The 60,948-nt window shown below is 44.2% G+C and overlaps 1 protein-coding gene across 2 annotated transcripts; it reads left to right on the forward strand.

The window, feature by feature from the left end:
- The first annotated feature begins 18,493 nt into the window (after positions 1-18,493).
- Positions 18,494-56,765, forward strand: Rnaseh2b (ribonuclease H2 subunit B). Of its 2 annotated transcripts, XM_075949369.1 has the most exons (11): positions 18,494-18,572; positions 34,110-34,181; positions 37,097-37,204; positions 38,395-38,471; positions 41,413-41,527; positions 43,839-43,903; positions 44,680-44,785; positions 45,480-45,561; positions 47,216-47,258; positions 54,211-54,291; positions 56,148-56,765. In XM_075949369.1, the coding sequence occupies exons 1-11, from the start codon at positions 18,512-18,514 to the stop codon at positions 56,259-56,261; spliced, it is 924 nt and encodes a 307-aa protein (XP_075805484.1). In that variant the 5' UTR covers positions 18,494-18,511; the 3' UTR covers positions 56,262-56,765. The 2 variants fall into 2 exon arrangements, with proteins under 2 accessions (XP_075805484.1, XP_075805485.1); XM_075949370.1 differs by lacking the exon at positions 54,211-54,291.
- The last annotated feature ends 4,183 nt before the right edge of the window (positions 56,766-60,948 follow it).

Consider the following 60,948-nt stretch of genomic DNA (forward strand, 5'->3'; position numbering starts at 1 on the left):
AACACTGGATTTTGTTTCCTGGGCTGTTTGGTGGGCATAAAGCAAGCTGTGGCTTTACAGTGTTTGTGACCTGTTCTCATTGTTAGAGAATGACAACTGCTTGGCACTTTCTGCATCTTGTACAGAAGGGGAGTGTTGTCCCTTCTGGTTCTGTACACTGTCTTCAGACTTTATGTTATATACCTGTCCCCAAGTTGCCTTAAATATGTGTCCACAAACACACACCTTTTAAAAACAACTAATACCTTGAAGACCCCTTTAATATCCATGGTGTTTAAACTTCCTTCAACTTTCAGAATCCTGCCTGTGTGAGCCTCCCTATACATAAGGGCACTCATATAACAAACTTACTATCTTAGTCAGTGGTCTCTCCTGTGAAGAGACACCATAATCACAGCAACTCTTATAAACGAAAGCATTTAATTGGGGCTTGCTTACAGTCCCAGAGTTTTAGTCCATTATCACAGGGTAGGAAGCACGGTGGCAGGCATGGCAGCCTTAGCACAAGAGGAGTTGAGACTTCTTCATCCAGATGCACAGGAAGTGGGAAGAAAGAGATCTACAGGGTCTGACTTGGGCTTCAGAAACCCCAATCCCAGAAACACACTTTCTGCTCCAACAAGGCCACATCTCTTGATCCCCGTCAAGTAGCACCACTCATAGTGAGCAAGCACTCAAATACATGCTCCTATGGGGGTCATTCCTATTCAAACTGCCACACGTACCCAGCAAACATTCCAAGCCTGCTGCATTCTGGGGACTGTTTTGGGACCTGGAGATACAAGCCAAAGCCCGCACTCTAGCGGTCTTCTCAGAGCACTGAGTCGCAGGTCACACTCAGCTTCGTCACAGCCTCACATCAGAAACAACCATTTTAGAAGCCAAAGTATCTATTTATTCCAGATCTCCACTGAAGCACACAGCGCTTCTGGGTTCTGCACAGATTACACAGCCGACAGGGAACTGTCTCACTTCATCAGCTTCTAGACCTTGCTCAGCAAAACCAGAGATGTTCATGGAGAACCATGGATTGAGCTCCCCTGTGCAGGTGTGGACCCTGGAACCTCCTCTTGTAAGGGGATTGCATGCTTCTCTGCGTATAATTTTTCCATTGACCACAGATTTTACGTAGACATTAACTCCCACTTAATAAGCAGTCTAATAGAATTTAACAGAAATGAGTCTTCATCTTTAATTTTGAGGGAGTCATGCATACGACCTTGACAAACTGATCCAGTAGCTAAGTGGAAAGCCATGAGGACCAAACAATTATAGTTTTTACTTCTTTTATTTTACCAACTGAAGATATGCCAGGTGAAAAAATACATTTTGTGGTAAAAAAGAATTTGTTAAGAGTATCAATAGTTTAAACCAGAGGACTATGGTATTCATCTAACATAAGACATAAAGTCATTTTTACTGATACAATTTTGGCTTATCAACCTGAGCAGAAATTAGCAAACTTTCTCAGAGGGTTTAGATAGTGTAAGTTTTGCTCGCTACACAGTCTTCTGTGTGGTAATTACCTGACCCGCTATAGCAGAGTAAAAACAGTCAAAGAACTAGGGAAACAGACTGGCCAGCTGTGTTCCAAGAGATGTAGTTACAAAACAGGCAGCTGGCTACGTTTAACCTGAGGGGAGCTTGAAGATGTAATTGAAGCTCCAGAAGACGTTATAGGTGTAATGACTTGACCACAATGATTTGACCTTCAGCTGGCTGCAGGTGCAACTCTTTCTACCTACTTGTGATGTGCAAAATACAACCCTACATGCAAGCATTTCCAGACATGGATTGTGGAATTTATGAATGGGCGTCATATCGACTAATCAAAACCTTGTGCCTGGCTGTGGTTAGGGGGAAAATTCCCAATAAATTGCTCTAGTGGGTTGCTCTTCTCTGGGAGGAAGTATTAGACAGAGATAACTTTAAAAACATAAACGTCTTCAACAACATTCATTCAATCAGTATAGATGTGGGTCATGCCATGTTTGTAGGTATACACAGATGAAGATGAAGTGTGTCTATTCTCAAAGGGCGTACAGTTTAGTGACTGAAGAGATGGAAAACAAATAATTAGAGGAATTCATGGATTCTACAGTTTTGCCCTAAGCCAAGCACCTGTAATGGGGGAGGGGAGCTCCCAACTTTGAGGAAGTCATCAAGGAAGACTTGGTGAAGTTCTCATGGCCTTGATCTTTAAAGGCTGCTTGCTAAACCCCTTCTCCACCACTTGCACAAGGAAAAGGGAGTTGCCTCTGCCTCCCGAGTGCTGGGATTAAAGGCGTGCGCCACCACCGCCCGGCTTAAAAGGGCTTACTGGATCCTATCCTGTGGACTCAGCAGCATTATAAAATACCTGTATGTGAGAAAATCAGAGTAAGTGCGCATAGACTGAGTAGTAGATACAATTATAGAATTCATATTAATTGTGTTCAATGTGACAACAGGATTGTGGACTTGGGGGTGTTTTAAAAGCTGTATCTTGGGCTGGGAGATTGGGTCAGTGGGTAAAGCTATGGTTGTATGAGCCTGATACTTGGATTTGGACCGCTTCAATCCACACTGAAGCTGGATACAGTAGTGTACATCTGTAATCGCCAGACAGATGCGATGGAGAAACGACAGGAGGCCCTGACTCAAACAAGATGGAAGGAGAACCAAACCTCCAAAGCTTCCTCAACTGCCATATGCTAAGGTACACGCACTTGTACCCACACACGGGTACATACACACACACATACACACACACACATACACACACATACACACATACACATACACACACATACACACACACACAAAGTACGTATAAGAAAAGACAACTCTTGTAGAATAATCTTCATATACACTGTGAATATATGTCACTGTGATAATAAACAATAAAAAGCTAAACAGACAACCAATAGCTAAGCAGGATTTTGGGGACAAAGAGGCTGCTGGGAAGAAGGTAGAGACGCCAGGAGATGCAGAGCAAACAGGATGGGCAATCCAGATATAAGGTAATAAAAGCCACGAGGCAGAAAGTAAATGAATAAAAATGGGTTAGTTTAAGTTTAAGAGCTTGTTAGGAACACACCTAAGCTACCAGCCGAACTTTCATAATTAATAATTAAGTCTCCATGTGGTTATTTGTGGGCTCGCGGCCCATAGGAAAGTCCAACTGCAGACACCCAACGCATCTTTATCTTTCAGATTTCTGTATTGTTGAAGTGAGCGTGGCTGAGACCGCAGTGATGCACAGGAGACTAAAGAAGGCAGAGAAGCCCAGGTGAGGCTGGAGTGCTAGGTCCCAGTGCCCCACCGACTGCCTGAAAATCCCTCTGCAAGTGCACACGTGTTTATAACTAACGGTTTCTGCAGCAGGGTAGCTGACAGTCTACATTCCACCTAAATAAAACGTATTTGAGTCAGTTATGTGACATGTCTATTCAAATCCAGGATGTGGGTTGTGGTCTGGAACTGAAGTCAGTATTCCCAGGCACACTTTTGAAGGCTTAGTCCTGGTTCAAGCAGTGTTCTGAGGTGGTTTGTTCTGAGGTGGTTGTCTGTTTTGAGACAGGATCTCACTATGTAGCCCTGGCTAGCCTGGAACTTGTATGTAGACCAGAGTAGGTATGAACTCTCAATGATCTGGCCTTCCTCCTCCTCTGGGTGTTGGGCTTAAAGGTGTGCCCCCACCATGCCCAGCCTGAGTTGGTTCTTTGGGGAAGGGATTGAATCATGAATGCAAGCCCTGCAATTCATTGATGGATTCAAAATGCAAACAGGGCTATTTGGAGGCTGCATAGCTATGGTAAGCCACTCTGGCGAATTGAATCATTGGAGTGTTTCTTTGATGGGTGTTACTAGTCCAGGTCCCTGGGTCCCTGCCTGAGGTTGATAGCTTTCCTCTGGCACACTCATCCTCCCTGAGGGTCCTACTTTTGCCACAGGTGTAAAGGCAGTGACAGCTGTCAGTCAATGCCTGAAAACCTCAAACCAGGATGAAAATCACAATCCAGAAAGCCCTATTCCTGTCTCTTTCTCTAAACCGCACCACTTTATCTCCAGATAAAGGAAAAAGCGCCAGATCTGCATCCTTGGTTGAAAGACTTTGGGGCACCTCAGCATTACTGCATCCCCCCTTCCTGGGAACCAGGACCCTGGTAACCATCCACGCGTGCACTGGAGCTCTGAGTACTTCCCATCCCCTTTGTAGTCTTTCTTCAATAGCCCCAGACCCTGGAACTGGGGTGAGACAACCTGCAGATGACCTGCAAGTGTTCCTTCTTGTTCAACCAACCCAGCAACTGCCATAGCACTGAGTTAGCTGACCACTGAAGGAAGTAGTCAAAATAGTTGACAAATGATTTCTGGACTCTCCCTTTTGATTCTGTACTACCCCCCTTTATTCTGTGGTTTTCTCCTTTGTAATAGACAAAGCGGAGGTCCTTCTCCTCTCAAGGCTGAGGGGCCTCTGCCGTGGCAGCAAAATAAAAATTGCTCTTGCTATTGCATCAAACGCGGTGAGAGTGTTTGTTGAGGCAACCTCCTCCTTGGTGGGGCCTTAGGGCCCAACATGGTGACTATTGCAGCTTCCTCCCCTGAAGTTGCCAGCAGCCCAAGTCCCCACCTAAGTGCTCAGCTTTTGACCACACGTAGCCAGAAAACCAACTCATGGCAGACATGTCACCACCCTTCACCTGCCTCCTATAAGATCTCTCTAGTTTGGGGTGAGGGGTGCAATTTCTCAGGCCTCAATCTCTGGGATCAGAGAGCCCACCTCTGAGTTGCTTTGTTTAATATGCCTGTTATACTTTCTCAATTCGGCTTGATCTGGCTTACTGAATTGGCAGAGAAACATTATGGGGTGGGGTGGGGGCAGAAAACCTATTAATATCTTTGTGGACTACCAGGTTGGCGATTCTCAGTCATGTGGGTGTTGGCAGTGCTTTGGAATATTAGAACGTAGAGTTCCACATAAGATGTTGAGGGAACACTGCACCTGTGAACCATAATGTCAGCAGAACGGAATCACAAGAGCCAGAGAATCCACAGAAGGCCTTGTACTTGGCTTTCTCAGTACAGAATCACAAGACCACAGTTGCATTCAAGCAGTTAGACTCAAGTGTTGGCGACCCTTAGCCAGTAAATTTCCAGTGTGATCCTATAAGTATTCTGAGGAACCAGAGCCATTATGCTGTATTGTTAAGAGTAAGTATCTGTTTACTGTAAGAGTGGAGTTGCTGTTTTTAAATCCATTTCCTGAAATCTGACCTGCCCCAACCCATGACCTTAACTTGTTTTTGAGAATACCCTGACTATCCCTGTTCACCTGGCAACCACATGGTGGTTTTGTTTTTGTTTTTTGAGATTTTTCTATATTTCCTTATTGCTTCATTGTCTCTCTTCTGTAAACTGCTTTGCTAACTACTTGTGATTTCACTCCTTAAAAGGGACCTGAGAAATGGATTCAGGGCTGCTCTCTCTGGCCTGACTTAGGAGACAGTCTTTGCTCAGCTTTTGGGTGAACGCCAATAAGATTAAGCTTGCTTCAACTTTGGCTCAAAATTGTGTTAGTGGTCTTCTTCTTGCCCGGTAGGACTAACGGGTCCTTCCCCACTGCCTCTGGCTTCATACTATTTCCGTTTCAACAAGTCTTCTCACAGCATCATATTCAAAATAAGAGACAGAGTAACCCTTGTCCATTGATAAATAGGTACTGCCATCATGCTGTCAGCATTGACAGTCCACTGAGCGGGAGCTGGAGAGATGGCTTAGCCATTTAAAAGCACTGGCTGCAGTTCCAGAGAGGCTATGGTTTGAGTTCCAGCACCCACGTGTATAACATGAATTCTAATTATTCTTAAGAAAAACACAGAGTCAGATATAAGGGGATGAAAGCTGGGAGATCAGAGAAAGAGAGCAGCCAGCCACTAGAGAGACATTTTGCCTCTACCTATGCTCAGACCAAAGGTGAGATCTTGTCCTCAGACTGCGCTGAGCTTCTGTCTCCTCCCTGCTGGTAATCCTCTCTGCCCAGTGATATCACTCCTGTCTCCACCTCCCTAGTGCTGGGATTAAAGGCCTGGGACACCAAGTGCTAGGATTAAAGGTGTGAGCTACCCCCACCTGGCTCTGTTTCTCTTTGAGATTGGATTAATCTATTGTGTCCCAAGGTGGTCTTGAACTCACTGAGATCCATCTGCCTTGGCTGGGATTAAAGGTGTGTGCCACCACTGCCTGGTTTCTATAGCTATCTAGTGATTGAGCTCTGCACTCTGATCATCAGGTAAGCATTATTTGGTAGATTACAAAGAAAATATCATTACACTCATGGTGGTTTACGGCCATGTATAACTCCAGTTTAATGGGATCCAAAGTTGTCTTCTGGCCTCAGAGGGTGCCAGGCACACATGGGCTATACACAGACATAAATGCAGGCAAAACACACATTCACAAGAATAAAGATCAATTTGTGTATGTGTGTGTGTATATGTGTGTGTGTTATAAAGACATATATAGAGATATATATTTAAAAGTCTACTAAACTGCATATTTCCCTAATTGATTTTATCTCTTGAAATCTATATACCTGGACTTATTATTATTCCAGGTGTACTTAGAGACATAAAAAAATATGTGGTTGTATTATATTCTTATATAATTTTTAAATAAAAAGTAACAGTACAAATAATCTGCATGTTTTAAATTTTTAGTTTGGACACAGTAGTGCGGTATGCACCTTTAATCCCAGTACCGGGGGCGTGAAGCAGGCAGAGTTCTGTGGACATCCATTGTTCCAAGTGTCACTTGTTGAAGATGATTTCTTTTCTCAGCTTCTGCTTTTGGCATCTTTATCAAATATTAAATGACTGAAGTCACATACTCATGTTTGTGTCTTTGATTTTGTCCCAATGGTTTACGTGTCTCATTTTGTGCATGTGCCGTATTGTTTTAATTACTATGATTTTATAATGTATCTTTTTAAAAATTGCTTTTATTGAGCTATATATGTTTCTCTGCTCACCTCCCTTTCTCTCCCCTCCCCTTCTATCCTTTCCTATGATCACCCTGCTCCCAGTTTACTCAGGAGATCTTGTCTTTTTCTATTTCCTGTGTACATTAGATCCATGTATGTCTCTCTTAGGGTCCACATTGTTGTCTAGGTTCTCTGGGATTGTTATTTGTAGGCTTGTTTTTCTTTGTTTTATGTCTAAAAGCCACTTAAGGATGAGTACATACGATATTTGTCTTTCTGGGTCTGGGTTACCTCACTCAGTATGATGTTTTCACAAATTTCAAGATGTCATTATTTTTTCTGCTGTGTAGTACTCCATTGTGTAAATGTACCACATTTGCCTTATCCATTCTTTGGTCAAAGGGCATTTAGGTTGTTTCCAGTTCAGTGTGGTTGGTTCTATATTGAGGTCTTTGATCCATTTGGACTTGAGTTTTGTTCATGGTGATAGATATGGATCTGTTTCCATTCTTCTACATGTTGATATCCAGTTATGCCAGCACCATTTGTTAAATATGCTTTTTTTTTATTTTATATTTTTTGCTTCTTTGTCAAAAATCGGGTGTTTGTAGGTGTATGGATTGATACCTGGGTCTTCAATTCGGTTTCATTGGTTTTCCTTTCTATTTTCATGCCAATACCAGGCTGTTTTCAGTACTGTAGCTCTGTGGTAGAGTTTGAAGTCAGGGATTGTGATGCCTCCAGAAGTCCCTTTATTGTACAGGATTGTTTTGGATATCCTGGGTTTTTTGCTTTTCCATATGAAATTGAGTATTGTTCTTTGGAGGTCTGTGAAGAATTTTGCTGGGATTTTGATGGGCACTGCATTAAATCTGTAGGTTGCTTTTGGTAAGATTGACATTTTAACTATGTTAATTCAACCTACCCAAGAGCATGGGAGATCTTTCCATTTTCTGTTGTCATCTTTAATTTCTATCTTCAAAGATTTTAAGCTCTTGACATGCAGGTCTTCCACTAGTTTGGTTACAGTTACTCCAAGATATATTATGCTAGGTGTAACTATTGTGAAGGGTGATGTTTCTCTGATTTCTTTCTCAGGCCATTTATCATCTGTGTACAGGAGGGCTACTATTTTTTTTTACAGTTAATCTTGTATTCTGTTACATTACTGAAAGTGTTTATGAGTTGTAGAAGTTCCTTGGTAGAATTTTTGGGGTCACTTATGTAAACTATCATATTATCAGCAAATAGTGAGTTTGACTTTTTCTTTTCCAATTTGTATCCCCTTGATCTCCTTTTGTTGTGTTATTGTTCTAGCTAGAACCTCAAGTACTATATTGAATAGATATGGAGAGAGTGGACAACCTTGTCTTGTTCATGATTTCAGTGAGATCGCTTTGAGTTTCTCTCCATTTAGTTTGATGTTGGCTGTTAGCTTGCTGTATGTTGCTTTTATTATGTTTAGTTTTGTTCCTTGTATTCCTGCTCTCTCCTAGACCTTTATCATACAGGGATGTTGTATTTTGTTGAAGGCTTTTTCAGCATCTAATGAGATGATCATGTGGGTTTTTTTCCAGTTCGTTTATATGGTGGATTACATTGATAGATTTTCATATGTTGAACTATCCCTGCATCTCTAGTATGAAGCCAAATTGATTATGGTGGATGATTTTTCTGTTGTGTTCTTGGATTCAATTTGCCAGTATTTTATTGAGTATTTTTGCATCAATGTTCATGAGTAAGATTGGTCTGTAATTCTCTTTCTTAATAAAGTCTTTATGTAGTTTGGGTATCAGGGTAATTGTAGCCTCATAAAAAGAGTTTGGCAATGTTCCTCTGTTTCTACTGTGTGAAACAATTTGAGAAGTATTGGTATTCTTCTTTGATAATCTTGTAGAATTCTAAGCTGAAACCATCTGGTTCTGGCTTTTTTTTGGTTTGGAGACTTTTGATTACTGTTTCTATTTCTTTAGCAGTTATATGTCTATTTAATTTGTTTATCTGGTCTTGATTTAATTTTGGTAAGTGATAATTATCTAGAAAATTGTCCATTTCCTTTAAGTTCTCCAATTTTGTAGAGTAGAGGTTTTCAAAATATGACCTGACAATTCTCTGTATTTCCTCCATGTCTGTTGTATGTCCCTCTTTTCATTTCTGATTTTGTTAATTTGGATATTCTCCTTTGCCTTTTGGTTAGTTTGAATACAGGCTTGCCTATTTTGTTGATTTTCTCAAAGAACCAACTCTTTGTCTCATTGATTGGGGCTGTGTCTCTGGTGATATGTCTTCCAGATGTCAGTGGATCCAAGGCTCAGACGGTTGCTCCTTGTGGTGCAGTCAGGGCCATGGTTCCAGTCACCCTGGAGGTCACTTGGTGTCCCCAGAGGTCATTCAGCTTTTCCGGGGTTCACTGTGCAATACTGGAGGTTGTTTGGGCCTGCTCCCACGGAGGTCACTTGCTTGGGGCTGCTCACACTGAGGTCACTGTCTTGGGTCTATTCTGGTGGAAGTTGCTGGCTCAGGCCTGCTCCGGTGGAGGACACTATCTTGGGCCTACTCAAGCTCTCTCTGCATGGTGTATCTGTCTGTCTTTTACCCACTAGTGGACTTGTGTGGGTTACCCACGTCATGAATAATAACAATGTACACTGAGATTAGATCAAGGATGGGCATACAATCTGAAATGACATCGGTAGAACAAAAAGTAAGACTTGTATTCCATGCTTCTATTCCCACTAAGAGGCACACCATCCTCCTGCCATTGCAGCCACAGTGAGCATGAGGAGAACTCCTTTGGGATGGGACGAAGGCTGTTCCACCTCTGAATCCACTTGTGTGAGTCCGTGTCCTCAGGACTTACTTTGGAGTTGAAACTACTGAGTTAAGTGGTGGTCTATTGGGCAGTTTGTACTCCAGGGACTGAATTCTTCAAATCCACCAGTGCTCCATAGGCACTGGGCATAGCAAGACTAAGCACTACATGGGTTACTGTGTATACAGCCCCCCCTTCTCCAGAACTGGAACATATGATTGGTCCAAGTGAGCTCAACTTGTAATAGAATTGGTTTTGTCCCGAAGGACTTTGCTTCTTATTTTCAGGCAACTAAATTTTCCTGTTCAGCTGCCACAGGAGATCTAAATTACCCTTGAATGCCCGGCTAGCCTCTAGCTTTGTACAAATAAAGGACTTTTTATGTGAATGTGCTTTCCATTTATCCAGCTTCATCCCTCTTCTAAAGTGAAACCTAAGGACACAACGGTCTAGAGGCAGAGATAAGTCAGAGCTGAGTTCTGCTAGGCCTGCTGCCCAGGTGCATAAAGACAGCACCCTGTGCTCTACAAAATCCCTTCCCAATGGCTCACGAGCCAGTTAGAAGCACTATGCTGGGTGTGCGAACCAAAGCCGTGGACAGTTCCCCAGATAAGACGTCTGGGGTACTGGCATTTCTCCTTGCAACTGTTAGTCTTGTGGTGAAAACACCGAAGAGGATCAAAGCCTAGGATGAAGGTCGGCACGGCTGTCTGATGAGGGAGAGGCCATCCTGTTATATTATACCTGGCCATCTTTTCTTAAGTGTTCTCTAAAATACCCGAGTAGTGATTTAAGAACACAAGATTAACCTCACATTTTGATAAATAAAAGCTGGAAGAACAGGCTGATCTCTTATTATATACCAAATCCTTATACCTGAACTTCCTTATGGGAACTACTGCCAAATAAATCTATAAGAGGATTTTCAGTGTACCCCATCCTACCCCAAAGCACGCATGGTTCCTTTTCCCTTCATCCTCAAATCTAGACACCACTGGCTGAGTTTCAAAGAATTCTGAGACCACACACGACTATAGTTATTCCATTATCAACTCTTTGCTCGCTCACGCATCTGCACTGAAGTCAGTTTCACCATTTGACATGTTCTCCGTGTTCATAAACCTGCATCCATGGGGTTTCATATATACAGCCAACATCAGCAAGACCCTCTCAACCCTCCAGTACTGTTCAAATCCTCCACCCTATAGTCTCCTATAAACCCCCATCTTCTGAGACATGCCCAGCCACATTCCTTTACTTCCACAGCGGGTTCATGACTGTGTTCTGCTGTGCTTTTCTAATTCGAAATTTTATTTGTATAGATCTTCTCACATGGAAAAATAAACAATGATGTCTTTTTTATAGCCGCTCTGCAGAGCACCTTAGACACTATAGGTCTTGAAAGCTTACATGCAGATGCTTATCAATTGATGGAGAGAAGGTACCAGGCTTGCTTAGCCTTATTCCCCAGGGAAAGGTGAGTTCACCATCTGCCCCTTAAGCAGCCCCATGATGCAGGACAGTCAGATCAACAGCCCCACAACACAGGACAATCAGACACAATAGGGAGTCAAGTCAAAGCAGGAACTCAGTTTATTACCCTTCGCATCAGTTTATTTAGGTTAAGTGACATCATGTGATGTGGGGGGGTACCTCCAGCCAATGAGAGACAACCAAGCCCTCCCTCTGGCTGGAGGGGCATCTATCTAGATTTTGCTGTCTCATCCTCACTCAGTAGCTTTGGGACTATCCTTCAAACTCAAGCCAGGCTTTTCTCTGTCCTACAGGCCTCGGGGTACAGGCCCTGAGATAATTTTGGCCCAACAAGAAGGCACAGGAATGTAGATGATCCCTACATCCTGAGCCTTTCTGTTGGTCCTGCTAGGGTAGCAACTGCTCCTTACAGTCGGGCAGGCTCTTGGCAATAGAGCACTAGACTTCCTTGTTCTAGTCTACACTGTCTTCTCTGCTCTGCTGTGGGTTCTGAGGAGAACAGTCCTTCATAGCTAGAGAGTGCACAGAAAGAATCTCAGATATCAAAGGACATATGACAAGGACTATCCTTTCCACTCCCAAGATTGATAGGACCAAAGCTACTTCCATTCATTCTTGTTCTTAAAACCCCCACGCAGTCTGGTGTCTTGCAGATACACGAAGCCATTCCTGATTACTAGTTTAAATGTCCCTGACTGCAGCTCAAGTCTGTTTCCTCTATCTTGTTTCTCTATGAAAACCAGAACCAGGGCATTCTCTGCTGAAAGCTGTTTCCACATCATACAACTGTTGTTTATAATGTATTTACCAGCCTGTCATTTTTTACAAGTTAAGGATATGGCTTGCTGTATTTTAAAGTTAGCCTTGGTTTTAAAATGTGTGGTCATCTGTAATGCTGACTATAAGGAAGTCAGCATTCTAAATCTCCCAAAAGACAGAAACTATGAAGAAACACCATGCTGTTTGTTTTTATTTTTTAATTAGGATACTATAAATGTAGATGACATTGCCTTTGTAATATATCCTGTCCCACTCTTGAGGAATAATGACTATTATTTGGAAGCTAGGTCATGCTGGCAAGTTAGGAGAAAATATACATATATGTATATATGTTGCCAAATATATGTCCCATGTCTTAGTTTTCTTCCTACTGATGTGATAAAATGCTAACCAGAACCAGCTGAGGAAGGAAAGATTTATTTAGCTTACACCTCCAAGGTCACAGTCCACCACTGAGAGAAGTCAGGGCAGGAACTCAAGGCAGGAACCTGCAGGCAGAACTGAAGCTGCTGAGGTCATGGAGGAACACTGCTTACTGGCTTGCTCTTCGTGGCTTCCTCAGCCTGTTTTCTATAGAACCCAGTATTACCTGCCCAGGGATGGCACCACCCACAATGGGCTGGGCTCTCCCACATCAATCATTGATCAAGAAAATGACCCACAGACTTATCCACATGCAAATCTGATGGAGATGCTTTTTTCATTGGCTCCCTCTTCCTAGATAACTCCAGCTTGGGTCCAGTTGACTGGAAACTAACTAGCATGATTGTGTATTACAATATCCACCATCTCTGAGTGTTCATATTCTTTGCCTAAACATCAGGTTTAATGTGGACCTATGGGAGACCTCACCCTGTAGGACTGGCAAGGCTTGAAGTTTCTCATTCTCCCACAGGGTTGGGGTTATTGGCCTGTGCCACTAGGCCACTCTTGGCAGTTTAACATTATTTGTACATCAAAGATTGGATTTTAAAGGTTCAAGATAAGCTGACATACATACTTTATAATCAGTATTTTATTGAAAATGTTGAGCTTTTAAAGGGCGGTTTAATAGTCCGAAAGATCAGTGTTGAAATGAATATTCAGTCATGTCATGCAAATCATTTGTAAAATCTCTCAACACATTAGAAATCAAGTTCCAAAGTTTTACTTTTTTGAAACAAGTATACATAAAGATTGATATAAAGGTAATGAGGAAAAATCTATTAGCAAATTACCAATTAGGAACCTATGCAAAGTTCTCATCTGCTGCCGAGGTAGATGTAGCTTCCTAGTCCTAAAGTCTCTCAGGTGGGCGGGTACTCAGCAGCATACAGAGATGGGGCTTCCAGCTGTGGCCTGCAGGATGGAACCAACCGCCAGCATCCCGCACTAACTGAGCTGAGTGGTCACTGACATAGCAGACCCTGTATTTAGATATTTAAGCACCCACAATGGACAGCATAGGTAACTGGACTTTTCTTTGGGTCACCAACTCACAACAAACAACGCTGAGGCTTATTAATTATGAAAGCTCAGCCTTAGCTTAGTCTTGTTCCTAACTGGTTCTTAGAACTTAAATTAACCCACAGTTGTATTCTATGCTCTTTTATGTGGCTCAGTTACCTTTACTCTGGACTCCCCATCCTACTTCTTCTCCATCCGGCTGTCGACTCCCCCTTGCCTCTTCCCAGAACGCTCTGTCCAGAAATCTCTATCTCCTGCCTGGCTTTAGATTTTTATTAAGCCCATCACAAAGGCGCATCTTCACACTGTGGAAAGGAATATTCCGCAACAGCAGTCGATCCTGGAGGAATGTACTAACATTTGAAAATGAGCCACTGGTTACAATTTACAGATTTACTATAGTTATTCTAGGCGAAATCAGTATAATATTATCCAACATGGCCTAGGAAATGGTACAGAGGGTCTGAAGATCATCTCAGGCCTGCCTGGTTTACACATAAAACCAAGGGAGAAGAGTAAGGTCCATGTACTGATCCCTGATACTTCTTCCCTGAGGCCACTCAGTTTGGGGAATAAAGTTAACATTGGAGCTGTCTCTGCTCGGAGGCAGGGAGGGTATGTGCTTGGGGCAGTTCACTTATCTCCTGTGTGGAAATTTCAGACAAGGTTAGACCTTGTGTTGTCTGCCCTGCTTTGTGTCCTTCCTTCACCAGAGAGAGCAGGCTGGACAGCGCTACACAGGGCACACGAGAAGCCACGGCTGGTTTTGAACAAGGTTATTAGTAGAGAAACTATTTCTGGAGAAAATGGTAGAAATTGTATTCCTATTGTGTCTGGTTACTATTATGGGGTATCCACCAGAGATGACCACTCTGGCACTTAAACCAATCAAAAGTCTTTATTAGCCAACCAGTGTGCTGGGCGTTTGGGATTCATAGCACTGAGCCTTTCTCAGGGTGAGCTTTTTTTTTTTTAATTTTCAAGACAGGGTTTCTCTGTAGCTTTTTGGTTCCTGTCCTGGAACTAGCTCTTCTAGACCAGGCTGGCCTTGAACTCACAGAGATCCGCCTGCCTCTGCTTCCCGAGTGCTGGGATTAAAGGTGTGCGCCACCACCGCCCGGCTCAGGGTGAGCTTTTAAGAACAAAACCATAACCTGGCTTAAACCACCTCCTTAGTAAGAACAGTTAGTAAGAAGGAGAACTGCAAGAGTCAAAAAGCAAGGTTAGTACATTAGAGACCTTCCCCGAATTGTATGGACTTTGACAGACTGGGTCTTTGTTTTCATTTTGGCAGGTGCTGCTATCTATGGGCTGATTTTTACAGCCTGAATGATACTTCCATCTTGGAGGCAGTTGTGCTAAGGCCTCAGGGTCTACAAAGGTCTGGAGCCTATTATAATGATATACAAATGCCATCTGTATGTTGTATAGAACACACAACTGACGGCAAAAGTAGTTTCACCTAGAGTGACGTCATATAAACGACACACGAACAGAGCTTTCACAAGAATTCAGAGAGAATTAGACATCTACTCCCCCTTGTATCTTTGCTTTAGCCTGTGAATTATTTTACATACTGTTGGAATGATATGAAATCTAAGATTAATGTTTTTTTTCTTTTATTCCCAAGCTTATGCCTCTCTTCCTTTTTACAAGCCTATACTTAACAGGCTGAGCATTTTGAAATGTATTTAACAGTAAGGTTTAGCATACACTCAACTCTCAAGTTTGCTCATGCCTTCTGAACCCTCGGGACAGTTTAAAATAGAAACATGTACACAGAGTCCCTGCCCATAAGTTTAATATTTTTGGTGTGTGTGTGTGTGTGTGTGTGTGTGTGTGTGTGTGTGTGTGCGCGCGCGCACGCGTGTGGTAGATTAGCATGGGTGTATGTGCAAGGTTCATGTCCACATGTGGGGTCTACAGGTCAATGTTGGGGTCTTTCTCACTCCTTGTCTACCAGAGTTTTTAAGACAGTGTCTCTTAAGAACCTGGAGCTCACCAATTTGGCCAGATTATCTGGGAGCAAGTCGCAGAGATTGTCCTGTCTTGTCCACCCTCAGCATTGTGATTACAGGTGCCAAAACTGCAGTCTGTTTTTCCATTTGTGCTGAGGACTGAATCCCAACTCCCAAGCTTGCATGGCAAACACTTTACTATCTCATCCATCTCTTCAGCCCTCTCTAGTTGTATATTAGATAACTTGCTCAGTCACTACCAATGTTTAGTGACTACTATTGTGGTCATAAACACAGGGGCAATCTTTTCACAATTTGAGTATTGTATGCTTCAAAAATCTTCCCAACTCCAAAACAATGTCTCATTTGTAACAAATTATTCACCTCTGATCTGTTCGCTATAAGAAATAAGCAAGGCTTATTTGCTTTGGCTAGAAATTTGACAAGGACATTTTTAAAATCATGCTTCCTGTTTATATTTAAAGTAGAGAAATTACAAGTATTTAAAGAATAATCCTGGCCGGGCAGTGGTGTTGCACGCCTTTAATCCCAGCACTCGGAAGGCAGAGGCAGGCAGATCTCTGGGAGTTCGAGGCCAGCCTGGTCTACAAGAGCTAGTTCCAGGACAGGCTCCAAAGCTACAGAGAAACCCAGTCTCGAAAAAGCAAAAAAAAAAAAAAAAAAAAAGAATAATCCTATGGGGCTGGAGAGATGGCTCAGCAATTAAGAGCACTGGCTGCTCTTCTAGAGGTCCTGAGTTCAATTCCCAGCAACCACATGGTGGCTGGTAGCCATCTATTGTGGAATCTGATGCCCTTTTCTGTATAAAGGTGTACACATGGATAGAGCATTCATATACATAAAATAAATAAATAAAATAAATCTTTAAAGAAAGGAACAATCTTTATTCTGGGAGATGGCACATGCCTCTGAACATGCTCAAGGGAGTAGCATGGGATCACACCCATCATTAAGCCCTGATCTGCCATGAGGTTCTCTGTGCTCTCACCAGGAAAAGCCCAATTCTGCCAGGTGGACAAGAACAATACTGTTGTACTTAAATAATTCTGGCAGTATTTTTGCCGTGTAAATCTCCCATCTGCCCAAGTGGCCAGACTTGTAGTCTTCTATTTCTGTTTAAACTGGTCAGTGTAACTAACCTGGGGCAGGACCTGAAAGAGACTTGTGGACGACTGCCTATGAGAAATGCATAAGCCTAAGGTGTGTAGAAGCTCGCAACATCTTCCGTTAGATGCTGTTTCCTCTTTGAGCATTAGCCAGAGCCAGACATACAGCATGACTGAAGACCCTTTCCTTTATTAACCTCTCAGCTATGTCTGTGTGCAGTGATTTCTCCCCGGAAAGGCAAATTGATTCTTTTTTTTTTTTTACCTTTGCTTACTCAGCCATCTTGACGGTCCAATTATGTCAAAATTCTCTATTCTAAGCCAGCATGAAAAGCAAAGCAGGTCCCAGGGGGGACCCCCTTTCCCTCCAGTGTCCTGTCTTTGTATCCTGCCCCATTTCTGTGACTCTTACCCTCAGCTAGGAGAGACTGGCACAAGAGTAGAGCTGTACTGGATAATGCAGCAGTATTCCTGGGGCCAGCTGCTGGGGTTTTGGCATTGCACAAATGCACTGACTGCTTTTGTCTGACAAAACCATGAAGTGTTCCTGCTTAGTCTTATTTTTCTCTTGGAGTAATATGGGTAGAAGTAGGTATTTTTAAGTGATTCAGGTCTGATGGTGGGAGGGGGAGGGAGTTCCAACCCAGAGCCTTGACAGGCTCTCCTAGTAACCCTGGTAGAGACCAGAGCCATGACAGGTTTGTCATAGCTCCTGCCAGGGACAAGGCCTTAGTTTTTGGTTTACTGGAGATGGTTGGAGCTGGGCAAACAGTTGTTGGAGAAAACCACATACTCAGGGGCAACCAATCAAGCCCCTTGACCTTCTGCTGGCACAGCAGAAGACCACAGTCTCCTGATAACTAAAGGTAGCTTTCTCTACCCCGCTGCTGAAAGGTCCCTAACCTCTAGGACTTCCCACCAGATAGTCCCCAGACTAATCTTTCCTCCACAAATCAGCCGCAGAGTAATCCTTCCTCCCTGGAATTCCCCTAACTTTGCTTAAAAGGAGCTTGCGGCCTTCTTAGGAGGTTGCCATGTGCCACTCCAATGTTGAAATTAATAAAGTGTTCTTGTTATTGCATACATGGCTGCTGGTCTTTCCTTAGGGACTTCTCTAGGACCCTAACAACAGGAGAATCTCAGCGTTTGTCTTGAGATCCAGACCGACTTCTGGTGTCACTGGCTGCTCTATGTCCTTTCTCAAAAGCTTCAGTCATATTTATACTATCACTCAGAGCTCCACGGTTATGTTGCCTGTGTGTCACACTGCTCCCTACACACACACACACACACACACACACACACACACACACACACCCCGCTATTAGATTGGGTAAGAAAGAACATTAAGGGCATATTCTGCCCAGAAAGAACAGCTCAGGACAATCTACTGTCCCTGCTAGGTAGCTGGCCCTTTGAGAGATGAATCCCCCAAGACGACAGCCTATCAAAAAATAATAGCTAAGCTTTACCTAACCTTTAGTCAATTGGTATATAGGATAAGCAATTTTGTACTTTGAAACTGTCATCTTGTGACTGCTTTGTGGTTTTTGTCGTTATAAACCCTTTACAATGATAGACGTGGTCCTTTTACCTCCATCTGCTGAGTCAGACTACTAGGTAGGGGACCCGTGCTAGCCCCTATATAATAAATAAAACCTTCCTTTTGCATTCAGAAGTGTGACTCCGTGGTGATCTTCTCGGGGTCTTTCAGGACTTAGGCACGACAGAATGCATTAGAAACCTCAACGTGTGCAATAACACATAAAAGCTCCCTCTGGCTGGGGGTGTGAGAGCCGCGGAACTCCAAGGCTCCTGAGACACCCGCGCACAATTCAAAGAGGAAGCCCAGCGGGCGGGCCCGGAAACGCAGGCACGCTGGTGGCTCGGGCTGGCGGGCCCCTCCGAGTCACTTCCGGCGGTGCCAGACATGGCTGAAGGCCGAGACCGCGGGGACTTGGCTGCCCGGCAGCTTGTGTTCCTACTTCCAGGTAAACGCGGGCGGCGCGTGGGCCGGGAGCACTCAGGGTGGCGGCGGCGCGAGGCTTTTGCCCGGGTCAGCACAGGCCCGCGAAGTCCTGGCGAGCGCGGGCCGGCCTTCGGTGCCCCACAGTTTGCTGCACATCCTCGGTGCCCCACAGTTTGCTGCACATCCTGGTCACGTGTCACGTCAGGCGGGAGCTCCAAACGCGGAGCGTAGTGAGAGCGTGCGGGTTCACCGGTGTGTTGTTGCGGGTGTAGCCCACCAGGCCTGCGGAGGGCGGCGTTGTCCCAAGTGTGATGTTAAGTTGGGGAAGCTGTGTCGGTTAAGCTGAGCTTGGTTTAAAGCAGTTCCGGGACACAGTGGCAGTCGAACCCCCAGAACCAGGCCCTTCGTTATCCCATGAGGATCAGCCATCAGGATATGTGGGGGCCTGGGACAGTGGACAGTCGGTGCCACATAAGCAGGAACCTACTAAATGCCAAATGAAATAAATTTGGGCTAGGGACTGCAAGCTAGAAACAGCCCGCCATTTTATAGGCACTTTAATTTAATGTTACAGCGTGGGCGGAGAGGAAACTCCCTAGTCACTTTAGTTTTGAATTTTAGCCCAGCAAACGCAGAACATTTTTGCAGCAAATATACTTCACCAGGGTACGAATACCCAATGATGTAGGTTTTTACAGTCTTAGCATAACAACCAGACACGTACATCGTTTGTGTACATAGCTCCTCTTCTTTGTAAGGGGTTAAGCACAGTCAAATGTATGGATTTTGAGTATGCAACTCACCCAGCTGAACGTGGTCTGCTGCCGATCAGCTAGCAGCTCATACCGCTTGTAGAGAACCCCAGATGTTCTGTTATTGGATTAGTTGTGCCTGTTTGGATTCCTGTCTTCCTTCCCTCTGTATGACTTCTGCTAGATCCATCCTTGTTGTTTTTTCCTTGGGTTTTGTTGGTTGGTTTTTGTTTGTTTGCTTGTTTGTAATTGCTGCTTCTAGTTCCTTGTATGTGTATCAATACTACCCTCCTGAGGATGGATGACATTTGATGACATTCGGTGTTTCCGGTTTGCAACTCTTAGGAGTTACACTTTGGAGGCTGTCGATGGACACAGACATTCATGTCTTTAGAGTGTCTCTACCCTGGAGTGGTATCTCTTCTTCGGTGCTTGTGGGTTTAGCTTTAGTACTGCAAAACGGTTTTCTGAAGTGGTCGTTACTGATTCAGCCGCCCATGAAGAACTACAGTTAAGCCATACCTTACTGCAAGTGTTTGGATGGAAAAGCGGCTAGTGAGCATTCGTGGCTTTGGTGGTCCTTCAGAGGGCGAGCTGGATACCTTATTTTAATTGGGGGAAGGGGAGCCTCCTTTCACACTACGGTTACATCAATATAATTCGATTTTCAGGGTAGGGGCCTCATTCTTTTGTAATCAAGTATGTTGATACTATGTAGATGCACACAAGTAGCTGGTCATAATTTGAGGGTTTTTTTTTATTTTGTTGGCTGTTTTGTTGATGTTGACTTCATTCTTAAAGTGTGTCATAATCATATCAAACCCAGAAATGAAGAGAGTCAAGTATTGAATGCATCCCTCAACATGGAAGGTGTACTAAATCTATGGGGTGGTGGTGAGGAGCATTCCAGCCCAGTGTCTGTTAAAAGCTGAGATGCCCTCTCACCTTTTAGTCATTAGGCCGATAGTACTGTGGTCAGTGGCAGGGATTGGGGGTTTCGAAACTGTTCAAACTTGAACTTCCTGTCTTCCGTTCTTCCAGATGGCCTTTAATGACACCTGCAGGCTCTAAAGGTACACACGTTTGCTAGCTCTTCTGGTGACTGCCCTCAAATGTAAGGGCATTTGCCTCCTGGGAGTGAATGGGCTGAGACCCAAGAATATGCTCATTCACTAGATTCCCAAGCAGTAGTACTGCTGTGGCTGACCCGGGGACACCCCTGGAACTACCACAGTGAGGACCGGCCCCGGTAAACACTCCTGAGGTTTCACTCTGCAATGGACAGGATTTTCCACAGTCAAGAAGTGCATGGCAGGATCCAGGATGAGGACCACCTTCACACTTTGTTGTTCCTTGCAGCAGGTGAAGAGTCGTTCCAGGTAGCTGTGGAGTCAAGAGCAGGAGACTGTATTCCCTTAACTAAGTGCTACAATGAAGTTGGGCCCTTCATAAAGATTATAAATAGTATATGAATGTTGGCAAGGGTATTTGGCAGAAGTGGTCTGTACTGTTCCCAAAGTGAGCAGAGGGTTGTATAACTTCGGGGCACAGCTACCTAATCTTGTGATGATGCTCCCCCAGCATTTAATTTACAGTCAGGTTGCCTGGAATAGTTGGAAAGATTATATTTAAAAGTTGGTTGCAGGTTATTTTGTTTTGCTAAATTGAAAATCCGAGATAAAAGAAAGTTGGGCCATGGAGGGCTGGTTCATTTTTGCAGGCAGCTGGGGTGTTGCAGCAAGACCTCCTTGCATCTGGGATGAATGCAACGCTTCTCTCATGGAGCCTGGAGTACGACACAGATGGCTGTTCACTTACTCTAAGGCCATTCACATCTTTATTTTTGGACTAGGTTGTAAGTTTCCATCCCTCTTTGCTGCCCCCCCCCAAAGAAGGCAAATGGTGAGGCATATTTTTTAATACCTGTTTTGTAGTCAAACATTTGCACACTTGTTAGTTCTGCTGAGCTAGCTGGGTGAGGTGTGAGAGTCACTCAGGACCCGTCATGACTGTAGGTGGGCAGGAGACTGCCTGTGGCAATTAGGGAAGACCTCCCAGGAAGTGTGCGCACACTGGGAACCCTAGTGTTCTGTGACGATAAAAGGAGAGTGGAATAATGTAGGACACATATGTGGGTCCTCATGTAGTAAACATGTCCTTAATCAGCCCCCTAAGTGAGGAAGTCCCCGGATCAAACTGGGCTTCAGCACAAATCCTCAATTCTGGACATATTTGTCATCAGTGCTATGCCTTTGTATCTTACAAAAGTTCATATTAAGAGGTAAAGGAAACAACTTTGTACGTCACTTAGGCTGGTAGCATAGGTGGTGGCCTGTTCTTCTGGAGGCTAAAGAACAGGTAGATTTTAGGGAATCCCAGGCCTGCCATCCTGGTGTTCATATACAGTAGCTTTTTAGCTGGGATGTCATGATGACCACAAATGGTCTCTAAATACGAAACAAAACAAGAATTGAAACATTGTAAGAATCTACATTTTAGGATTATGTTCTCATTGAAAAAGATTTTTTAAAAATCAGATATAGAAGGGAGAGGTAATTTTCCTCTTTAATGATGGAAGGACTTTATATTAACACTATTTCTGATTAATAGCCTTGTAAAACCAAAGAAACACATCTTTTAAAAAAATATTTATTTGTTTATTATGTATACAATATTCTGTCTGTGTGTATGCCCATAGGTCGGAAGAGGGCACTAGACCTCATTACAGATGGTTGTGAACCACCATGTGGTTGCTGGGAATTGAACTCAGGACCTTTGGAAGAGCAGGCAATGCTCTTAATCTCTGAGCCATCTTTCCAGTCCCCAAGAAACACATAAGTTTGGGGGCAAGAAAGAAAGTGTGAAATACAAGGTAAAAGAAGGGCTGCTTTAGACTCTGTCAGTGGTCCTAGGAAACAGCTGACCTTTTCCTTTTACCTAAGGGTTAACCTCAGGAGAAAAGTGGAAGTGGGCTCTTCCCCCTTTGTGTGCGTGCAGGCTAGCGTTTAAAAACAAGCTGTGTGTGTTGAAAGCTGCCCTTCCCTTGGCAGGTGGTACAGAGCCCGGCCCATCCAACTGTAGCCTTGAGACAGCCTTGAATAATTCAGCAGGACTCGTTGGAGGAAGGCTCCCCATTCCCTGCAGGCAGTTTCTGGGTTGTCCAGCAAGGAGTACGGTTAATATTTTCCACACAAATCTGGCTTTGTCTTTATCCAGCGTTTATTGGTGGGGCCCTGCTGACCTTTCTCAGATGTCTGCTGGATTTGCTCCGGGCTGCTGAGCACGTTCTGAGGTGATGGATGGAATCGCTCAGTTGCCAGTTGGTAATCTGTTGCTGTAATCTTGTCCTCTTAGTGATCGTTCCAAAAGATGTGGAGCAAGTAACAACTATGGCTCCTATAGCTTTATCCCTCAGGCCAGAATAAAAAGTCATAGAAGAAAGTAAATTTTAAAGTTTGAATAGCATCCTGGGAACGGCAAAGGTTTGCCACACCATAGAGCATTACCTGGAACGTTAGGCAACTGCTCAGTCAGGGCTGAAGCCTGCCTGTAATGAAAGACACCTGGACCCTGCTTTATCACTTCTATGTCCTTGGCTACCGCCTGCAGAGTCTCTGTTTCTCATTTCTGCAGTGGGAGAGCAGAGCCTGTCTTGTGGGCTAGTGTTATGTCCACCCTCTGTCCCCTTTCAGCAGGGCCAGAGCCAGAGTGGGTTTTTATAATGACCCCCAAAATATCTCCTTTCATTTCTTCCTGCAGTGTTTTCCCTAACACCGTCTTTGCTCTTGTGCCAGTTTCTGCTCTGGCTTCAAGGCGCGACTGTAGTTCCCACAAAGCCAAGTTTCTCTTTCTTTGACTGTTGGTGGCGTTTTATGTACCTGCAATCCTATCTCCGCTTTCTCAGCTTGGAAAATTCCTGAAACCCAATGTCAAGACCCTTCTTACCGGGCCCTTCCTATGGGTGGGACCTCTTCTACCAGTGTTAAATTCCTACTCAAGTTAGGAGCTGAGGGGAATCCAGGTGTGTTCTTCCTCTGTAGCCATTAGCTTGTCAGCAGGGATGAAGGCTGCAGCTTCGGAGGGTATCTCTGAGTGTCTGAAGCATGTTACTTGAAGCTTCCTTTGTGAATCCTTCCTTGTGCTCCAGTCAAAAGCTGAAGGACCTGTGAAGAAGTCACAACTGTGTATTACCCCCCCCCCCCCAAGTTTTTGGGTGGTGCTTGAGGTCTCTCCTGCTTGAGCAGACGCTCATGAAGGCCTTGGTTTGCTAAGACTATAGGATCACCAACTTAATTGTTTTTATTTCATTTTTTGGTGGGGAAGTCATAGAGACAAAGTCATACATTGTAGCCAAGACACACTGCTGGTCACCTCCAAAGGGTCCCTGCAATCTAATCTCCCACACACATAGCAGCAGCTAGGAGGTGGCTCCCCTGTGATACACAGTGGGAGAGGTGGACTTAAGGGTGTGGGGGCTCTCCTAGAAGGGAGTGTGTTGTGCAGATAGCACGAGAAGCAGCCACCCCAACTGGACCTGACACTCCCAGGTCCAACTTTGGAGTGACCGTTAGGGGTGGTCTTCTTGGTCTGTGCAAGGGTATCACGGATTATTTGTATGGAGAATAGGATTGTGGCAGTAAGTTAGAGTTGTCCCCTAGGATGGATGGGAGACTGTTAGTTCCAGAAGCTCTGTAGATGCCAGACTCCAACAATACTCTGGTCCTTTATGTATCTGCATACATAATCCACCCATATACTTTAAATCGTCTGTTGATTATTTGTAGTACACAATGAAGTATTACAAAGGTATGTAAGTTCATTTTAGATTGTACTGTTTAGGGAACAGTGACAAGAAAACAAAAGCACACACTCAATACAACTGCTCTTTTTCCTACCTGAATCTTTCTTAATCTGTGAAGAATGTGTGAACCTGAAGAGCTAATTTTATTCACCTTTATCTTCTCAAGGATTACATCATTTTAGAAGACCTTTTGTCTTTGGATCTTCTAGCCCTTATACCTTACAGCACACCTTTGCATATGTCACTGTATTTGATCTTTTCATCACTACCTTACCTATCGGGAACCAAGACTCTGTCCAACAAATACGAGGGTTTTGGTGTCATAGACTGTCACCTCCCTTAAGCGCTTCTCCAGAACCTATGCTTGCCCCATGCTACATAGTGGCAATGCAGCATCACAAGAAAAGCCAGAGGACCAGCTGTGACTGTCTGCTCTGTTTGATGAGCCAGCCCCTCTTGGTCTCAGGTACCCCACGTCCCCCTCCAGAACTGTCCTGTTTCCTAGATAGTGCAAGCTGTCTTTATGGCTCTGTCAACTGTGAACCTTTAGTCGAAAACTTTTCTGTGTTCCGCCCAGCCCCACAGCCACTTAATAAAATAATCATTCAGGGGCTTAATATTAACTATAATTGTTTGGCTGATGGCTCAGGGCTTATTACTAACTAGCTCTTACATATAAATTAATCCCTTTCTATTAATCTGTATCGCTACGTGGCCCATGTCTTACTGGTAATGCTATGGCATCTTAACTCCTGATGGCTGCTGGTATCTCTCTTTCCATCCCACTGTCTTTCTCCCTATATTCATTTTGGCTTCCCAGCCTAGGTGTATTCTGCCCTGCCATGGGCCAAAGTGGCTTTATTCATCAACCAGTAAAAGCAACACAAATTCACAGCATACAGAAGGACATCCCACATAATATCATGGACCTGACTCTTTTTTTCCCCAACGTCTTCTCTCCTAACAGGCCATTCCTAGAAACATGGCTGTTGTAGAGATAATCCTGAAAAATCACAGCCTTTGTTTGCCTTGATCTTGGTGAGGATAGATTTAGTTTTGTCTCCAAAGCTTCACAGGAAAGTTATATTCGATAAACCCATCATGGGAAGCATTTTCCTGGTGTGTACCTTTTTCCCCTTTGATTAGCTTGTGAAGAGACAAGGGCTTCAAAGCCAGGAACGTGAACTAGTCTTGCTGATGGTAGTGCTTACATCTTGGGAAGGGAAGGCATGTAGTTATTTTTGAAGTTAGCGTCTTGAAAGCTGCAAGGAACTTGAACACCATGCTGGTTTGTCTTGCATGTCTTATATTCCGGAGTCTTGAGGTCTGCGCTGATACCTGCCAGGTGCCTGCGTCTCAGATAACTTGGAGTTTCTGTAGATGAGAATATAATTCCTAATAGATAAGTTTTTGTACCATCTATGAAATTTGATTTTATGTTTTTAGATGTTTCTTACATCACATAATAAACTTCTGTCATCTATCTAGTTTTATTTGATCTTGTATGTTTCCCTTTGGCTTTCCTGGATCCCCCTTCCTTCTCTGCAGCTCCCTGGTATTAGTCTACTGCCTGGCTTGGCAAGCTTATTAGCTGTCCCTTCTGCAAGCATGTGGGATGGCAAGACAAGAGGGACACAGACAACCTAGCACGTAAGAAGAAACAAGCTACAGTTTGTGGGGTTTTTATTTTTTGATTATGGCAATGACAAAGTCGCAGTTTCAAACTTTGCCTGGTGGCAGCACTTTTCCACATTTGATTAGCCCTGGGACTCTCATCCCACAAGCAGAACTGAGTAGAATACCTCTTTCACAGAAATGCCATCCGAATGACATTACATAACTTATCCAGAGGACCGCCTGGTGCCTGGTAGGACCATAAATGATCAACACATACTACCATTGTTGTTATTTTTAATTTTATATTCATGGGTACAGTTGTCTTCCTGTCAGTGGTCTGTGTTCTTTAATGTTCAAGTATCAGAGCCAAGTGCTGGGGATATAAGGAAGCAGAGTGGCCGACTGTGGCATCAAGAGCATCGCTGAGCTCTTCCTGCCTCTAAAATGGCCAGCAAAGCCAGCACTGCATCCGTTCTGCCTGACCCTGTTGGGAAATGTTTCTTATGAAGTATACTTCTGAAGTATCAAGACTTGCTTTGCCTTTTCTTAGTGAGCTTTTTCTAAAGCTGAAGGATGCACGTTGGATTTTCTGAGAATGTTTTGTGTGCAAGAAACTCTACCAAGTACTTTACACTGTCTCTGTTTACACAGATCACCAAGACAACAGTCTCTGACAGCCTTTTCTAGGAAGGCTGCTTGTAAGGCCTTTTAACGCCATGAAAGTTGTGACTCTTAATTCTATTTTGATTTTTATATTTCTTGTATATCCCTGACTTTATCAGGAATTTATGGAAGTAAACTAATTAGAAATTAAGTAATTATTTTGTGCTCTGGGCTCATCCACGTGCATGTCAGCCTGAAAGATGCCTCTAAATGAGTTCTCATGCCCATTTCATAGTTGAACAACAGAGGCAAGACAAGTTCACTTTCTTCCCTAAGGTCACACTACTTGGTAGTGGAAGTAAGATTGCCAATGGGTCTTGGTGAGTTCAGGTACCATGAACCTGTGCTGGAGAAATAGTTGGAACCTTCCAAAAGTTCCTTTTCTCATCATTTCCTGCTACACTAAAAACTGGGTCCTTTAGTATAAACATGTACTTTTATTCTTTCTTAATTAATTTATATGTTTTTCACCCCTTCTAGATACAAATAAAAAAGAAGTTTAAGGGGAAACAGGATCTTCCAAGTCTCATAGGCAAAGAACAGCCCACCAGATGATCCAGGGTTTTCTAGATTTCAGCAGAAACTCTTAGTCTGCAGGCAGGAGTTATTTTCTCTGTGGAATACTACATGAGAGTAAGGGACATAAAATCACAACAGCAGTACAATTCTTTCATGCCTGGTCTCCAGGTGCAGCGAGAGCCAGCCTCCTGGAAGCCATGAAGGCAGAAGCTGCTTCTGGCTCTTCCAGCTGAGTGTACCTGAAGGCTGGAGCTGTTCCCATCACCATTCCTGCCCCCGTCAGCAGCCTTGACAAAGGGACAGGCCAGACTTGATTTGAAGCCAAAAAAAAAAAAAAAAAGAAAAAGAAAAAAAACAATCCAACTCCGAGAGCATTGTCCCCAGTTGACCTGTCTTTGGCTTCCTGGAAAAGTCTCCCTTTCAGGGTGTTGTTACCTGACACGACTTGGTGCTCAGAGCTTGTTCTCTGGGACAAGTCCTGTTCCTTAGGGTATTTTTCTGTGAGGGCTGTACCAGTCTGGTAAACAGTAACCTGCCCAAACCTTAAAGGGAGCGTACAGAGAACTAGGTGTCCATGTGCTGCTCTGGGAACTCTGGTTTGTTCGTAGGGAACGCACACATTGAAGACCGTGCAGGGAAAAGCTGGGAGTTGTCTCTGACTGACTAATGGCCTGGGAAAGCCATAAATAAAAGCGAAGGCAGTAGTTTGAATGCCTGAGTGTTGAAGTTTGCTGCCACACGCAGAGCCCCTTAACAAAGACTTACCTGGACTGAGTGCCGATGACGATGACTTAAGGAGACTGAACAGAGGCATTGTAGCTGGGTCTAGAGAATACAGACTCACCGTTAGCCCAGGAAAGCCACTGGCCTGACTGAAAACCAGCAACAATTCCTAGGAGTTAGGGAAGGACAAGCAACTTACAGAATTGACACAAATACTGTATTTTATCTAACATGTAATGTTCAGTTATTTAAAAGTACAAGGTGTGAACTAACAGGAAAGTATGGCCGGAATGTGAGGAAGGTAGTTGGTGCGACTGCCCTAGAGGAGGCTGAGGTGTTGAGTTTATTCTGCAAAGGCTTTAGTCAGAGCTTAGGAATTTATTCTAAGAACTAAGACAGACTGTCTGCATAGTGACGGCATAACTGTGAAATCTCATCAGATAGAACAGAATTTTAAAGAACACACAGACATCACTATTATCAGGGATCAGACAGTCAAGAGGGTCTCCCAGCTTCCCCAAACAAGACCTAAGCAGCACTGTAAATCAATCTGACCTAACAGGTCATCAGCATTTAAAATGATCGGAAATGTACCAAATGCATTGTACAAAAACAGTGAAGTGAGTGTGGGAAACAGTTACAGAAGGGAATTTGAGTGATTCACAAATGCGTAGAAATTAAATAGCAGCCCTAGTAACCAATGAACCACAAAAGAAAAATGAGGGAAGCTTAAAAAAAAATACTTTTGAGAGGCAAAAAAATAAAGCACTGCTGCGACAGTGATGCGCATGGAGAGATCGATAAACCGGACCGGCCATGGGCCTGCAGCCTCACCTTCCACTATCACCTAGTGCACGCACCCCATCGCAGAGCAGAAAGTAAACACAGTCAGACCCGAGAAGGTCAGCGAAGCCAGACTGACCAAGGGGAGGCGTGAAAGAGGGAACGGTGCTGCCGACCTTATAGGTTTTATGGATGATGTGGGCACATTCCTAGATAGAAAAGTTACAAAGTCAGCTCAGAAAAGATCTAGCAGACACATTAAAGAGGTTAAATTCAGAGTCTTTTCCCAGGAAAAGCCCTGCTTCCAGTTGCTTAACTGGAGAGTTCTGTAAGACATTGAAAAATAAGATCGCTCCTGCAAAGACTTCAGAAAGTGGGGAAAGAAGGCATAATTCACAACTCAGTCTGGGGGTGAGTGTTGCCCTGAAGAGCGGTCAAAGGCTTTGCAGAAGTTAGCTTAAGTTTATGCACATAAATACAGAAATCTTAAACAAACAAACAAGAAAGGAGCAAGTGGGTTTTATTCTGAAACAAAGACTTAAGTCAGACAGTAAAATACACCATGCTGAGAGAATAAAAACCAAACACAGAATCAGCCACCAGGAAGAGAGGTTGAGAAACTCAGAACACCCTTTCATGGTCAATGTCCTTAGCAGTTTAAGAACAGAGAACTGTTTCCTTCTGATAAAAACCCCACAGACAACATTGTGGCAGCATATTTCATGTGAAATTTTTGTCTGTGTGTTGTGGAATGAAAGTATTTTGAATAAATTAGGGTAAATGTATATCATTACAATTTATTTTACCTATGCTTAAGGTGGCTTCTAGGAAAATTTAAATTGCATATGGGACTTGAATTTATGTAATATCTGTCATTTCCTTTGGATAATGCAGTTCTATACCAGGGCTGCCAGGTTGCAGCAGGTGAGGTCCTTCACCTTGTCCTGTGGGGACTAGAGGATAAAGAGGTGACAGACCAGAGGGATTGATGGACAGGGACAGGGAAACAGACAAGGGAATAAAGCTTCTGTGGGGGCGGGGGTTTTATTTGTATGATAGTCCCAGCCTGAGACAGCACATGAAGTAGTCCAGCTGATGGTGAAGCTGGCTCAGGACTGGGTGGCTGTTTTTACCCAGCTGTGCCTGCTTGGAATCTGCCTATGAAAAGGCAGTTAGGGAAGATCAACTTGGCGGTTGGTACTGTCCCATCAGGATATTTCAGGATGCTAAAGAGAGCCAAGGAGGCTGTATCCTGGTGGCGGTTGTCACTGTGAATTTGTTGTTGTTAGGGTTTTTGATAGGCAAAAATATGTTGCCTATTTTTTCATATTTAGAGGAAATATATTTATCTTGAAACCTCTGCAGTATACAAAACTGCTTCAGTTTATATCCACATCTGTCTAAGTTCTCCTAGCGAGCACAGCAGTCAGCTTCTCTACAGATCGCTTGTGTCTTGTTTTCTGAGTGCTGTGAAGAAGCTCTTGGGGTGATGTAATCCCACCTGTTATCTTGGCCCTGTTGCCTGGACTTTTGGAATTACATCTCAGAAAAGTCTTTGATCAGACCAAAGCACAGGTATTTTCTTCTAGCAGTTTTTGAACATTTTAATCCTGTTTCAGTTAATTTCTTGTTAATCCAGTCCAGCAGAAAGTGGTTTTGTGAGGAAATAAGATTTACCACACCAATGGGACATCTTCATTCTGCCTGCCTTTGTATGCTTCAGAGAATATTGGCATTTCAGCACGGTACACTGGCTATTTACCTGTTTGTGCTGTGTAACCGCGGACATCCTTACAGAATAGCGTTTTAGGCTGTTGACAACCTTCTCACTGACTGCTCTTTTGGAGAGTTTCTCTCTAGAAATGTCATTATTTGGGGCTCTCAAGGAATGGGGAAGCTGGAAAACAAACAGTACGGTTTTCTTGTGATAGGAGGAAGTGGTCAAAATAATTTATCAAGTCCACGCTGAAAGATCTGCCATTGTGGTGAGGTTTGAGGAAGTGCTATGGGGGAGGCTGTCAGGTGTCCTGGGTCTTGAGACACAGGGAGATGAGTAGTTCTTGCTAGAGGTGGGGACACACAAGTGGGGGGGGGAATTCTAACAGGATCGAACTTTCTAATTTACACTTCAGTCTAGATGTGTCATCCCAGAAAGAGTCTTGATGGGCTCTGACAGTTGAGCCTGCACTGTTCTATTTATGTAACATTCTTAAAGATTCATGGAGCTGGGGGACAGATTAGTAGATGTCAGGGTCAGGTGTCCAGAAAGTGCTGTCTGTGTGTGCTTTGTGTGTTCTGCAGCTTGTGTTTGGTGAGGAAGCATTTAGGGCATCATGCCTTCTTGTCATTATAAAGTGACCTTTTAAAGTCCCTTGGTAAAGTCTGTTAGCATCTGCTTCTCTTTCCTTCCATTCTGCTTGTGTCTTTGTTTATGTGGTTCTTGTGGGAAGCGTGCATTTCCCTCTTGCTTTTTAATTCTGTCTTGAGTTGCTGCTTGTCGTTGGGATGTTCAGACCCTTGACGTGGACATTGATGCAGCTGGGGTTGAGCCTGCTGTCCTGATGGTTCCTGTTTATCATCTGTTCTTTGTGTCTAGTTTGCCCTCCTTTTGGTTAAGTGAACATTTTTCACAATTCAGTTTCATATCCTTTATTGTCTTATGAGTGACAGGTTTTTGTTTTTTAATTTTGGTGACTGCTGTAGAGTTCTTTGTACATGTATGTAATTGGTTCCATCTATCTCCAGGTGCTGCTTGTCACTTCACATGCGGCACAAGAAACTCACGATGGCATTCTTACATTTCTTCTTTCCTGGACGTAAGCTGTTCTCGTACATTTTCTGTGTTCGCATGATGGGAACACTACTCTGAATTATTTTAATTTAAGCAGCCAATAATCCTTAAAGAGATTAAAATAATATGAACAGCTCCCCTTTTTGCCCCCGCGTGTGTTCTCCTGTTCAGATTCCTGCACCTGGCTCATGATCCTACTGCAGAAAGCCCTCCCTTAGCGTTCCTTGTGGTGCACGTATGTCACCAATGGTTTCTTTCAGCTCTGTGTGCCTGAAGTTTTGTTTTCCTCCCTCCTCCTTTTCCAAAGGTCGGTAGCTTCTCTGTGGTCTTGGTGTTTTACTTTATGGATGGTTCTGGATTGCCTTCTGGCTTGCATTGTTTTTACATCTTAGCTGTCTTCGTTAGCCTGCTTCTCCGTACATCCTGTGACTACTCCCACCCTTGGTTTTGAACTCTTGGTTATGTTATTTGGTTTCTTCTTGTTGTATGCTTTGGGATCACAGAGCTTCTGGGATATGTGAGTTTATAGTGTTCCTTAGACCGGGAACATTTCACATGTGCTTTTCAGACATATTTGTCTTCTCATTTCTCTTCTTTTGGAAGCTTCCATCACACACATAGTAGGAGGTTTGATGCTGCCAGTAGATCAGATTTCTTTTTAAAATTTTTCTGTGCTTTCAGAGTGTTTTCTGTTACTGGATGAATCTTCGAGTTCACTTATCTTTTGCCATTGGTTCTGTCTGTCATCTTTTTCCGTCTCTAGCATTTCAGTTTAGATCACTAAAAAAGTCTATTGTCCCGTTAATGTGTTCTCCCTGAGGTTTGCTTCTGTGCCATTTCCTTTCGTTTTAATGTTCCATGTATAATACCAGTCTCTCTCGCAACAGCTGACCTTTCCTTCACCTCTCATCAGTTCACCTTTGGGGTGATGGGTATTTCTATATTCTTAAGTATTTTTTGACTCAAAAATATATTACTTGGCAAGAAGAGTCTGATCCTTTGCCATTGCTTTTTAATTAGTGCGACGAGATCTTAGCAGTGTCAGGGGTAAGTGTACTGTTGAGTGTTCTACCTCATGCCCTGAGGTCATAAACCTGGGAGAGATGCCTGTGAGTTTTGTTCTCTGCTTCTCATGGAGAGTCTCTCATGTGCACGTGGAAGGACAGAGCTGTTTCCTGATGGGTTCTCGGAGAGGCCCTGCTGCACACACCTGAGTCCAATTCTTACCAGGGTTTTTTAATATGGCCTCTGTCATTCTTATCTTTGGAGCTCTCCACTCTATCACATCTGCCCTAATTCGGCCAGGTTTTGCCCAGCTCCTCTGCACCAGGTCCTGGAAACCCTCTCAAGGAAGTAAACCAGGGCAACGAGCCCGCTGTTCTACATGACCGCAGCCTCATGCTTTGCATGGTGACTGTTGTTGTTGAATCTCTATACTCTATCTTAATTGAAAGTAGAAATCTTAAAATGAGCTTTTCTTGTTTATGGATTACTATTGCTATTATGGTTACTATTGGACGAAGCAAAAGTGTTCTATTTATGGAGCGCTAATTTCTCAGTCTGTTTGCAGTATCTGTGTGCATATGGATTTGAGGCAGAATGGACAGAACAAAGAGAGTAAGCTCAGTTCCTCACCAAGATCTCTTTGGGTGCTGTTGTGTAGATGGGTTGTATCCCTGGACCAGCTTCCTGGGGTGCTCTTTATAGATGGGCTGTGCCCTTGACTTCCTTCCTAGGGTGTTCTTATATAAACTGGTTGTGCCTCTTGACTGCCTTCCTGTGGTGCTCTTGTGTAGACAGACTGTGCCCTTGACTGTCTAGAGCTCCTGGTTTTTTGGAGTCTGTGTGAGTTTTGACTGCTGCTTGGTCTGTTGAAGGTGTCATCTTGGTCTGCATGCTTTAATCTGTGTAAATAAAACTTGACAGTCAGATATTGTAGAGGAAACACTGCAGAAACTTGCTTTCTACAGATTAAAGTAAATCTGTTATGATTAAGTCTTGAAGTACTGACACTAAAGTAGACACAGATTAGTGGATCAGAGTTGAATGTCTACAGGCAGACCACAAATGCATTTAAATGTTTAGTGTAAAGATTTTCATGGCAGGCTCACTCCATGAGCTTTGATACAAATGGCCAACCCATTAAAAAAAATTAAAGTTGGATTTTTTCCCTCCATCTTATACTCAGGGTATTTATATATTTTGAATTGTCTGAATATAAAGTATCCACAAAAATATAGGAATATACATACTTTCAAGGAAGAAGACTTGAAGGCTTTCTAAAGTATGACACAAAGGATGCAAACATGAAGAAAAATTAAGATTACACAGATTTATATCTTTAATGTGGCAAAAAGATAATTAGAAACAAAATAGAGCTAAAATACAGTTACTGTCTTTATTGTATATAGGCTACTCATAAAATAATTTAGTTTTTAAAAAAGATGAAACCCCCACCAAGAAAATGAGCAAGGGATATGGTTAACTAATGGTGTCAGAAATGAAAGATAGGGGTCTAATAAATGTTTGTCCTTCATAATAATAGCTATGATTTATTTTGTATTTCTGTTCAGTTACACTAAGTGCCTTTGACTACTTAGTTTAAGTTTAAAAAAAAAAAAAACCATACATGTACTGTCATCATTATCTTCTGAAAGGAGATTGAGACGGGAGAGAAGCCTGGGCCAGGGTGAGGACGTTGACATCTGCCTCTAGAGCCAGACTAAACCTACCTCCAATTCCACCGCCGCTTCCCTGGAAAACAGGTGTTTACTGGATCACATAGCTCATAGATGATAAATAACTTTTTATAAGAAAGAATGCATAAGTAGGAAGAAGTAAAATGGAGGAAAGTGAGGGCACAGTAGAGAGACTGTCTTTAAATTTCTCTAATTCACTATTCCTTTTCAGAATATTTAAAAGATGCCTCAGAGAAGATGAAGAGTGGCCTCCTGTTTGTAAAATTGGTCAGCCCGCGCTCAGGTGGGTCTCGCTTCCTTGGGTCCTCTCACTCTTGAATGTCTCCAGCCCCATGCTCAGTGTGTGGCGTGCTTGCTTGCCTGTGTGTCATTTTGAATTAACTTAAAAGTTCACAGCATCCTGCAGTGGAAAATCAAGCTGATTAATGTTCCAGGATAAATCACACTAAACTTTGCAAAGAGGATCGTTTTTATAGTTTTTATCCACAGAATGTCAAATCATTAGAAATGTTGGCGACATAGAGAAGTGGTGTGTTTGAGTTTCCTCTGGATTGATTTTCTTTGGCTTTCTTATGCCAACTTTTCTTAGCATGCTTACCAACACTGGCCTGCATTTATATTCATTTTGTGTTGTACAGTAAAATAAACAATGAAAATGCATGAGGCCGTCTTCAACGTGTCATGATTTGGTTGGTTTCGGTTTTAGCTGTTCTTTCAGTCTGACCAAAAAGGCTAACTCCCCCCCGTTAGGTGATGGTTTTTCTTTTATTAAAATCATTGTTTATTGGAGAGCTTTATGTTTTATTGAAGGATAAGTTTATTTTAATTTTATATTTAGCATATTTTGTGTTTTCTAATTTTGGAGTAAAAGTATTAAAATCCATTCAGCTGAGGTGACACTGGGCTTCCCTTGTATTGAATTGTTAGGCTCTGAGTAAACACATGATGCTATACGCCAGGGCTCTCCTGGGGACTGTATCACTGCATAGGGAATAAGGGAAAGCACATGGGTAGTATTTTGTTGAAAAGATGTGTAACTCAGACAATGAGGGAGTAAAACAGAACAAAACAAACACCCCAACCCCATTCTTCTAGTGTCTTTTCTCTAAGTAAAATTAAATTAAATATGTCTGTTGACTCACACCAGAACAATCAGAGTGTTGACCCACACTGGAACAGCCAGAGTTGTTGACCCACACCCAAACAGCCAGAGTTGTTGACCCACACCCAAACAGTCAGAGTTGTTGACCCACACCAGAACAGTCAGAGTTGTTGACCCACACCAGAACAGTCAAAGTTGTCGACCCACACCAGAACAGTCAGAGTTGTTGACCCACACCAGAACAGTCAGAGTTGTCGACCCACACCAGAACAGCCAGAGTTGTTGACCCACACTGGAACAGCCAGAGTTGTCGACCCACACCCAAACAGTCAGAGTTGTCGACCCACACCAGAACAGTTAGAGTTGTCGACCCACACCAGAACAGTCAGAGTTGTCGACCCACACCAGAACAGTCAGAGTTGTCGACCCACACCAGAAAAGTCAGAGTTGTCGACCCACACCAGAACAGTCAGAGTTGTCGACCCACACCCAGTCAGAGTTGTTGACCCACACCAGAACAGTCAAAGTTGTCGACCCACACCAGAAAAGTCAGAGTTGTCGACCCACACCAGAACAGTCAGAGTTGTCGACCCACACCAGAACAGTCAGAGTTGTCGACCCACACCAGAACAGCCAGAGTTGTCGACCCACACCAGAACAGCCAGAGTTGTTGACCCACACCAGAACAGCCAGAGTTGTTGACCCACACCGGAACAGTCAGAGTTGTTGACCCACACCGGAACAGTCAGAGTTGTTGACCCACACCAGAACAGCCAGAGTTGTTGACCCACACCAGAACAGTCAGAGTTGTTGACCCACACCAGAACAGCCAGAGTTGTTGACCTACACCAGAACAGTCAGAGTTGTCGACCCACACCGGAACAGTCAGAGTTGTTGACCCACACCAGAACAGTCAGAGTTGTTGACCCACACCGGAACAGCCAGAGTTGTTGACCCACACCGGAACAGTCAGAGTTGTTGACCCACACCGGAACAGTCAGAGTTGTTGACCCACACCAGAACAGCCAGAGTTGTTGACCCACACCGGAACAGTCAGAGTTGTTGACCCACACCGGAACAGTCAGAGTTGTTGACCCACACCAGAACAGCCAGAGTTGTTGACCCACACCGGAACAGTCAGAGTTGTTGACCCACACCGGAACAGTCAGAGTTGTTGACCCACACCGGAACAGTCAGAGAACTAAGCTAAGCACTTCCCGTGTCCTGGCTCATGCTCTGGAAATGTAGGGGTGTTTCCTTTTGTTCAGTCCTCATAAAAACCCTCTAAGGTGGAATCAGTATCGCCATGGACACAGATGAGCAAGCATATTATGTAGCTTCCCCAGTGTCGCACTCAGCATGTGATTCCAGAGATTTCAGAGATGGCTCTGTGGTTAGAAAAAGATTGGATGAGTCGAGGGGTAAAACATCAGATATGCATCCCTTCTATCCCCATTTCTCCTACCACTTAGACCCATGTTGCTGAGGACCGACCCTGGACCTGAGTTAGTCAAACCTCAGATATGCACAATCTTCACCCCTCCTGTCTCCCTTTGCTGAGGATTGACCCCCGGACCTAGCGCATGCTGGACAAGTGCTTTACCACTGACTGAGCTGAGCGTCTAAAACCCCCTTTCTCCCCCTTTAAAAGAATAAAATAGAAAGTTCCATCCATTTGACTAAGGCTTTAAGAGAGTTCTTTTCTTTCTCAGAGTGGCCAGTGTCATCTGAGGGCTTGGTCCTTTCTTGTCTTTGCTCCTGCATAGAGGGAGCTACATGCTGGCGTAGTGACAGACCCAGGCACTAGCTCACATCTGTCAGAACCATTAGGATCTGGTAGCTAGGAGGCTGTATGACAGTCAAGGTAAATGACTTGTGCCTTTCACTTTTGCAGTTTATGTTCAGCGAGGATTATGGAGCTGGAAACTGAATGTCTGTGCCTAATACCCATGAACTTTCCTTGGAGTCAGCGAGTGTAGAACGTGACTCCATATGTTTAGGTTCCTCTTAGGAGCATTCCTTGGAACTCGGGACAGACTTCTGATATACGTATGTGTGTGAGAATAGTGACAGTACTGAGCACATCTGTGTTACAGGGGAAGGAGCCGTTTACTTACTGGATATGTGTCTACATCAGCTGTTTGAAATCAAAGTTTTCAAGGAAAAGCACCGTTCTTGGTTTATAAACCAGTCAGTTCAATCAGGTAAGTGACAGGTATACATATATGTATTTTTTTCCCCTACCGTTAACACATCTCGTGTGTATGGGTTCATCCTGCTGGTTTGGTATGTGTGAGTAAGGAGCTTTTCTGTGCATCAGAAAGGGTTTGGAGCAAGTGATGCTGTCTTGTCACATGTTAAATTGACAGTTCTGCCTTCTCTCCTGAAACCCCAACACACCTTGTGGCAGGAGTTAGAGGGCCTGTGCCATGGAGTGTGGGTTGAGTCGATTGGAAATATTTCCTTTAGAGAAATTTTTAATGTATTATTTCCTTGAGCAAACTGATACAGTTTCTAAAACAAACTAGAAAGTAATGCCTTTTAAAGAAGTGGTTTCTCTTGTAACCTACTGTGCCCTTTTTAGCCAGTTTTTCTGTCACTGTCATATGATGAATGCACACTCTAGGCGGTCAGCCCATCAGAAGAGAAGATGTGCTGTGGTTCTCAGTTTGGAGCTTTTAGTCCGTGGTACCTTGGCCTGGTTGGTTTTGAGGTGGCACATCTTGGTGACGCCATGTGGCCAAACCGTTCACTTCGTGGCCAAGAACCAAAGAGAGAGAGAGCAAGAGGAAAAGGCCCCATGGTCCCACCCCCTCCAGGAGATCTGATATCCTGTTGGGCCACCATGGACATCTGTATCCGAGTACACATACACACATGCCTGCAGACACACACGCACACAGAAGGATTTTTTTTTTTTAATTTAGTGTAGTTTGTGTAACTCAGGAGGTGGAAAGTACACTGTCCCCTTCGATTGTAGCTGTGCCAAACCTTAGGGAGTCCACGAGAGCTCCAGCTCCTGGGGTGGCACACTCTCAGCTGGTATTGGCCCGTAGCTGCAGAACATCGGGTGGAGACTGGAAAATGTAGGGAAGCAATGATTGAGCCTGGACAGTCTGTCTCATCGATCACTCTTTCTCATAGACTTTTAAAGAACAGTTTTGTTTTGTTCTAAAGGCAGTCAGACACGCGGAATCTAACTCCAGGAAATGGGAGCGTTTAAACCAGGGTCTTTCTTGACTCCTGAGTTTGCCTGATGGAAAGCACAAGCTGTTGCACGTGCTGTCACACGGGCAGGAGTGAGTGTGGGCTTTCACTACAGCTCGCCCCGAGAGACGAAATAACCATGGCTCTTGTAAAGCGTGTCCCTCTCCTGGTTCTTTTTCATGTGCAGGGGGGCTTCTCCACTTTGCGACCCCCATGGATCCTCTGTTTCTGCTCCTTCACTACCTCATAAAGGCTGGCAAAGAGGTGAGCTTCCCACTTGCGGTGATTGCAGGGAGGGGCAGAAGACACTGCTTCTCCTTTTCACAGTGTCCTTCAGTCATTACAATATGGGCCCCATGTGTACCAATGTGGGGCAGAGCACCCTGACCTCCCCCAGGAAGCAGCACCTCAATGGTGATCAGGTTTGCTACTAGGTAGCTGTGACCTTAATGGCCTATCTTGCCACTCTTGTGTACCTCGGTGGTAGCCATGCCTAGCAATAGAAACTTACCACTAAGTGCTTAGATGGGAATGTTAAGAATTTGGCCAGGAGATTTACCTTCTTATGTGAGAATCTGAGAAACAGGTAAACTTAAGTGTGCCTGTGCCTAGTAAACACCAGTGGGGAAGCTCTGTGTGGTTGGGGCTTGAATATCCAGAGCAAAAGCACTAATGTCTCTCAGCACTCTTCCTCCATGATGCCTGTGCCCTGAGCTACAACAGTAGAAACTGGATAAGCAGACTTCCCTCACACAGAGCGGTAATGACTCTGCATTCAGGATCAAGATTTAAGGAAAACTCGTTGCTTTTACTACTTAAGCAGTGATATTATTGTCTTTGTGTTTGTTTCATTGGTTTTTTGTTTTTGTTGTTTGTTTGAAATAGATTTCTTTTGTATGTTTGTGTAGTGGCTGCACATATGGACAGTGTGTGTGCCCGGTACTCATGGAGGCAGAAGAGAGCATCACAGCTCTGGGAGGTGAAGCTACAGGCAACTGTGAGCTGCCACATAGGTGCTAGGAACTGAACCTGGGTTCTCTGAAAAGTCACCAAATGTTCTTGACCTCTGAGCCATCTCTCTAGCCCATTGAGCAAGGTTATCTTAAGTGAAACTGGCATTTTAAAAACTAAGAATACAGTGTATTTTGGTGTCGGTGCCTTAACTCCAGCTAAGGGACCCAGATTTGTTCAACATCGTTTCAGTTACCAACGTCATGTCAACCTGATACAAATGCAAACAGCCTTTTAGAATCATTATGAATATAGGTTTGAGCTTGGGGACCTCTTAAAGGGGAATTAGGAACCCTTAAGTGTCCATCAATCAGTTTCAAAATCTTTGAGATCACTTTAGTGAGTTATTTGAAATGCTTAAGGCAGTCTCTGTTTCTCAGACTCTCATTTGCACATAGAGTAAATTATTATGGCTCACTTTATTTGGTCTTCAAACCAAATTTTCAAAACTTTATTTTGTAGGTTGATCAATTTTAGATGTTGTAAATTGTAAAACTCACCCAAAACTTTATTCCTATTTTTCTTGGTACTTGCTTCTCTCCTTTTACAGTATATTAATCGAGTTCTGCCCCTCAGTTGACTCACTTTGCTCTTTTCTGAAAGCTGCCATGATAGCCAATATATTGGGGCACACGGCAGTGAGGCTATTGGGACTCAGGTCTCTAAGTCGTAGAGATGGTTCTGATTATTGCCAGGAAGCTACAGGAGGATTTGGGGATGGATTTGAGAACTTCAGTTGGTTCCCAAGTGTGTTTTCTAAGGTAAATTAACAGGGAGAAAGGCACTCACAGCTTCAGTCACAGCACTGCGTCCCCATCTCCTGTTAGGAGCAAGACCCAGGGTTAGTGCTCCCCAGCCTGGCCTTCTGCTGTGTGGTGGACTCAGGGTGACAGACAGAGAGAAGCAGAGGGATGCTCACCAGAGCCACTGTCCTTTCTCTTAAATCCTGGAAGTGTAAGCACATGGGGGTCTAGTGTTTCTTCCCTAGTTTAGATGGGGCCATATCTATTTAGTTATGAAAATATTGACCCCATTTTTGAATTTGACCCGTTCTTTTAAAATCACAGCCTTTAACACTAAGTCTTACTAACCTTATTTAAAACAGATTTTTATTTTACTTTTTTATGTACATGTGGCAAAGAAAATAAGAATGCAACAGCAATGATAAAACTTCCATCATGGCTGTGGTTTCATGCTTGTCAGTACTATTTAAAGCAACTAAGTATAAAAATGCTGGTTGATCCTGGAAGGCAAACATTTAAAGTAGAAGCCCAAAGACTGTAACCCTGGGGAGCCTAGGTCAGATGGAAGAACATTTCACTCTGGCACTTCTTGCCTCTTTTAGCCTGATGGAAAATAGAACAAATTATCATGTGTATTGTGAAAGAAACAAGAGGATTCACCTTGAAAACCAGAGACAATCGATCAGTCACACGTCTGTCTTTACAAGTTTGGTCACAGAAACAGAGAAGCAGAGGTGGGACCTGCCTGGCTCCCCAGTCGGGAGAATGTCTTCATCAGCTGTGCACGCTTTCCTTTGCCGTTAGAGAGTGAGGAGAAACGACCTCTGCAAACGTGCATAGCTCGCTCCCGACAGCTGTGGCGGCCTGGCTGTCTGGGCATGCCTTAGCCTGCCTGCCTCTGTACTTACGTCATAGTTGCCTTTTCCTTTATTCCCATCTAATTTGGAAGCCTCAGCTGATGGCTCCCGGAGGAATGGATTCACTCTGGGAATTTTTCTTTTTGAAGTAGGGGCCTTTTTGTTTGGTTTGGTTTGGTTTGGTTTGGTTTGGTTTGGTTTGGTTTGGTTTGGTTTTCTTCAGCTCTGGAGTGAATGAGGGAAGCAGATAATATATTCTGGGTCTGGTCTGTCTGGGCTTGTTCTAGGCCTGTGTGAAAGTTGACTTTTTTATATGGAATAGCTGAGCCATCTTCAGACAGTCTCCAGCATCTCTGTCACACAGCAGCTGTACCCTTGAGGGAGCTAGCTTGATGTTTGGAAGGCTGTCCTCACAAGAGAGGCTTAGGGTTGGCCCTTGAACCTTTCCCAGTTTAGAGACCCTCAGTGGAAGGGTGAGCGCAGATGCTAACACAAAGCTTTTCTGTGGAGTGATCCTGTTTTCCCTTGTCCTGTGGTGTAAAAGCTCACTGACTGGACTGTTGGCCACCTGACTGACTCAGTTGTTCCTTTCAGGGAAAGTATCAGCCCTTGGATCAGGTCGTAGTGGATGGCATGTTTCCAGATTGTGTCTTGTTGCTGAGATTTCCTGAACTTGAGAAGTCACTTCGTCATGTGACAGAAGAGAAAGGTACGGTGCACAAACCTTCAGCAGCAGGCCGTGGCCATGTGACTCTGTGAGGTTTTCAGCAGGGAGATCTGAGGGATGGAGATTATTCTGCAGAAGCTGAGGTGCCACACAGTCATGGAGGGAGCCTTCCCATAATGAACAGTGGTCTGTAAATTTGACATACTAGAAAGTTGAAAACAAAAATCCTTTACATTGGAGAGGGAAAAGATGCCTGAAGACCTCTCGTGCCTTATCGTCTGATAATGGTTCTTCCCTTCCTTCCTATAGCTATGTAATATTCCATTATTCTAACCTAGGAGGCAAGGGAAGGGGTTCTGCAAGCTTCTTGGTTGTGGAAAACCTTGAGAAAGGAGATTTGAAGTGACTTATCTCACTCTGACAAAGACGTCTGCAGCACACTCCTTGCATAAACATTATAAGAGAGTGGACACACCTTCTCCTTTATGCCAACTCCGACAAGGCTGTCTCTGTTTTCATCTTGACAGAAGTCTTAGAAGGTTCTGTAATATGAGGAAGAAAGAAAGGGCAGGCAATTGAGAATCTCTGTAAAATTGTCTGTCTTCATAGACAGTAAAAACCCAGAGGCGCCTACAAGAAAGCACGACTTGGAGTCAGCACGGTGCTGAGCCGTAAAGCCACTTCCAGAGAGCAGCTTTGTGTATGCAGTCATGTGCTGTGAAAGTTCAGTGTGGGAAGGGTGTCTGTCAAATTGCCCTATGGAAATAATGGACGTTGTCAGAAAAAGTAACTCCAAGCAGTTTGTTGAATTAAATGCAAAACTAAAAATGATTGAACTTTTGGAAGAAAAAGGGCAAAATTTGTATGATCTTGGGGAACTCCAGTATTTCTCAGGCACAGAACCACCTGTATAAAACCGTGTATCTTATATTTCATCTAGTAAATATTCTTGGTTTTTAAAGACACGGTTATGACCACTTGACAGTTTTATGCGACTCAGGAGTTCTATGCCTAGTTCTTCTTCTAGGCATATGTGTGTCAGTGCGAAAATTTGAGTGAGGATGCAGCCTCTCGTTTGTTTTATTTTAAATAGCAACCATCCTCAAATAGCCCAAAAGTGGAACAAATGGCTGGCTGAGATGGGTCAGAAATGTGGTCTCTAACCAGAGCACACCGCAGACAGCAGCGTGGAGACGGCTCGCAGAAGCTGTCCAACACACTCCGCACCACCCATTTCTGTGAAGATCTAGAACAGCAGCTCTCAAAACTGTGGGTCACAGCCCCTTTGGGGGTTGCATGTCAGGTGTCCTGCACTTCAGACATTTACATTAGGATTCATAGCAGTAGCAGAATCACAGTTCGGAGGTAGCAGCGAAAGAATCTTATAGTTGGGGGTCATCACAACATGAGGGGCTGTATTACAGGGTCGCAGCGTCCGGAAGGTTGAGAAAGGAATCTCCTGGTGCTCCGTGGCCACCTGAGCACTGCAGGTGTGCTGTGAGAACTCTAGAGCTGTGGGTGTAGGGGACCTTTAGTGGGCGGGGCACATTTTAGTTTGCCCCAGACAGTTGTGATAAGATGTCCTGAGAGAAGTAGCTGGGTGGAGAAAGGGTTGATTTTGGTTCACAGTTCCCGGACAGAGCAGCCAGAGTGACAGGAGGACCGTGTTACAGCCACGGTCAAGAGCAGAGCAGCACATTGGTGCCTGTGTGCATGCTGCTCCCCAGCTAGCCTTGTCTGCTCTTACACAACCCTCAGGGGCAGGCCTTCCCACCATAATCATAATCATAGGTTGATCTAGATAATCTCCTATTATTGAGATTCCCTTCTTAGCTGGTTGTGTTGGCTCATGCCTTTAATCCCAGCACTCAGGAGGCCAAGACAGGAAGATTTCTGTGAGTTGAAGGCCAGCCTGGTCTACACAGAGAAACCCTGTCTCAGGGAGGAGAAAAAAGACTGCTAAAATATCATCGTCATCTGAGATTTCTTCTGGCCATCAAGGAAGAATTATATGTAAAGAGCTTGTTAGTTCCTGCTGTTAGTGTTTACAGATGTCTTTGCCACCTTTTCTTCCATGTTTTTATGTGGCAGACACTGTATTGTAATTTGTGTGTGTTACTTCCTGTTGTGCTCACACATCTCCTGAGTTATCCCCTCCTTTGTATTGGAGAAAGCAGGTTCAGAGAGTAATGTTACATCCCAGGGTGATTGCACGGCAGCAGATCTCTAAACCCAGACAGGCAGCTCAGTCTGATTCCACCCGAGATGGGTAGTCTGTGTTATAAATCTATGGCTGTTGTTAGTTTAATTCATTAGACTGAGGTTCTTACTTTTCTCTTTTAATTCAACGCAGAAGTAAACAGCAAGAAGTACTACAAGTATAGCGCAGAGAAGACCCTGAAGTGGCTGGTGAAAAAGGTGTGTGGCTTTGCAGATTAGACATAAGACCAGACCCGTGACCATCCTGAATAGCCAGGAAAATGCCTGTAGAGACCCCAGGTTAGACAGAACCTAGTTTTCTTTTGATTGCATGGCCCTGCTCCTGAATGCCAGGAGCTCTTGTGGTTGGATGTTGCTCAGATAGCTGGGGAGGGGCCGGTTAATTCTAAAGTCTTTCTTCTCCATTCTCATAGCGCCTCCCATGGTGTTGTGTGGGGCTCAGAAAGCTCATGTGTTAAGATCATTCAGTACTGTGGCTCCACCTCTCGTTTACTCATTTTCCAACAGCTGGTGTCTTAGTCACTGTTCTGTTGCTGTGAAGACACATGAAGGCAACTCTTCTTATAGAAGAATTTTTGAATTGGGGTCTTGCTTGCAGTTTCAGAAATTTAGTCCATTATCATCATAGCAGGGAGCACAGCGCTGGAGCAGTAGCCGAGAGATTTATACTGATCCATAGGCAGAGAAGTGAAGAGGGCCTGGCATGAGCTATTGAAACCTCACTTCCTCCAACAAGGCCACGCCTACTCCAACAAAGCCCTACCTCCTAATGCTTTCAGAGAGTTCTACTCCTTGGTGACTAAGCATTCAAAATATGAGCCTATGGCAGTCATTCTTATTCAGACCACCAGAGCTAGCAAAGATAGTTCTAGGTGCTTAAATATTTCCTGGATATCTGGTGGACCAAAAGCCATCTGGGGAGTCATGGCATTGCAAAGTTATCTTGAAAGTACATTCCTGTGTTTACCTCCTAGGTCAACCAAACTGTGGCGGCATTGAAAGCCAATAACATCAATGTTGGAGCCCGGGTGGTGTCATCTGCATATTTCTCTGGTGATCGGATTTCCAGGGACAAGGAAGGTAAGCAGAGGGTTGCCACAGAACTAACTGCTGTCTGCTCTATGAGGGGGGAAGCTCCCTGCTCTCCTGTGTAGACAGCTGTGTAGACAACTCTGAGCTCAGACACTGCCGACTTCCAGCCTTAGGTGGTGCCGGTCACTAACTGTAGCTTGAATCATTTGTTTGGCGAACAGTATTGTATACTAATGGTGATAGTGACTGTGAACACTCTTCCTACCCTTTGTGAAGTGTTTGTATATGACAGGTATACCAGACATGTCATAAGAAGCAAGGCTGTGCCAAATTCCTACCTAGCAAATAGTCAAGCCAGAGGACTGCTGATGGAGGCTCTCAGCTAGACTACATGGCCTTTGGCCTGGCCTTCATCCTGCCTCAGGGCTCCAGGGGGAGGTCACTCTTAGATCCCAGTATCTCACATCTCCTCAGAGAGTTCTCGGTGTTCTAGAAGTGAAAATTAATTCTCTTTGCAGTCACGCCTGGGGCAGCATCCCTTTTTACATCTCATCCATTGTACTTTTCCTTTCCTGATGGGTAGGTCTGAGTATCCCTGTTTTACCAATGCAGAAACTGAGAGTAGAGGTTAAGTGAATTCCCAAACCCATGTAGAACAAGAATTTGAACTTGGATCAATTTGACTCAAATCACTGCAATTATTACTAATTATTTTTTTCATTCCGTATTCTGTTTCTTTCAGAGGACTATGTTCGCTATGCCCATGGTCTGATCTCTGATTACATCCCTAAAGAATTAAGTGATGACTTATCTAAGTCCTTGAAGTAAGTGTCATTCATCTCCAGTCTGACCCCAAGCTCCTTCATGCTCCTTCTGGCAGGGGTGGTTCAGTGGCATGGGGTGTCAGGTTATGATGAGATGTGAGCCTTGGGCTGTGCCACACTGTGTAACAGGACGTGATTCTTAATGGACATTCAGCAGAATGATTTGATTTGGTAGAAACTGACTGTAGTAAAATAAGTTTAGAGTTAAAATTGTAGCTCTATGCAGTTTTAGAGGATAATATGTGTTAAATTTTTATCTCTTATGGCAGTTAATTTGGTTCTTTGTGATCATTTTAAGAGAGATGGGAAGTAAAAAGAGACAGTAATAGTTTTAAAAATTACAAGTTCTATAGTGTGCCTCATGCACAATTAATTACAAGATCTCTACCACCAAGTGCCTTCCTGGTGCTGAGTGCTCAGATCACTGCGGACTGGAACCCTGAAGGGCTACAAGAGTAGTTGGTCTTTAGGATGATCCTATTTGTAGCCTTCCCTTAAAAAGATCTTTAATGTGTCTTAAAGTCATTTTCTTATTCATTTTCAAGATATTAGTAGCTGGTATTAAAGCTTTATATGCCTGATGACTTAATAACCTTTTTTTTGATCCTGTTTAAATCCTTTTTCTTCTTTATTATATAATAAGAGATAATATAGTTGCTGCTTCCAACAAATTCCATGGGTCCTGCTGTTCTAGTTTGCTTTCTGTTACTGAGATACAGCACTAACCAAGGACAACCTGGGGAAGGGAGGGATTATTTTGACCGACAAGTTACAGTCCATCTTCAAGGGAAACCTGGGCAGGAGCCTGAAACAGAAACCAGAGTAATAAGAGACACTCGTATTAATTTGCTTATGTAGCTTTCTTATACAGCGTGGGCCCACTTCCTGGGGATGGTGCTGCACAGAGTGGGCAGGGTCCTCCTTCATCAGTCAAGACAGTACCTCACAGACGTACCCACAGGCCCATCAGTCTCTTCAGGGCGATTCTTCAGTTGAGGTGCCCTCTTCCTAAGTAATTCTAGGTTGTGTCAAATTGACAGTAAAAACTCATCACATCTACTTCAGAAAACTGTAGTGGAAACTGGTTTCCTGACCAGTTGCAGGTGTTGATGGCTTGCTTTTACTAACTGTCTCTCTGCTTGATGTTCTCTGGATTCCCAAGCTGCTTGTCTTGATAGAGGCCTTTGTTTCCTTTCCATTAATTGTGCTGATTTTTTTCTGTTACACTGAATTTTGGGTGAAAGATAATGCAAAGTAAACTATTCTTTAATAGAGAGACAATAGGGTTTATGTGACTTTTCCCAATAGTTACAGTACTTCTTACTTTTAAATTAATGTCATTTATTTAAATAAATTGTCATTTATGAAGAAAAATATGCTCCTCTGCCAAAATGCAATCATGGAGGTGAAAGGTAAGCCGCTGACTTCAACAAAACAGGTTCTAACTGTGTCTTTAGCATAAACATGGCTGTGTTTATGTAAGGACATACGAGGTAAGATGTCATTCGTTAGTGAGGCTGCCTTCCTCACTGAGGTGAGCAGGATGATAGGCAAAGGTCGGGTCTCTCTGCAGATAAGACTCACCACAGCTTCTCTGTTGTCTATGAGATGTGAGACATACCATGACCATGATTCTCACTGTTAACTTCCTTAGGCTTCCAGAACCTCCAACTTCAGTTCCAAACCCTCCATCAAAGGTAAGAAACTGTGACCAAGACACCTTTAGGGACTTAGAAAACTACTGTGCTTTTAACCGTCACTTCAACTGTCTTGAATGCTTGCCTGACATAGTATAACTTGAACTTTGTACTGTATGACTGTTTTAGTTTGTAGATTTTTCCTGAGTGGTGTAAACCTTGTTGATTTTAGCAAAGGTGCTTCTATTAACATAGATTGGTGAGGGCTAGAGAGCTGACTCAACAGCTCTGAGTACTCACTCTAGGATATGCTGAGATTTAAGTGCAATGTGACTTCACAGACTCTATCTTAAAAGATGGGACTTCTTTTAAGACAACTGGTGACCTAGGATTGACCTCAGTTCCAGGAATGTGCTGTGATAGAGAAATTTAAAACAGACAGCCAGTTAAGGTGTGAGAGCAGAAAAGTGAACGAGGTCCAGATGTCTCTGAAGACATCCTGCCCTCACAGACCTTGTCAGTCATCTGTGGTTCTCTGTTAGGGTTTCGCACCCAAAAACTGACCGATGGTTTCAGAAATCCTCTTACTCTGTACCCTCTTTACCCAATCCCAAGACAAGACGTGGACCCTTACTTGCTGCATCTCTCCCTTTAGAAGCTTGTCTTTTTCTGAACTCTGCATTCTCTTCTCACCCGCTGTGTTGGTTTGTGGTCCGAGCTTAAGCTTGCTAAACAAAGATCCTCTTGAATTTACATCGCAATACCAAAATCGACTTTGTGGTTTCGTTAGAAATTTTGAGACACATGCATAACTTTTGGGTTCCATGATTCCACGGGAACCTCGTGTCTGGTAGGCTGGAGAGCCCTATGCTATCTGGACAGTATTTGGGAGCCTTGCCATGAGTGGATCATGCCTGCACCAGAGTGACAAACCGTCTTTCTTTCTCTGTCTTTGGTCTCTTTGCGGCAAGTTCTTTCTCTGTGCCCTTGGTTTTCTATAGTGTTTAAGTTTGTATATATTTGTGTATTTGACTGAGATGAATGCAATGGAAGAGACAACTTCTCTTCTGGATCTACTTCTGACCCACTACTTGGATGTAAATGCACGTGCTCGTAGTCTTTCAGTTCTGATTAAGAAGCCTAAACTTTTTAATGATCAGAATGGCCAACTTCTTAACACTGGGTGGCCGCAGGACTTCAACCTAATCCTCATAAAAGCAATAGAAGGCATTGTCTTCAGACCCCAGGGAGGATACCCAGATCACATCCCTTACATTGTGATCTGGTGTGATTTGGTACAAAATCCTCCTTCCTGGGTTAAATCTTTCTTACCTCAATAGGTTAAGTTTCTGGCCGCTGCAGAGTGTTCACCACCCAATGCATCTCAGCCCTGCTAGACCACACTCGCCAAGTTCCCATCCTCGCCCACACTGGGAGTCCGAGCTGTGTCCCAGCCTTGCTGGCTGACTCATAGCATCGCTGTCTCGGAGGAGCAGTCTGGGAGCTGGAGGCCAGGAGAAAAGGAGCTGCCTACTAACACTCCTTCTGCTCCTAAGCCAGAAATCCTCCAAAGGGGCAACACAGAGGAAGAAATCTTTCCCCCTCCACCCTATATTCTTTCCCCTGGTGGTGCAACAGCCCCACCTGCCCAACCACTCACCCAGCCTGCCCCTCTTCCGCTGGTCCCAGTGAAAGAGGGACCAGTTCATGGGACTCGCAGCCGTAGGGGAGATTACCCTGATTCTAGCACAGAAATCCTTCGAGCAGCAGGGGCCCCAGATAAGGATAAGAATCAACCAAATCGTGATTGGCCCTTCACCATTAGTGACTTCTATCGTTGGAAAGCCCTATGTCCACCTCTCTTGGAAAATCCTAGTAAACTGATTGGTCTCCTTGAAAGTTTTCTTGTAAATCATCAACCCACATGGGATGACTACCAGCAGCTATTAAAAATTTTTCTGACTGCAGAGGAGAGGAACCTGGTACTGATCGAGGCCCGGAAATTGGTTCCCGGCCCCATAGGAGAGCCCACAAAACTTGAGCCACTTATAGATGCAGCCTTTCCTCTAATTCGTCCTGAGTGGGATTATAATACATATGAAGGTAAGAGGAACCTCTTGGTCTACCGTCAGGTTCTGTTGGCTGGTCTCAGAGCAGCCACCCACGCTAATAGGAGTAAAATCTGTGCTGTAATACAGAGAGCAGATGAGAGACCAGCAGCATTCATGGAGCGCCTCGAGGAGACCGTTAGGAGGTATACGCTCTACGATCCCCACTCCCAGGACATTGAAGTCACTTCCATGATGATGACGGCTTTTGTTTTGCAGTCAGCTCCAGACATTAGGGGAAAATTGCTAAGCCTAGACTACCTTAGGGAAAAGAATGCCCCACTGGATACTATGTTGAATCCTAGCCTTTTATTTTTATGTATGTATATATAATTTATATTTGTATACATAATTTTTCAGTCTTCAGGAATTTCATATATCTACATAATGTGTTTTGAACATACCAAGTAATATATTTCTTTAGTTTCTCCTCCATTCCTGTTTTCTATTTTATTTTTTTAATTTAAGTTTCCAACATTAAGTAATTTATGCTTTTATCATTTTGGATTTAGATCCAAGGTCAGCAATTTTTCTGTAAAGGCCAGACTGTAACTTTAAACCAGTGATTTTTCAACCTTCCTAATGCTGCAACCCTTTAATACAGTTTCTCATATTGTGGTGACCCCACCATAAAATTGTTTTCATTCCTACTTAATAACTGTAGTTTTGCTGCTGTTATAAAGTGTAATGTTAATATCTGTTTACTGATGTTTTTAGGTGATTTCTGTGAAAATGGGGTCATGACCCACAGGTTGAGAACCACTGCTTGAGCCAATGACAAGACTGAAGTAGACTCTGGCTGTTGACTGACGCAGATGGTGACTTGAGTGACGCAGACTCTGACTGTAGACCGACTCAGATGGTGACTATGGACTGACGCAGAAAGTGACTGTAGGTGACGCAGGCATTGACTGTAGACTGACGCAGATGGTGACGGTAGGGTGTTACAGGCACTGAGTGCAGACTGAAACAGACAGTGACTCTGGGTTTCCTGAGCAGTCTATGAGCTCTCTCAGTTCTGTACTTAGGGAGAACACAGCTGCTGCAGCACACAGTGCGTCAGTGCTTCAAGAAAACATCTTTTCTAACATTCAGCACTGACTAGATTTGGCCTATGGGCCTTAGTTTGCCCAAACATTTAGATCTCAGCCTCTCATGCTCCTGAGAGCCTCGGCCTCAAGTCTAGATTGTTTGTTGCCTCCTACTCTTCCATGTGACCTAGGGATTCTGGGGTTCAGAGGACATGCTGTACTGGATGATATAGTATAGTTTTAAACAGCACAGACTATAGCTAGGTGCTCCCAGCACTTAGGAGCTAAGTCAGACAGATCTGAGTTCAAGGCCAGCCTGGTCTCCAGAGTGAGTTCCAGGAAAGTCAGATCTTCACAGAGTAATACCATCTTGAAAAACAAAACAAATGAAAACGTTTAAACAACATAGGTTGCCTCTGACCTTCCTGTTGGTGCCCAGGAGTTGCCCAGTTTTTATAAAGGTATGAGACCTTGCTTTTAGTAGTCTGCGTAAGAGCACTGAAGGCCAGGGACTGTTGGTCTAGGATATATTGCCTGATTCTCTTCCTAGAACACATCTGTTCAGTCGCATTCTCTGTGTGTCTTTCTGACACATTGTTTCTCCTGAAGCAACTGTCCAGTCCTCCCCTCCGTCCCTTCCTTCACGGTCCGTCTTCACTTTTGTCCCTCCTCCCTTCATTTTCTTCCCTCTCATCCCTTTCCCTTCCTCTTCTTTTCCTGTTTTCCTTTAATAAACACTTTTAACTTTTTTCATGTGGATGTGAACTTTTAAAACACCTTCCTTCTCCCTACACGTTGAACGTTTGTATGGTGGTATCCTTGGCCTATGTACTAGCAGTTTCTATGCTCGACTTTTCAGTGAAGCGAGGCAGGTCCAAGTGCCTTATAATGCCGCCTCTCGGTGGTATATTTAAAATTAATTTATTCTTTGACAATTCCGTGCATATGTATAATACATCCTGCTGGCATCTCCTCTACCCTTCCATCCTTCCCCCACTACTGCAAATCCCCCTCCTTCTGTTGGACCCTAAAGCCTCACCAAGGAGGAGGTCTCCCCAAGAGACACTCACTGTGGTTGATGCAATAGCAAGAGGAACTTTTGCTGCCGCAGCAGAGGTCCCTCAAGAGAAAGACCCCTGCTTTGTCTATTACAGGCTCTTTTAAAGGAGAAAACCACAGAATCGGGGGGGGGGGGGGGGTGTGTGCAGAATCAAAAGGGAGAGTCCAGAAATCATTTGTCAACTATTTTGACTATTTCCTTCAGTGGTCAGATAACTCAATGCTATGGCGGTTGCTGGGTTGGTTGAACAAGGAGGAACACTTGCAGGTCATCTGCAGGTCGTCTCACCCCAGTTCCAGGGTCTGGGACTATTGAAGAAAGACTACAAAGGGGATGGAAAGTACTCAGAGCTCCAGTGCACATGTGGTTGGTTACCAGGGTCCCCGTTCCCAGGAAGGGGGGATGCAGTAATGCTGAGGTGCCCCAAAGTCTTTCACTTCCATCAATTCCCACCCCACTCTCTCATGTCTTTTTATTTTGGTTTTGCTTTGTGGCCCACTGGGTTAAACCAGAGCTCCCCCTGTGAGCATGGGTGTGGAGCTGTCCTCTGGAACCAAACTCACCCGTTGCTGTATCACCTGATGACAATCACTTCCTTTCTCCTCAGAGCGCACGGGGGCCTCTAGTTTGTCTAGAGGAACTGGGACCCACAATGCATCTCCGTCTGTGACTGAATGTTTCTTTCCCGTGTCTTGTTCATCCCCTTTTTAAATGCAGTGGTTCTGCGTCCGTGCACACCGCAGTCGTGCCATGCTTGTAACAGTGCTCCTGGCCTTCCTCTCGGTGGTCTAGCACTTGCATCTTTTGCCCTCTTTTCGGTGGTGTTCTGGGAGCCTTACAGGAATACTAATGTCTCATTTAAGGCTGAACATTCAATAAGCCTTTTGTTCTCATCACCCAGACTTAGATTGTTCCAAAGAGAAGTTTACTCGGTCAAGGCTAAGGACAGTACTAACCTTGAGTCCTCTCTGATCTGTTCCTAGCTTCTGCAACCTCTGCTAGGTCTCCGAGCACCTGGACATCCCACCCTGAGTCAAGGAAAATCACTTGCGATAGAGAAGGGGCACAAACACCTTCCTGTCTTCATGGTCAACCTTCATATTGCCCGATGTCAGCCGTGCTCTCCTGGCTGCAGGCCTGTCCAGTTCATGTCCCCCTCTGCACCGTACCTGGATGCCATGGTGGATTCTTTTGTTCATTTTATCTTTTGAGACACAGTCTCATTCAGTCATTCAGACTGGACTGCAACTCATTTTGTAGCCCAGGTTGACCTTGACCCACATGGCAGTCCACTTGTCTCAGCCTCCTAAGTGCCAGGAATGCAGGCATGCACACCTGCGTGCATCCACTCACTTTGAGCTCATAGGTCATTATTGTATAGCAAGCCAACCTTTGCTGCTGCTGATTCCCTTGCCAGAGATTGCTCTGTGGCCAAGAAAATCTTCCTCTTTCTTACGGCAAGGAATTTCAGAATTTCCCTGTGTCTTTATCTTGTGTCCTGGAGCCCATAAGCAATGACTCTGCTGGTTCTTTGTCCAGTAAACACAGAGTGTGAAGGAAGATGCGGGAATGCAGTCTGCATTTCTCAAGGGCACTGGTGCTGGCTTGTACGTATCTACGAGTTCCACGAAAAGCTTATCTAGGTCTGTGCAAACCCACATCGTGATCACCCTGCAATGCACAGCGCTCTGTGCAAACCCACATCGTGATCACCCTGCAGTCTGCCCTCTGCACAGCACAAGGCCATCCACTCAGCTCTGCTTTCTCTGAGAAGCAGAGACTTCCTTTCCACATTATGGTCCCCTGAATTCTCAGCCCAGGTCACAGAAGTCTCCCGTACAGGACATGTATGAGGAGCACAGGGATCTTGTGAACGGTGAAAATATGTGACGGTGTGACCTAGTTTCACTGGACCTGATGGACACTGAATGTGTACGAAGACTGAGATTAGCACGCACATGCTTGTGCACGTGCGCGCACACACATGTGTACATAGGTCTTTTTTTTTTTTAAGATAAAAAAGCTATGAGACAGGGGCAGTAGGATGGCTCAGGGGATAAAGATGCTTGCATGCTTGCTAACCAGTCCTGAGTTCTCTGAAATCTACGCAGTAAAAGCAGACAGCCAAGTTCTTCAGGTTGTCTTTTCTCTTTCCCATGTGTGTCGTGGCGTGCACATACCCAAGCAAACACACAAGTAAAGAAATAAGTGTATTTTAATTTAGCTTTTGTTTGTTTGTTTTGAGATCTAGCTCCACAGCCTCTGCCACCACCTGGAATGTTTGTTTAGGTCTCCTCTTCTCTGGCTGCTTGCTGTGCAAGGTTTTTGTGTGGATGAATGGGGAAGCTGAATGTAACAGAAAAGGCAAGGCTCCCGCTGTGCAGAGTTGGTGGTGACAATCCCAGCGCCTGTGTTCAGTGGTGGGCATTAGTGCAGACCGGGGCTGCATGGAGTGGACCGCTGGCAGCAGGGTCCATAACGGGGATTGTTTTCTCCAACTTCTATGCCTTTTTCTCAGCCCTCAGCTGCCCTTGCACTCTGTAATGGCCTAGAAGCCCCACAGTGCCTGATGCGTGCACAGTGGGTTTATGCCATTGAAGGCCTGAGGGACCAAGTCAGGTACCTATTCTCTTGTGGCCTGTCATCGCCAAGGCTGCTTCCTGGAAGAGCCATGTGGCCTCCTTCCCCGAAATGTGAAGGAGTATGTAGACTGCACCTGTTGGCGTCCGCTGGTCCCTAGGGTATATCTGTTTGTTTATAATGGCTGGGGAGAGGATGGTGTCTGACCCTGCTTCGCTGCTCTAACATTGCAGAAACTAAAGGTCTCAGATGAACCTGTAGAAGCCAAAGAAGATTACACTAAGTTTAACACTAAAGACTTGAAGACTGGCAAGGTATGTGTGTCCAGGTGTACTGGCGCGTTGCACAGGCCCAGTGGCTTCACGTTTCCCACGATGCCTGCACTATTGACTAGGCTTACACTTTTCGCTAGGAAAAATGATTAACTTGCATTTAGAACATCATAATTCATTCACAACTGTTCAGATAGTGAACGTGTTAGAGTAATACATTTTGCAAATCCAAGGAAAGCCTTAGGTGTAGAGAAAGGGGTTAAATTTTGCTGTATGTTTGTAGAGCTATGGAAGAGAGGGAACCAAACCTCTCCAGGAATTGTTTCTCAGCCCCGTTGCCAAGAAGGTTCGAGAAATTATAATTGCCAAGAAGGTTTGAGAAATTATAGTAAATAACAAACGTACAGGTTCCACTTTTCAGCATGCACTGCAGATGTCTGCCCAGTAGCGTTCCTTGCTGGCTTCTATCTTACACGTGCATCACGGGTAACATGCTGCATTTTTTACCTAGGTCTCGCTCTGCCCTTTCATTTAGCATTATGAGAGTGTGCGCCGTTAAACCTCTCTCTCCACACTAGTCCTGGCACGTAGTCACGTGAGTCTACCAGTTGCTGTGTTTGCGCATTCAGGTTAGCGACTGCCTGGCTTGCTCTGATGAAACGAAGGTGTTCTTATTTAGTCCTTGCTCTGACCACTGCATTGCCCTCACTTTAGAAGACCGAGCTCAGAGAACACCAGGCTTTTCAGGCAATGGAAATAGACAGCTAACTGCTCCCAGGAAGCTGTGACTCCCAGCCCCTGCTTGCCACCGGGCTGCACTAAGTGTTATTTGTACTTTTGAAGTTTTTACTTGTCAAATGAGGCATTTCCTTAACTAGAAATGTCTGTTTTCCGAGTTGCTTGTTGGCACTTTGTACTTGCATAGATTGTGAGCTGTGACCCTTGCCTGTTTCTGTGTTGTGACAACATTGCTTTTCCATTATCTGTGAGGTTTATTCTAAGTTAAGGCTAATGACTCTTTTTATGACACATCCAGGGCAAAAAGAAAATTGCCCATGTATCTTTAGCCTTTTTGCTTGATTTAAACAGTTGAAAGTTTTTTCCTGAGGCTGGGCATATAATTTGCATCTCTTTATGATTCACACACACACACTTTGTGCTCACCCATCCCAAGACACATTATCTCCCATTTAGACTTTAGCAATGTATCATTTAAGTTTTTTTTTTTCAACTTTAATTCCTTGGGCAGAAAAAATTCCAGTTTTGAGTTTTGCTCAAATATCTCAATCTTTCAGTGTTCTATGTTGGGGACATTGTGAGTCTCTCTGGAGGAAATCTTTCTGCCCCGTCTTCCGTGGAAAAGCCATTCACTTCCCAGTGGTTACACCTCACCACGGCACTGAAGAGAGTTAGTGGCTGGGACCAATAGAAGTTTCCAGGGCAGAGTGAAGTAGAGTCAGCTCCTTGGCAAGCAAATTACCTCTTGCCACCGTAGTGGGACAGCAAGGCCGCAGCCTGGAATACACCGCCTTGCAGGCCATCTTTTGAATATGACTGCGCTGCCCTTGGTTTTCTGTAGAGCACAAACAAAATCGGATTGTGACCTCCTCATCATCGGGTGGAGAATGCAGGCTGTGACTCCCCCGACTATTGCTGTCATTGCCGCCATTGTCCGTATCATTCCATTTAACGCACCCTCAAAATGGTCCCCAGCAGGAACCACCTGGAGCATTCCCTCCTCAGTGGGGCCGGTTTTCTTTAGAAGTCTGTCTGCGTCCTGAGAGGTAGCAGCCTTGCTTTCGCTCCACTGCCCCTGGCCCCACTGCCAAGACTCAGGCTGGTGTGCTTTGTGTGTATAACTTACAAATATTGCAAATCTCTCTTGTTTTTATTAACAGAAAAATGGCAAAATGACTGCAGCTCAGAAGGCTTTGGCTAAAGTCGACAAGAGCGGGATGAAAAGTCTTGATGCTTTTTTTGGAACAAAAACTAAAAAAGCTGGAAAGATTTGAAGTGTTGAATAAAATCTGGTGAAGCAGGAAAAGAAGTTTGCCTCCGCTTGTCCTGTCTTCCCTCTTCTTGCGCTGCTGACCTGATCCTTAGTCCATCCGCTGAGAAACAGAAGCAGTTCTCAGGTCCTCCCAGTCCTTGCTGGGGTTTGACTTTGTGTCTAACAGACTATGGGAAAGTAATCGTGGGAGCTGCTGCCTGGGGCCCCCGGAATGTTTGCCATAATGGAAAGTCATCAAGTGCACAGAGTCGCGGCTTCCTCGGGAAGGTGTCATTGCTGGCCTGCTATTGTCTTCTCCCTTGCGTGTGGCTTCAACTGAAATGAGATGGACAAAACTGGACATTTTGGTAAATCTTACGATTAGCCATATTTTTGTTTGTCTGAATTCATGTTCTTTGTTTTAAAAAGTATAGAAATAAAACAAAATTGCAGTCTCTCACCTTTTTATTATGCAAACACAGCTAGATAATTTTCTTAGAATAAAAAATATTTTCAAGAACTCTAATAGTGATTTTGTTGCTTTTTATACACTGTCATTTTCTGAGCATTTCCCCAGCTTCCTGGGTATTCATAAACAGGCCTGTTAAGGCCTGGGACGGAGCTCAGTGGTGGTAGGAGAGGGGCACTTACCTGTCATGCTTGAGGTCCTGGGTTCAGTCTCCAGTACTGCCAAAAATAAATACAGGGATGCTTAATTTAAACTACACTATAATTTTCAATTTTTTGGATATTTAATCATTTAATAACCATTTTCCTATACAACTCCTCCACGTAAGGCTCAGGGGTCACCAGGAAAAGGGAACAGAAAGATTTTTAGAGCCAGAAGAACAGGATTCTGCTGTGAGAGTGTCTCCTAGACCTGACGGGAGGCGTTTTCTTTACCCATGAAGTCTTACCAACATGGCTGCCTCAACAAGGTCCACATGGGGCAACAACAGTAGGCATGCCATTGTGGAAGGGGAGAGGGGCCTCAGCCCTAGAGAACGAACTGCAGACAACTACGAATACTGAGAGCCGGAGGAACTGTTTCCAGGGAAGAGCACACCACTTGGTTATTAAATATTTAGTGACCAGCCCTGAGAACAAACACAGGGAACATTACATGGATCGAGCAGGTTGTGTTTATATATTTAGGAGTGTGTATAGATATTAACGAAAAAGTGGTTGTGAATTTGAAAGCAGGGAGGGATATACATGGGAGGGGTTGGAGAAGGGAATGGGAAGGGGGAAAAAGGATGAGAGGAATTCTTACTACACACGAGTCACAGAGAAGCCCAGGTACCTCTTTTGTCTGTAAATATGGTTCGCAATTTTATTCATGAATTTTTTCAAAACTTAACACTTGGATAGAGCGTAAACTTTACAAATACCATCAGAGTGCCAAGGCCCTAACCATGGTGTGTGGCTGCCTTAGCATTCTTGTTTGTGAAATCCTTCAGAGAAAGGAATATTGCCCCTATGGAGGTAGTCTTCACGTGGTTTTGTTGGGTGTTGCCTCTAACTGTGGTAAAATTCTTGACTTGGCAGCCAACGAGAGGCTCAAACAGGATCAAGAGGGGGATGGCTCTTTTCCTTTCTCATCTTGCTGTCTTTCTGTCTTGCCTCAATGACAGTCACTTCTCTTGCCCTGTGGAGGCCAGCTCGCAGCAGCTGTGTGCCATTCAGTTCTCTGTCTTGCATAGTCCTAGGCAGGGTGCATGCAGTAGCAAGATGCTATGCACATGAGAGAGAGAGAGACTGTTAAAGGACCAGAACTTGGTAGCAACCAAGTCTTATCTCAAATCAAATTTTCCCCAGCTCTTTCATCTTCTTGTTTGTCTTTGTTGTTTGAGACAGGATCTTATATAAGCCCAGGCTGTCCTCAAACTGACCTTGTAGCCAAGGCTAGCCTTGAACTCATTCTTCTGGCTCCACTTCCTGGTTTGGGGATTTTTAGGTGTGTGCCACCACATTCTTCTTTTGAGGTTTATCCTGGGGCCATACACTCACCAGGAAATTCTTCAAGTTGCTCTTGGTCACGTTGTTCATCACAGCAACAGAGAACAACGTGATCAAGAGCAACTTGAAGAAAGTTTTTTCATCTTATAGCTTACAGTCTAACATGAAAAGAAGTCAGGGCAGGAACTCAAAATCAAAGACCACAAGTGCTTACTGGCTTGCACTCCATGGCTTGCTCCGCCTGCTTCCTCATACACCCCAGGACCATTTTCCCAGGGGCAGCACACGCCTCGGTGGGCTGGGTTTTCCCACATCAGTCATTAATCAAGAGAATTCCCCACAGGCTTGCCTACTGACCAGTCTGAGGGAGTCCTTTTCTCAATTGAGGTTTCTTCTTCCCAGATAACCCTAGCTTGTGTCAAGTTGGCAGAAAAATCTAAATAAATAAAATAAGATCAAACCAGCACAGCCATTGTTGTGTGGCCTTTCCTGAGATATGGACAAACATCTGCTTACCCTAGATAGGACTCCACCAACAAGCTAAAGATGATTCGGCTCATGTACAGCTTGGTGAAGCAGTGAGTTTGAGGGGGCTACTTACAGAACTGTGAGTGGGGGAGCCCTTCCAGGAACATGGATGACTCAAAGGCAGGCCGAAGGTTAGTGACCACTCAAAACCGCTGCATTCTGGAGCTCCCTGAACAAATGCAGGCCCCTCCCCCCAGTAGCTGTTAGAGCCTCTGTAACTTCCCGTTTGCCTTGTGAATCTTCTAAGGCTTAGGAACTCCCTGAGTTTGTGCGTTTTGTTTCCTTCCTGAGGTTTAATAAACTGCCCTCCAGAAAGATGTTTCAGTTCAGAGGAAATAGCTACACGGTAGCCATTTAGCCTAAAGTAGTTTCTTAGAATAAAGTTACAAATTTGTAATAGTAGAAAATAAGGGGAAATTAAACCTATGCTGTCATCTTCTAGTTCTGTTCTTAATAAGTTCTGCAGATCAGTTTGCCCTCAGCATCCCTAAGCAGGACTGTGAAGCTGCTGTGCTCCCTGTCCACGTTCTAGGATTTACTGTACTTTGTTAATAAATGATATTTTGTTAATCAAGGCTATTTGAGAGGACAGAGGCATTAAATGAGATTACAGAGGAATCAGAGCTCTTCATAGACATTAAAGTGATCTTCCTAGGGTGCATATACAATGAAAATAGCGTTGATAGTTTTTGCAAAAGAAACTAAGGAATAAGCCTAGATTCTCTTATTCCTTAAGGACATGGTCTGAGTATCTACTGTGTGTCAAAACATGATTCTAGGTAACAGTTATGAAGTCAACAATGTCGCAGACAAAAAAAAATGGAGAAGTTTCCACTTCAGGGTGGGCAGGCAGATAGCCTCAGGTGGTGGGGAACATGGAAAAAGCCAAATGGGGACAGGACAGGGTTCTGGGGAGGGGAGAGGTGAAGGAAGGCTTTGCTCCCTTCGTGTCATATCCACACTGGGGCATGTAAATCAGCTTTTGCAAGGTCATTTGTAACATAGCTACGTGATAGTCTTACACTCGGTGAGGGGCCAGCTTACAGCTGTCACCAATGGACAGCTACATTCCCAGGGACATCAGTGATTGCTACTTCTTCTCCCTGCAAGTCTATGCCTCTCTATTTGGCTGGATGTCCATCTTTTTTAAGGCTCGGCTTGAAAAACATTTGTTTTAAGGGAAAGGGGAGAAGGAAAGCAAAACTGAAATCACTTAGGAATTATGCTTCTTAGAATCACGTTTGCACGTATTTCTTGTGTTTTCTTTCACTTTTCCTGTGCGATGATATCCATTCTGCTAGCGAAAGGAACACTGTATTGTATTTTAAACATTCTTTTGCCGTGGCCATTGGAGGGAGAATATCTTCATAGTCAACTGGCTTTATCCCAAGGACATGGCCAAGCTGGGGGGATGTCCAAGAGAACACACCGCCATTACTTCTAGGGAGTCCAAGCCTCCAGCCAACCTCTTCTATTCTGTAAATGGTGCTCGGGCGCTCAGTGACGTTTTCCTCTCTCCTCACTAGATGCCAACACAAAGACGAAAGAGGGGCAAGTGACAAGCGAGGCAGCCACACGCCAGGCTTAGCTGCTTCCTGTGCAACTTCAGATGCCACACAGAGCTAAGATGCTTTCTGCACATTCAAGAGCATTCTGCAACTTCAGGAAAACCACGAGACACCTGAGGTGTCTGTCCAAGGACCAGTGATGAACACGGTGTTCCTTCAATCAGCCGTATCTGTTTGTTCTATGCCGGAGTGCAAGCTACCCCAGAGTGTGGATCTCACCCTCTGCCCCAGTCCAGTCTGCAGAAGAGCGTGTATCTTTCTAGGCTAGGGCCTCGGACTTCAAAATGTCCAGAAGAGCAAGCACGATCATTCCTCCCACCTGGCTTTGCTGGCTTCCCACTTTTGGGAGTGCCTGCATGGTTGACGTAAGCACAGGAGTTCACACTACAGACTCTGGAGAACCAAGTGTCAACCTTTTGAATACTTCTTTATTTCTTACCAACTTGGCAGCTGCTAATGCAATAATGATGCCCAAATACGTGCATTTTATACCTTCTTAGAGTTAAACATGGCCTCTTTCCCAAAGATTTACTGAGAGCCGGGGAGAGAGCAAGAGAGCGAGAGAGCGAGAGAGCGAGAGAGCGAGAGAGCGAGAGAGAGAGAGAGAGAGAGAGAGAAATGGAAATGAATGCCAAAAAGGCATTTCGTGGAGAA

Source organism: Microtus pennsylvanicus, chromosome 15, assembly GCF_037038515.1.
Source record: "Microtus pennsylvanicus isolate mMicPen1 chromosome 15, mMicPen1.hap1, whole genome shotgun sequence".
Taxonomy (NCBI): Eukaryota; Metazoa; Chordata; class Mammalia; order Rodentia; family Cricetidae; genus Microtus; species Microtus pennsylvanicus.

What these genes read in the sequence shown, in the direction of transcription:
- Rnaseh2b (XM_075949369.1), top strand. Translation starts at nt 18,512, where the DNA reads ATGGCTGAAGGCCGAGACCGCGGGGACTTGGCTGCCCGGCAGCTTGTG. An exon ending in TCATAAAGGCTGGCAAAGAG is followed by an intron (nt 38,472 to 41,412) that starts GTGAGCTTCCCA and finishes TGTTCCTTTCAG; the next exon opens with GGAAAGTATCAGCCCTTGGA. An exon ending in AAGACTTGAAGACTGGCAAG is followed by an intron (nt 54,292 to 56,147) that starts GTATGTGTGTCC and finishes TTTTATTAACAG; the next exon opens with AAAAATGGCAAAATGACTGC.